The 72,089-nt window shown below is 43.3% G+C and overlaps 1 protein-coding gene across 1 annotated transcript; it reads left to right on the forward strand.

Moving 5' to 3' along the window:
* The first annotated feature begins 7,813 nt into the window (after positions 1–7,813).
* Positions 7,814–51,033, forward strand: LOC145341246 (NACHT, LRR and PYD domains-containing protein 12-like). Its single transcript, XM_080186172.1, has 12 exons — positions 7,814–7,853; positions 9,979–10,119; positions 13,613–13,786; positions 16,567–18,355; positions 24,346–24,432; positions 25,157–25,327; positions 29,037–29,207; positions 33,472–33,588; positions 36,880–37,050; positions 38,609–38,779; positions 45,848–46,015; positions 50,937–51,033. The coding sequence occupies exons 1-12, from the start codon at positions 7,814–7,816 to the stop codon at positions 51,031–51,033; spliced, it is 3,297 nt and encodes a 1,098-aa protein (XP_080042298.1).
* Positions 51,034–72,089: the final 21,056 nt, after the last annotated feature.

The following is a 72,089-nucleotide window of genomic DNA, read 5'->3' on the forward strand; positions in this document are numbered from 1 at the left end:
AGTTGCATCACTGTCATTCCCACTGCCACCCCCACTGCACCATTGTCACTTGTACGTCACTGTTTCTCATTAGGATTATGGTTCATCACTTTCTATGATCTACAGAAGAGTAGCCATGAGGTGGAGATGCTGGTGTTGGACTGGGGTGGGCACAGTAAGAAGGTTAAAGTCCAACAGGTTTATTTGGAATCATGAGCTTTCGGAGCCCTGCTCCTTCACTCACTTGTACTGTACAGAAGAGTAAACTTCAGATGATCAGTGATAAGGCCATTCCACCCATTTCAGTTTTGGAAACTGAAACGCAATAGTTGAGAGAATCAAAATCAATTTGACAAAGTTTGACATTATGACTCATGTTTGTTCCGGAGACGCTCCACAATGTAATTTGTACTTGGTGTTGCTATGGCAAAGAGCTTAATCAATAAAACTGTAATGACTGATGTGCTTTGGGAAAAGCTTGTATTTCCTTTTCATACAATGTCCACTTTAATTACAAAATGAAACTGAGGAGTATTCTGATAAAGGTTTATAACATTATTAGCTTCCAAGAAATACCCACGTGACTTGAAGTTGCTATGAGGACTGTTGGTGTTGGGTTTGCACGCTCTTCCTGTGTCTGCTTTGGTTTCCTCCCACGGTTTAAAGATGTCCAGGCAGGTTGGTCCAAGCAGATTGGCTCTGAAATTCTTTGGGAGTTCTTCTGGTTTCCTGCTGTAGATCTGAGCAGGGACTAGTGGAGTGCCCAGGTATATGGTACACAATTCTGCACTTTTTCTGGTTTACAGGATTGTGACCTCATAATTTTCAGAGTTGTTGTTTATGAAACAATTACCGGTTATCAGAAATTATGGAGCATAAGTGGTTTGATAGACCCATATTGAACAGAGCATCATTATGTTTGGCTGCTAGGGTTTTAGTCTCAGGTGACTAGTAGGTAATAAAGATAGTGGGCAGAATTCTCCAGCCTTGTCAGACAGCCTGTGAGCATCCAGATGCCCCACTGAATGGAGCATTAGCCAATATCAGGATTGCTGATGGGTGTCAAGGCAATCGGGATTTACCTGGCTCATCCTACTAGCCCTGATTAGGTTCCAATAGTGAGTGGCAGCCCGATTATTATAGAATGGGGTTCTTATGATTGGTTTGCCCCTTCTAGCCCCAGTGTGGAGATGCTGGCATTGAACCGGGGTAAACACAGTAAGAAGTCTCACAACATCAGGTTAAACTCCAACTTTTGGGAAAGCTAGCGGCATTTGCTACAAATAAAGCTATTGGACTTTAATCTGGTGTTGTGAGACCTCTTCTGGTCTCAGCAGACCTGAAAATCATCCCTGGCATGGAGATTTCAGAGTACTTTCTGCTCAACATCTTCATTCCTGTCTATCATCAGTGAAAACTTTGAAGTGGCCTGGTCACTTTAATCCCTTTGCCCCATGGTCACTTGGCAGTATTTCAAACCACTGCAGCACTTCATTCTGCAGCAGGGAATGTCCTCTCTCTTTGTCAAAAGCTGCAGATGTGAGCAGGCCTCTTTAAAGTCTGCTGGTAGAGAGGAGATGTCAATATCATGGGGTGGGGGTGGAGGGGGTGTGGGAGTGGCTGGGGGATGTATTCAGCCCCAATGTTTTAACACAGCTTTTATTTGAATTCTGTCAGCCTTCCTAGCAAGCTGAAGCTTTTGAAATCCTTCCTATTCCATTAAAAACTTTTGATCTCTGTTAATTTCATGGTGCAGTGCTTTTAAATAGGCTTCCATTGACAGCTTAATGGATTTGTACTCAGACTCTAATCAGCTGTGTTTATTTACCTTTCCCTTCATGCTTGAATGCATCACAAGTACCTCCATTATTCCTAATTGCAATGTTTACATAGATTGATTGATAGCAGTTATTTCTGCAAAGGCAAGTAGTTTCATTTCCTCTTTTGCAGGACACTTAAAGTGTGTGTGTGGGGGGGATGGGGTTGGTCACCATTTTATCTTTTGGGGGGAAGGGGGGCTTGACTTCCAGATCTTTCCAGCACTAGTTGGGAATACTACTGGGTGTGGGCACTTGGCCTGAAAATGGGGAGAATTTCACCAAATATGAAATGAATAAAACAGTTTCAGTTTTTTTAAAACTTTAAATGTAGAATGGCAAATAAAGTGAGTAACTACAGAGGTCCTAATGCAAGATTAGATCACATTTAATCACAACAATTTTTTGCAAATTGTAATCACTTAAACTGTTGAAGATTGTTGTTCAAGTTAAATTATAAATTGCTGGAAACATTCAGCATTGGTGAAAAGAGAAGCAGACAGAATTTTCCCATGCTGCCCACTGCTGGAATCATAAGGGGTGGGACAGAAAATTTGGTGGACCATTGAAAGGTCCGTTGACCTCTGGTGGAATTTCCAGTCTTGGGATGCATGTGGCCGGAATATCCTGGGAAGTGCTTCAGATCAGTGACCTATAATCCGAACTGGCAAAATGAGAAAGGTCATCAAGCTGAAATACTGACTATGTTTTTCACTCTCCGCAGCATCTGACAGACCTGTTGAGCATTTCCAGCATTTTCTGTTTTTATTTCAAATCTCCAGCATCTGCAGCATCTTGTGAAGATAGTTACTCAAAGAGCAGACAGTGAGGGGCAGTGATCTATAGGGATCAATGCTGTGACCATTGTTTATCATTGACATGAATGATTTGGACTCGAGAATCATAGGTACAATGTAAAAATTTGTGGTGACTCCAAATTGGATTGCAGTTAATAATGAGGGGGAACTGCAACAAAATACAAGAAAGTGTTGGCAAACATGTAGAATGGATTTGTAAATTATAAGTGAATGTTGACCTAAATGACCATGAGACAGTGAATTTGGTAAGAGCAAGAAGGGGGCCATTTACTCCTTGGCAGTTAAAAGTCTAAACACAACAGAGGCACAGAGGGGATCTAGGGGTACAAATACAAAAAACATTAAATATAGCAATAGAGATTAACAAACCCATATAAAGTAAAACAGATTAATTTCTGGAGGAAAACTATTTAAAACAGTGAAATTGTGCTAACCTGTATGGAAGCTTGGCTGGATCACACTTAGAGTACTCTGCACTATTGTGTCCATATTACATAAAGGATCAAGAATCCCAGGAAAAAACAAAAGAGATTTACAAGGGTGACACCAGACCTGACAAAAATGAGTGAACTGCTGGGGATCTTTTCTTTAGAAATGTGTTCAGAAAACCCCCGCCCTCTTCTTCCTATCTGTGACATCTTCCCCATTTAAAAAGATACATCTTCATAGTCTCGTTGACTGCAACAATTCTTGCTGACTCGTTTGAAAAGGGGCTGGCAGATCTTGTGCTGAGCAGTGGGGAGGATATGGCTGTCGCTGGAAATACAAGCACTTCAGTCCCAGGATCATTCTACGACGCAGGTCACAAGAAAGTAATGTGGAGGTGAGGTGGGGGGTTTCACAGGGCAGCATACTGTGGGGAGAGGGGTGTAGGGGTATTACCAGCAAGGGGGGGGAAGTGGCTCTTAGCAGGCTCTCCCTTTCTGATATCCAGTCCCTTGACAAGGCAGTGAGTGCCTTTGATCGAGGGAATCCCCCTAGAGGTGACAAGTTGCCTGAGGGTTACAGCTATTGTGCACATCTCATGACTACAGGCCTAATTGCAGCTGAGTTAATACCAGTGGCAGTGGGCTGAGGACCTTGCTTGGCCACCTGAAGGCCTGAATTGGCAGCACTTAATTTGGGCAGAGGTGGGAAGGTGGTAAAGTTTGGGTACCGTGATGATGTTAGTGAAGTCCATGATGTGGACCTGTTAGAATATGAGCTCCCTGACTGAACCAGTTAATGCTGTCCAATCCAGGAGCCCTGCTGAAGTTATATAATGTGGAGTTTCTGGGCTACCGGCACTCAGGGTGTACACTCTGTCCTGGGAAGTACCTGCCTGAGCATCACCAGCACTTGTAAATAAATCAGGATTTGGTGAAGGGCCGCTAGCTTGTGGGAGTTATTTTGGGTACATCACCGTTCCATCCAAGAATACGTCCAATGCCAGCGAGGATAATAGTTGATAGGCCCTTTAAGGGGGCGTGCATCAAAGGGTCATGTGACCCAATTTCCCAATGGGCAATGGGTATGGGAATCTCAGGACACAGCTTGGGCTTCTGCAGCCAGATTGATCTGAGAGCCGAGGATGAACACATTGATTTTAGTATGCAGTATAGAGTTGTAAATGCTAATAAAACTCATTGTAGTTGTTAACTAACTGGCAATTACTACAAGAAGGCTCTGCACTATGTGCGTAAATAAAATGGAGAATCATTATTGAGCAATATTGTGTTTATACAGAAATTATTTTATGGAAGATTTCACTAGATTTTGTATCAATGTTGCAACAATTCCAGAATCATAATGTGTTGACCTGCATTTAACTGTAATTGCATTGAGAAGCTAAATAAGTTTCCAAAGAATAAAACTACACCAGAAAGAGCTCTAGTTGAAATAATTGATGAAGTTTTATTGTTCAAAAGGAAATGCAATTTGCTCATGTCACAAATACTCTGATCCCACGCATGCTATTTTGTAGTTAATATCTAACCTTTATAGCATGAACAATTATAAAACACTGTACATCAAACCATTGTTGATTCTTGCATTTACCAAAGTATCAAAAGCACGGGGAAATACTTTTGAATTTTCTTTGAAGAAACCTTACCTGAAGATATTTGTCCTGCTACATAGGTTAAGGTAAACCTTTTATTTTATTATGTCGTGTGCCGAGCTTGCTTCATTTTGAAAGACAAATTAAGATAGTGCATTAGCCATACTTCTTCATGTGTATGCAACTCATAGAATTGTATGAAATACAGATTGGTGACCATGAAAAAACTTTTTAATTCATTCATTAGATGTGAGTGTCACAGGCCAGGCCAGCATTTACTGCCAATTCTTAATTGCTCCTGAGAAAGCGGTAGTGAGCCACCTTCTTGAAACACTGCAGTCCATGAGGTTTAGAGTCATAGAGTCGTAGACATTTACAGCATGGAAACAGGCCCTTCGGCCCAACTTGTCCATGCCGCCCTTTTTTTCTAAATCCTCTAAACTATTGAGTTTGGAAAAGCCTTTCTGTGAGTTTGAAGAGTAAAGACGCCATAAGCAGTGTTGGGCAACAGAGGTGTACATGCATTGAGAGGTTTAACCTAACTGTATCTAGTTTCATTTTTAAAAATGCAGTAAAACCCATTTAATCAAGTCAATTCCAGTTCATTATCCCTTTAAGATGTGTGTGATGGGTCCTAATGTAACCTTTGAAAGGCAGAACCAAGCAAATGCAAATCAAGGGTATTTAGTTTCTCGCAACCAAAAATTTGCTACTTGCCCAGCAGAATGCTGTTTTTTAAATAAAGTCAGAAAACGTTGAAAGCCTTTGTATTGTCTTCAAATGCTCTACAGGGTGGCACAGTGGTTAGCACTGCTGCTTCACAGCACCAGGTACCCAGGTTCATTTCCTGGCTTGGGTGTCTGTCTGTGTGGAGTTTACACATTCTCCCCATGTTTGGGTTTCCTCCAGATGCTCCGGTTTCCTACCACAGTCTAAAGATGTGCGCGCTAGGTGGATTGGCCATGTGAAATTGCCCCTTAGTATCAGGGGGACTAGCTAGGGTAAATGTGTAGAGTTGTGAGGACAGGGCCTGTGTGGGAATGTGGTCAGTGCAGACTCGATGGGCCAAATGGCTTCCTTCTGCACTGTAGGATTCTATGAAATTCTATGAAATAATCCCAATTGCCTGCATTTGGCCCATATCCCTCTATACCCGCCGTACCCATGTAACTATCTAAATGCTTTTTAAAGGATAAAATTGTACCCACCTCTAGTAGTACCTCTGGCAGCTTATTCCAGACACTCATCACCCTCTGTGTGAAAAAATTGCCCCTCTGGACACTTTTGTATCTCTCCCCTCTCACAGGTAACCAATCTTTTTATGCCTCTGGCACAGTTGAAAAATATCTAGAAAATCTTGGAATATTTGACCTGTGATGATAATTTTGAAATAAGTTGTTGAGTGTGTGCTGCTGCTTCAACTACTTCAACTACTAGCAACATTTCTGAATATTGCAGGTCCATTGAAAAAGTGCTGTCAGTGGTCCAGCTACATCACCAGCATCATTCTCGGTAAATGAGCCCATGCATTTTTTATCTTCTGGACAACAAGGACATTCTCAGTGAAAAGGATTTTTGAAGCCAATTGTCAGCCCTGGCCTCTAAATCCAATTTTAAAACAGCATGGAGAAAGGTAAATGTCAAAGTTACATTGTTTTAGTGGTAACTCAGCAGTAAGTAAAAATGTGAAACTATGCAGCAAGTTGGACTTGTACAATAATTGTTATCTTTAGTGTTGCACTGAGATGGAGTTTCAGTAAGATAGATTCAAATTACCTCCTGAAGGATTCATGTGGGAATTTCAGGAAAGATGTTGTGCAGCCCTGGAAACTCATGCAAAACAAATGCCGTACCTGAATGACCACCTGAAGGTGCCAGCCTAAGGCTTGCTGTAACTTGGGCATTGAAGTTCATTTGTACAAATGGGTGAGCTAATCCGTCACTGATCCTGACTTTGAGAAACAGAGAGTTGACTTACATGTAAGTTCTGGAAGGACCGCCATTGAACATGGGGATGACATGAAGTCATGATTGGGTGGTGTGTAAGGCAAGGTCATGATCAGAGGATTGGGGGGGTATGGGGCAGCAGTGGCTGACAGCAGCAGTTGATTGTCCTATATTCCAATGTGAAGATTCCATATTCATGTAAATATTTGACCTTCTAAGACGTCCATTGCTTGCTGCAGACACAATTGCACATAATAGAGTGCCATGATGTGATTTGGGATTTGGTCCTCTTGAAATTGTTCCGTCACCATCACGGAAGTGTTACAGGAAGTAGGAAGCCCTCCACCAACACGTCAGAAGACAATGCGTGGGAGCATATTAACAACATAGTTAATTTTGCACTCATTAACCAGAAAATGTGGCAAGAATTCAGGAATATGAGAACACATGGGAAAACAGAGTGGAAAACTATGTATCCAACATTAGGAACTCAACATCATGGGCCAGGTGCACAGGCCTTCATAAAAGGATTATGGAGTAATTTGTTAACACAGGTTCAGAGAAGGTCAACAGATTGTTGATGTTGTAATAAGCTATATTTTTGTGATCTTGTTTATCAGTGGTTCAATGTTAATTTGCACAAGATAAAGAGGTGTGGAATGCTTATGATGCCTGTTACTGATACTTTAAAGGTCTGGTTGACTAACATTTCTATAGAGTTGTAGCAACAGCAGTTTTTTAAAAAATAAATTGTGAATGGGATTTTTAAGCATTTTCACTCATTCCATTGTTCCTACAGGATTCCTTGGTACAGAATGTATACAGGTGAATGGGCATGGAAGTGATATGAATTATTATAGATGGTATGAGGGGCTATTGTGTTGCGGGTATGAGTTGGAATAATGGCACCAAGAACAATTGGAGGTGGATTGCATCATGATTTGGCATGAATGTAGCATGGGGAGTGGATGGGGGCTGAGGGGTGAGGAGCTTGGGTTAGAGGGTCTAAAATACAAGTAAATAACTGACAAGAAGGCCAAAATAAGCAAGGGACATTTTATCAGAAGTCTGCTTCTGCCACTGTGGCAGCGTCCAATTTGCTTTTGGGGATGGAGAGCCCAACTTCATCCTGTGCCCACTCCCACAGAGCAAAGATTAGGTTTGATGGGACACTTCCCACTGAAGCAGGGAGGAAATGGCCAAGTGAGGGAACCATGGTTCACCAAAGAGGTCAAGAGGAAAAAGGAAGCATAGGTAAGGACGAGAAAACAAGGTTCAGTTGGGTTGCTTGAGGGTTACAAGGTAGCAAGGAATGAGCTAAAAAAGGGTTTAGGAGAGCTAGGAGAGGGAAAGTCTTTGGCAGGTCGGATCAAGGAAAACGCTAAGGCTTTTTACTCTTATGTGAGAAATAAAGGAATAACAAGGGTGAGGTTAGGGCTGGTCAAAGATAGTAGTGGGAAATTGTGCATGGATCAGAAGAGATAGGAGAGGCAATGAATGAATACTTTTCTTCAGTGCTCACCAAGGAGAGGAGCCATGTTTTTGAGGATGAGAGTGTAATACAGTCTGATAGACTGGAGGAGGTAGCTGGTCTGAGGGAAGATGTATTAGCAATTTTGAAAAACCTGAGGGCCGTTAAGTCCCCTGGGCCAGTTGGGATATATCCTAGGATTCTTTGGGAGGCAAGGGATGAGATTGCAGAGCGTTTGGCTTTGATCTTTGTGTCCTCACTATCCATGGGGATAGTGCCAGAGGATTAGAAAGTGGCGAATGTTGTTCCTCTGTTCAAGAAAAGAAATAGGAATGACCCTGGTAATTATAGGCCAGTTAGTCTTACTTCAGAGGTTGGTAAGTTAATGGAGAAGGTCCTGAGAGGTAGGATTTATGACCATTTGGAAAGATGCAGCTTAATCTGGGATAGTCAGCACAGATTCGTGAAGGGTAAGCCTTGCCTCACAAATTCGATTGAATTCTTTGAGGAGGTAACTAAGTGTGTAGATGAAGGTAGGGCAGTTGATGTCATATACATAGATTTTAATAAGGTGTTTGACAAGGTTCTCCATGGTGTGCTCATGAAGAAAGTAAAGAAGTTTGGGATAGAGGGAAACTTGGCTGATTGGATAAGTAATTGGCTATCTCATAGAAGATAGAGAGGATGGCAGTGGATGGAAAATTTTCAGACTGGAGACCAGTTAACAGCAGTGTACCACAGGAATCAGCGCTGGGTTCTCTGCTATTTGTGATTTTTATCAATGACTTGGAGGAGGGGGCTGAAGGGTGGGTCAGTAAATTTGCTGATGACACCAAGATTGGTGGAGTAGTGGATGAGTGGAAGGCTGTTGTAGGCTGCAAAGAAATATTGATAGGATGCAGAGCTGGGCCAAAAAATGGCAGATGGAGTTTAACCCTGATAAGTGCGAGGTGATTCATTTTGGTAGGACAAATTTGTATGCAGATTACAGGGTTAATGGCAGGGTTTTGAGGAACGTGGAGAAACAGAGAAGTGTTGAGGTTCATATCCACAGATCTCTGAAGGTTGCTACTCAAGTGGATAGAGCCGTGAAGAAGGCCTATGGTGTGTTAGCGTTTATTAACAGGGAGGTTGAGTTTAAGAGCCATGGTGCTATGCTGCAACTGTACAGGACCTTGGTGAGGCCACATTTGGAATATTGTGTGCAGTTCTGGTCACCTCACTATAAGAAGGATGTGGAAGCATTGGACAGAGGGCAGAGGAGATTTACCAGGATGCTGCCTGGTTTGGAGGGTAGGTCTTATGAGGGAAGGTTGAGGGAGCTAGGGCTTTTCTCTTTAGAGTGGAGGAGGATGAGAGGCGACTTAATAGAGATTTGTAAGATGATGAGGGGGATAGATAGAGTGGACGTTCAGAGACTATTTTCTCGGGTGGATGTAGCTGTTACTGGGCGGCATAACTATAAGGTTCAGGGTGGGACATATAGAAGGGATGTCCGAGGTAAGTTCTTTACTAGAGAGCAGTTATTGGATAGGCACTTGGAGCACACCAGAATGATAGGGAGTCGGATAGCTTAATCTTGGTTTTGGACAAAGCTCGGCACAACATCGAGGGCCGAAGGACCTGTACTGTACTGTACTGTTCTATGTTCTATGAGGTGATTGGCCAACTAGGGAAGTTTCACAACTCAAATTAACTGTCTCAGCTGTGAAAATCTGGTCTGTTAATTCTTTTTCTTTCTTCAGAGATGCTGCCTGACCAGCTGAGCATTTCCAGCATTTTCTGTTTTAATTTCAGATTTCCGGCAACTGCAGTGTTTTACTTCTGCATTAATTGGTTGAAATGTTTTACTTTTGGCCTCTTTTACACAATACAACATTTTAAATCTTTCACTTTGTTTTACTTATTAAAACAATGATGTTGAACACATTGTGACACCGACTGAAGAGAATGAAAGCATTATAGTGACATCGCCTGGAGAGTCTATAAACAGCTTTGCAGATGATAACCTAGGTTTAAACAGCAATGTGACCAATGTAATAAATGGGGGTAAGATTATTATGTAATAACTGTATATTGTGCTATCATTATGTCTAGAAAATGAGTATAATGATGAGAGAATGATATATATATTTGGAAATATGTAAGTACATTTGGCATCATATATATTCATCATGAAATATGTGTGTCTTTCTTGTATGCCCACCCGTCAAAGTCATCTGAGTGCTCTGCAGCAGTACTTGTTTGTGACATAGGAACATAGTAATTAGGAGCAGACAAATTCTGCCCTTCAAACCCACCCTGCCATTCAGTCAGATTATCGCTGATCTCTCCCTGGTCTCAAATCCACCTCCGCACTGTCCCCATATCCTTCTATCCCTTTTTAAAATTAGAAATATGCCTACCTCCATCTTGAAACTGTACAATTATTCAGACTCAACCGTGTTGTGGAGTAGTGAGTTCCACAAATTCACCACCCTCTACGAGAAGTAGTTCCTCCTCATCTCAGTTTTAAATTTACCTCCTCTCAATCTATACCTGTGACCTTTTGTTCTAGATTGTCCCATAAGAGGAAACATCTAGTCTACATTTACTTTATCAGTCCCTTTTCAAATTTTATATACCTCAATCAGATCCCCTCTCATCCTTCTAAATTCCAACAAGTATAAGCCCAAAATGTTTAATCCCTCCTCCTATGTCAACACCTTCATCCCCAGAATCAATCTAGTGAACTCCAGATGCGGTCTCACCAACACCCTTTACAATTGCAACAACACTTTTCTACTTTTATACTTCAGTCCTTTTGCAATAAATGTCAATATCCCATTTGCCTTTTTTATTATGTGCTGCAACTGCATACCGACTTTCTGTGATTCATGAACGTAGACACCCAGATCCCTCTGCCTGGATGCATTTTGAATCTGCTTTACATTTAGGAAATAATTTGCCTTTCTACTTTTTCTGCCAAAATGGGTAATCTCACATTTATCCCCGTTAAGCTCCATCTGCCAAATTTTGGCCCATTCTCCTAGTCCGTCTATATCTGTCTATAAAATCTTTATATCCCCTTCACTGCCTGCTTTTCACCTGTTTTAGTATCAACTGCAAATTGTGCCATTTTACACTCTATGCCTGCTTGCAGGTTATTTATATAGATTGTAAATAGTTGAGGTCCAAGGACTGACCCACATGGCATCCCACTGGTTACATTTCACCATCCAGAGAAGGACCCATTTTACACCGATCCTCTGTTTTCTGTCAGTCAGCCACCCTCAATCCAATCTAGTACTTTACCCCCAATCCCCTGAGATCTCATCTTCTGGATCAGTCTTTTATGCTGCACCTTGTCAAATGCCTTCTGGAAGTCTAGATATACTACATCCATTGGCTCCCCACTATTCACCTTGTGGGTTATGCCCTCAAAGGACTCAAGTAAATTCGTCAAGCATGACTTTCCTTTCATGAAATCATGCTGTCAATGGTGGATTGAGCTTTGTCTTTACAAATGCTCAGTTATCTCCTCCTTGCTTTCTAGTGAGCTGGCAAACAAACCATTCTTTCCTCCTGTCCTGGCTGTAGGAAGCTCGTATCCTGATGACTTTCTATGTGTTTATTCAAATTCTGTGCAAGAACCCAAGGTGTATCTAGTGCCAGTGCCTAAGATAGTGGCTGTGAGTGGCACATCAAGTGATGGGACCTCTATGTAGGGACTGTGCTGTTGGTTTCCTTCCTCCTCCCTGGGTGCCCATGTGTGGGGAGTTGAGAGTGTGAACAAGGATATTCACTTAGTGTTTAACACACTGTAATATTTCTGTTTTATGCTTATGCTCTGTAAGAATTATTTTATTACTCCATGCCCTGTCCTGCTCATTTCACCTGGAGCTGGTCAAGTCATCATCAGTCTTGTGAAGAATGATGTGGAGATGCTGGCTTTGGACTGGGGTGGGCGCAATAAGAAGTCTCACAACACCAGGTTAAAGTTCAACAGGTTTATTTGGAATCACTAGCTTTCGGGGTGTTGATCCTTCATCAGGGGAGTGGACTCAACCTGGTGTTGTGAAGAATGGTATAACAAGAGTTAATAACAAGTAATAGGTTTCTCTAAAAGAGATAGATTGTTGTTTGTGAGATGCTTTGAGCTGGGGGCTTGGGAGTGGGGTCCCAGTTTGTTTGCAGCTTGTGTGCCAGATTGTTGCGCTGCCTTAGTTTAGGTGAATTGTGTCGGAACCAGGCCTTCCTGGGTATGCCTGGCAGCTAGGTTTTCAGCTACTGGTGTCTTCACATCATGTTCCTTCTCCTCTTGCCCCTTCCCTTTGTCTTCCCCCTCCAAAGAGGCAGAACAATCATCACCTTCCTCCACCTGCTGATCCAACCCTCGCTGCATGGAAGAGTACCATCATTCTGGATACCCTGCTGATGCATTCTGAAGGGCAACTCCAGGTCTGTTCAGGTACCTGCATCTTAGCATCCCCATTGTTTTCTCAATTACAACCCTAGTGCTCAGAGGGTTTCTGTTGGGCTTTGCCTTTGACCTACTGTCATTCATGCCTTTGTAGGATAGACCTTGTCTCTAAGGAGACATGTGCTAACTGTGATATGAGTGTAAATATTTAAATAGCAGAACCATCTCACTCAAGGGTTCCCACACATTGCAGATCATGGTCAAGTTAATGTGGGTTCCTAACACTTTGACAATTCCAGTTGCTTTGACATGCAGTATACTCACAAGTCAGATTAAAAGATCTTCTGACAAAGCTCTGATGAAACGTTGGCCCTATTCTGTCCTCACAGATGATGTCAGATCTGCTGAGATTTTCCCGGATTTTCTGTTTTTGTTTCAGATTCCAGCATCCGTAATATTTTGCCTTTGTCTTAAATGTGGTAAGAGGTTGTCTGAAAGGGTGGGCAGGTGAGATATCCAAAAAAAACAATTTTTAATTTTCAGATTAAGAACTTCCACTGTCAAAAGAATTTCAGCTAACGATCATAGAATCCTTATGGTGTAGAAGAAGCCATTTAGCCCATCTGGTCTGTACTGACTCTCTGAATAGCTGGAGATATGCGGATGTGTCTGTGTGTGTGAGTCTGGAAACATAACAAGGTGTGTATGGGTGAGGGTATCTGGATTTAACTGTGAGTCCTTAGTGCCAGGGACTGGTACTAGGTAATCTATGGGATTGATGTTGTGCATTGAGTAGCGTGAGAGGTCAGTGCTGTGGTGGATTTACAATACGCAATATAAAAATGGAAGCTTTAATCATTTACAGATACCTTCAGGGTCAGGGATGCTATGAAGTTGCATTTGCTGACCTTGAGCAGCTGTACGAGGTTACCAGACTTCTGTGAGTGTTGGTGGATTTTTGTTACCTAAAGGAATTCAGCAGTATGTGGCAAACGCAGATAAACGAAATCAATTCCAGATCAGTCATCATCTTTTGAATGATGGAACAGGTTTGAGGGGCTAAATGGCTGACTCCAATTCCTACTTTCCTACGTTCTCCTCCCACATCCCAACCTTCCCTTTCTGCTTTTGCACTTTCAGACTCCCAAGAACTACAGTCTGACCAGGCACAGCACACCTGGAAAGAAGAGAGAGAGCAACTCCACACCAGTGATGAGGAAACCCTATTGATAGATCTGGCTCTTGCAGCCTCCAGCTTGGATACAGATATTGCAAGTACCCAAGATAATCATACAGAATTGGGATCTGCAAGAGGTGAGTCACTGGCCATGAATAGGCTACAGACAAACCAGGAGGAAAGGGCAGTTCTTGTGCTAATTTGCTGGAGAGTGAGGTTGCAAAGATGTCCTTCCAAAAGAGACTCAGATGTGGACTGCCATATGGCAGCACATGGGAGGACATTAATGACAATACACACCAAAATGTTTGGTGCATTAGCAGGCCTGCCAGCTTGTTACTGTCAAGCAGTATGGCACAGGACATCACATAAAGCTTGGCGCCCATCCTTTCCACTATGTGAGTGGTGGCAAACTGCATGGCAGCACTAGCAGACCCAAGTGTGCTGCAACATCTGGTGGCCACTGAGTCTGTTCCCAATGCAGGTCAGACAGAAGCCAGCTGGTGTCTCAGTGTTGCAGTGGAAGCTCAGTTAGTAGCTATGAGGTCTATGCTTGCTGCCATATAAGCTCAGACTTTTGCCATTACAGCTGTGAATCTCAGTGCTCCAGCAGACTAACAAAGCACTCCAACAACTGTTATCCAGCAGCTTACTAGGATTGCAGGAGTGTTGCCCTATGGGAGTGGCAGCAGCTCCATGGAGCACTAAGCTGCTGTCCTGTCTCAGAATAACAGTATCTTTATTCTCACCAATGTTACTCCACCAGTATTCTTTGCTGTGCCTGTCAGTCAGTCACAGCTGATACTGCTGCCACTTATGCTATGGTTGCGCAGTCAAAGCCAGGCCTTCAAGGTGCTCAAGATCTCTGCAGACATTAATGAGTAGATTTTTGGCAGGCCTTTATTGTTGGAAGTTGCCAACGAGACTCAATGATGAGGTATCTGGGATAGACTGAGTTGTGAACTCACAGTCATCAGGGGAAGCCGTTTTATTGAATATAGTTCAAGAATGCCCTCCCAGACATCACTTCAGGATCGTAGGAGCAGAGGCTGTATTCTCCTTGTCTCCTCCTCTTCCTCCTCCCCTTCCTGGGGTGGTCTCCAGAGTCCTGGCGTATTGGCTGCACCCTCCTGCACAATTGCCCACCATAAACTTCAAAACCTGTGCTGATGTTTACTGTAGGGCTCCCCCCACCCCAATCACCACTCACCCCCCCCACCCCCCTACTGACCTCTTGCTCCCTCCCAACCACACCAGCCCGAGCTGCCAAGATAGCAGAACCAAATTGAGCAGGCTGATTGTCCTCTCCTTAATGATTCTTGTGGTTCCATGGAGCTCATTATATGGCTGCTGGCTTCACATGGTTGGGTGGTGAAGGGGATTCATCAACCATGGGTATAGTGTGTAGTCTTTGTCACCAGGCAGCCAGAACCAGTTTGGTTGCTGCCCCAAGCTGCAGTGGAAGTCCAAAGATGTTGGGCACTGTTGACTGCTGCAAGATGAATGCATCATGGCTGCTACCTAGATAGCAGGTATTCTTCGATATGAAGTTGTTGCCATAGCTGAACAGCAACTGCATATTTACAGAATGGTAGCCTGTGCAGTACCTGCACCTTTCCCTGTTGTCCACCAGATGAATCCACTCACCATCCATTCACCTGATGAAGGAGCAGCACTCTGAATGTTCATGATTCCAAATTACCCTGTTGGACTCTAATCTGGTTTATGAAACTTCTTATTCTTCTTCTAAAGTGGCCTTGGGATTTTCCTGATGCTCCAATGGATGACATGCTGGGGTATTTGGAGAGATCACCCTCTCTTCCCTGGAAGGGCTTGAACACATAAAAGTTCAATGCTCCTGCAGTTTTCACAGTTGCTGACAAGGTCGTCCTCACCCTGATGTGAGGTTGCTACAGCTACTGCTGCTGGGTGAGAAAGAGATAGAAGTGCTTCCAAAAAACCTTTCATTGGAAGGACCTTCTGTGGAGAATCTTCCTCCCTCCTCAGCAGAGAACTTCCTTCTCTGCAGCCTCTCTGTCATCTGATTGTCATGAGGCACTGTAACCACGGCACTGATACCCATCTCCAAGCCCTGTGTACTCCCTGATTTTAAGCACCAGCTCTCCAAAGGGTCTCCAAAATACAGTACAGTTCTTTCACAAACTCAGCCTAAACCTTCAAAAACAACCGACCCATAAGTTGGTGTCTGGTCTGTTACATAGTGCTACTCGAAGTCGTCATTCTGCTAAACACTTGACTATCTGGGACTGATCAGCACAGGAGGTGTTTTGAATTACACAGACCATGTTCCTAAAGCTAAATGTCAAATTTTCCAGATGACTGTTTGGTGTTGCAATACCACTAGTCCCATTGCTTGCAGTGTATGTTTGACCAGGTTAGTGCCCTTCTCAGTCTGGGGCAACAGATGGACCATATTATAAGCATCTTGAAGCGTAGGTGGTGCCATTTCTTTTCCTGAGGAATTCCGTAATGCCATCCACAGCAAACTCTATCTATGGAGTCCAAATTCTGTGCCCCAAGTGTCATTTCAAATGGTGGATTAGTTGGGTGAGTTGATTTAATTTGATTTGATTTATTATTGTCACATGTATTGGTATGAGTGAAAAGTATTGTTTCTTGCACACTATACAGGCAAAACATATTGTATGTAGAAAAGGGAAGGAAAGAGTGCAAAATGTAGTGCTATAGTGATAGCTAAGGTGTAGAGAAAGATCAACTTAAATGAGGTAGGTCCATTCAAAAATCTGATGGCAACAGGGAAGAAGCTGATAAGGTGCTGGGTGATATAATCAAAGTAGATGAACATCTGGTTATTGCAGTTTCATGTTCAAGAAGCCATTTTGAGGCATGATTATTTACCTGAGATGATACCTTTTGCTTCCTATTTCCACTACAGGGAATGCTTTTTACGATCTCCAAAAAACCCATATCAAGGTTTTGAAAGAAAATTGTGTGTACATAACAGAAGATGCAGACTCCACATCCAGTAAGTTTGCAGATCTATGGATTGTTGAAAGCAATGCCTACCCTTTGAAGCATGAAAGCTCACAACATGGAGCCACACGTCAGAATGTTACTTCGTCAGTCCATTCCCTCAGCATCGCAGGGATCTTAACATCTCCAACTCGAGAGGGAAAACCTTATAGGACCATCATGACAAAAGGAATAGCTGGGATTGGAAAAACAGTTTGTGTAGAAAAATTAATCCATGATTGGGCTGCTGGTTCTGTACTGTCAGAATTTGATTTCATATTCATGTTCTCCTTCTGTAAACTCAACAAAATGCCAGGGAAGTCAATAAGCCTGGTGCAACTTCTCCACCATTACTACCCACATATGCAGCATTGTGAAGAGATTTTAATAAACACATCAATTAGATCCTTGTATATATTTGATGGACTGGATGAAAGCATTCAGGGTCTAGACTTTGAAAACCAATTAGCTTGCTATGATGAGAATGAATTCATATCACTTGGATCATTGCTCACAAATCTCATCAGAGGCAACATTCATCCTTCGGCTTCAGTTTGGATAACTACCCGTCCAGCTGCCCTGGGGCAAATACCTCCCCATTACATTGACAGGCTGACTGAAATCCAAGGATTCTGTGAGCAGCAAAAGAAAGAATACCTTCACAAGAAATATGAAAATAGGCACCTGGCGGAACAAATGATGACAGTTATGAACAAAGAAAAGAGCTTGTCCCCTCTCTGCTTCATGCCCATTTTCTACTGCGTCTTATCAACCATTTTGGAGGGTGCACTCAAATCATTTCATCGCTATGGGCACAGTGATTACATACCAGTAGCAATCACATCTGTTTACACCAAGTTCTTAGTGCAAATTCTTTCCCACCAGCAGCAAAAACTGGAGGGTTCCAGAGTCATGAAACAGACTATTGTTGCATTGTTGCAGTCAAAGCAAAAGGCTATCATCGGTTTGGGGAAGCTGGCTTTTGATCTGCTGAGAGAACAGACACTGATATTTTCAGAGAAAGCTTTACAAGCTTACAATGTTGATGCTTCCCTGGCTGAGAGTGGACTTTGCAAAGAGCTTATTGTGGAAAATGCATATAGTTCAAAGAGATTCTTCTGCTTTGTTGATGAGACACTGCAGGAATACTTTGCTGCTCTGTATGTGTTTCTCTCCTTTAACAACAGTAAGTATAATCCTTTAAAGACTGCGTCTCATTCAAAGACATTGCGGAGATCTGAAAAACCCAGCTATTCCCAAATCTGTAAGGAGGCCTGCAGAGAAACAATCAAGAGCTCTCGTGGTCACTTGGACTTATTTCTCAGATTTCTTTGTGGTTTGGGGACCAGGAAACATCAACAAATCTTGAAAGGACTGATGACAAGCTGTGAAATAAATTGCGATGATATACCCAAGATTATCCAAACTTTGAAAAAGAGATTGCAGGAAGATATTCCTCCAGAAAAATGCATTACTCTCCTGCAATGTTTGAATGAATTAGATGATAATTCACTTGTGGAGGAGATCAGAAAGACCATGGTGGCTGGTGCTATCACTTCTCGGACACTAACACCAGCGGAATACTCAGCGTTGTCATTTGCTTTGCAAATGTCAGATGGAGATATGAAATCATTAGATTTATCACAACACAAAACATCTTCAGTTGGGCTCCAAAGATTGGTACCAGTTCTTCATCGTTTTACAAGTTTAAAGTAAGGACTTTGTCCTTCCCTCAATTTAACAAGTCATTTATGAAGCAGTAATTTATAATTAAAAGAGTGAATTTATTCATGTACTTGAAAAATTGAACAGGTGCCAAAAACTGTTGTAGGCCTTGTGATACATGATTATTCTGTGCTCACTCAGTATGAAGCATTGCTAACTTAGTGCTGCCTCCTCAATTCCATGAGTATTGTGTGCAGCCAGTGCTAACCACTGGGTGGCATGGTGGCACAATGTTCCGCATTGCTGCCTCACAGTGCCAGAGACCTGGGTTCAATTCCAACCTCGGGTTACTGTCTCTATGGAGTTTGCATGTTCTCCCTGTGTCTGTGTGGGTTTCTTCCAGGTGCTCTGGTTTCCTCCCATAGTCCAAAGATGTATGAGTCAGGCTGAGTGGTCATGATAAATTTCCCCTTAGTGTCAGGGGGCTTTGCAGGGTTACAGGATAGGGTCTGGGTGGGATCATTGTTGGTGCAGGGTTGATGGGACCAATGGCCTCCTTCTTCTGGACTGTAAGAATTCTCTGATTCTATACTGTTGAGTGACTGCATGCCTCAGTGGAGGGCTAGTACTTGGAGAGATGCAGCATGTAGTGAAGTTTCTTGTACAAGTTACACAGACATTGAAAAAGACTCACTAATGGCACCGAAAGGGACAGAGAGTGGTCTCCAAGGTTCTCAGGCTTTGCACTGGAGGCCTTGATGGAGGAAAGGAGGAGTGCGCAAGGATGCCCACCAGACAAATGCTTTGAAAACAATGGGGCTGCATGGAAGTGACCATCAACACCAGGAGTCAAGCTGCAAAGTCCTGGATGTAGTGCCACAAAAATTTGAATGAACTCACAGGAGCGATGTGCCAGGAATGTCCATTGGCACAGGCAAGATGGGCAGAGTGGTTTCCTTCTCTGCCATAATTTTCTCTTCAGGTTCCAAATGTTCCAAATATCTGAAAAGTGGGAATGTGCAGGAATGTGGGGAGAGAGCAGTGGAGTGGTAGAACATGAATGGCTGTTTTGGAGAACTAGTACAGAGACAACGGACTGAATGACTTTCAGTGCTGTTATGATTCTCTCGTCAAGGTCTTTGAACAGGTTGCGTGCTGTGATTAAATGTATTTCTGGATGTTTCACCACATGACTTGTCCCCAATTCCAGCCATTACTTGGCCAATACATCCATCCTTGTGACACGCTTCTTTCTTAATGCCAATTGGAAAGCAAAAAGGCACTTTACTCACACGGATGATGCTTGAGTGTCAGCCAAGCAGCTTTTCAATAGTTGTCTATCTGCTAAAGAGAAATGTCCAAAGAAAATGCTTAAAAAAAAGTAATTTTTTAAATGTCCTAATGATTTTACTCCAGGGTTGCACACAACAGTGTCCTGGAGGTTGATCTTTAGCTTCTGGAGACTCCAGGCCAGTCCTAGAGGGTTGGCAACCTTATCTGTGAATTCATCCTCAAATGGCATGTCTGATCATCTGCACCACCATTCTCAGATATTGCTTATTACTGCACCCATCACTCACCTACAAACAAATTGCATCAATCAGGGCTCAGGGCTGCATCTCATCCTCACAAACTTAGCATCTGCTGCAAGCCTCATAACACATCTCATAGTTGGCACACACTGCCAAGCAGATTGCCCCATACTCATTTCTGTCACTCCTGCAGGACAAGAGGCAGCAGGAGCTAACAGACACAGCTGCATATCCTTACCCTCATTGCAGAGACAGTTCTTGTTAGCATTGGAATGGCCATTGAGGAGGTCGTACTAGAAGTGGTGCTGAAACAATATTAGATGTTGGCATCTTCGCACCTAATCCTTCTTGTGACATCAAACTCCCCCATCAGCCCAGACTTGCATTTTTTAAAATACTTTCACGGGATGTTGTTATCGCTGGCTGACTAGCATTTTTATTGCCCAACTTTAATTGCCCTTGAGAAGGTGATGGTGAGCTGCCTTCTTGAACTGCTGCAGAGCACAAGGTATAGGTACACCCACAATGCTATCAAGGAGGGAGTTCCAGGATTTTGATCCTCTTCTGATTCACATGTTAATGGTGTAAGAACGCACATGTTGCTTTGCCCTGCTCCCTTCGCTACAACCTTACCCTTGTGCTTTTCTCCTTTCAGACATGTAAGTATTGCCACTTGGTCAGGCATTGGTGGAAGAACCACATGACACTTATGATGAAATGCCAGCACTCAATTTCACACTCACAGCCACCAGTTCACCCAGTGACAATTTTGAGGGAAGTTTGTTTGGTGGAATCTGCACAGATTGAGACATGGGGGATGAGTGGCTTGCAGCCAGAGCAGGGGGCTAAGTTTCAGCTGTACAGAGATTGAGGTTAACTCGAGAGTTCTGTTGCACAGGACTCAAACAATCAGTTCAATTGGGTGTTCTACAGAAAAGGGCTGGTGAGTGTGAACAATGAAACGCATCGGCAAGCCTACCAGAAAACCTGTGTGCAATCACCAAGGAACACAGAGGAGTCCTGTGCCAATAGGCTGGAAGAGATATTCAATTCCATTTGTACCAGTGGACCCAACAATGATACAACGTCTGATGGTTTATATCTCCGCTTCCATTGGAGCACAAGCAGAAACCACTGAACATGCAGGTGTTGCAGTGGAAAAGCTGACTTCCGTCATCCAAGTTTAGAAAGTTGCTGTCATGGCTGCAAAAACCAGAGATGAAAGAAGGTTTGAGGGTCACAGCTGTCCAGCACTCTGTCCTCCAGCAGATTACTAGGATTGCTGGGATGCTGCGCCAGGGGACTGACAGTGGATCCATGGTGCACAAACCTGCTACTCTCCCTTATGGTGACAGCATCTTTCCTCGCACCACTGCTGCTACACCAGTGTCAATGTTGTCCACTGTCAGCTGGCCAGCCCAGATTGCGGCCACCCAGTGCTAGGATGATTCTGTCTGTACCTGAACCCAGAGCTGCTTGCATTGCCCTCTAAGGCCATTTACAATCTCCTGCACTGAAAGCCTGCAGCTTTTCACCAGCCTTGCTGCAGCCTTGAGGATAGCACTGTGTAGGAACATTTGGATAGACAAGGCACACAGAAGACAAGAATTAAGAGAATGCCCAAGTGTGAATAATTGATGTTTGTAAGAAAAATGGCAAGATTTGAGTCATGAATTTGGATTGAAATGTTCGTTTTCATAATATTTGCATTGTAACCAATCGGATACTTTGATGGTCATTGTTAGATGGAAGACAGACTGTGGGACTGTTAGTGAATGGGGAATTGGGGATCGACACTTACTGATATTATAATGACAGAGCTGTTCATGTTCAACCTGGCCGGAAAAGGATTGCCTACGGTGCCTCCTCCCTTCATTGGCTCCCTGCTACTCAGCCATTCGGTGTATAACTGGTGGCAATGGCTATCACCTAAAGATAGTGAGCTTTGTGGAGCATGACAAACATTGACACCCGCTCTGTTGAGTACTCCAGGGCTCCTTCAGTGATCCAGGCAGAGGAGAGTTGTTTAAGCTCACCAGTGGTCTTTCCTTTCACACTTTGTGTGACAGCCCTGGCTTTCCTTCCATGATACTACTTGTGTTTGATCAGTGGACAACCTTTGTCACCCAGCATCCACCCTTTGATTTGTTGGGATGGCTCAAACACAGATGGTCTAGCAGACTGTCGCAGAATGAAGACATCATAACTTCTGCCAGGCTACTGCGACTTACATGGTTATGTTTGCAAACCAGCAGGACTTGAGGGAATGTGATCCTTTTTGGTTGAAGCACAGCTCATATTTGGTATGTAATGTCTAAAAAGCACTGTTAATCCCACCCTGCAAAATGGGGAAGTCTGAAAGGCTGGTGGAGAAGTGTGTTTGCTCTCAGACTCTGAGAGAAACTAGCTTTTTTTTGAATTGAGAGCTGCAGTGACCTCCTTTATGCAAAGTAGGCAGCAAACTGAGATGCTGCTATATCTCCATCTCCAGCTTGGAAGGGGTGCGATGCCTGGAGATTCATCACCACATTCACTTCAATAGCCACTGGCAATGGTGTTGTGGTTGTAGATATAACTGCATTGGCTGGCAGATTTCAGTGAGGATAGTCTTCAAGGAATATAAATCTCTTACACATTGTTCTTCACTGGGAAAGAAGGAGAATTACTCCATGAACAGGTATGGCCTTCCATTGAGAGCTCCTCTCCCCTTCCCAGTTTGCCTTGCTCAGCGTTTCCCAGCTCTGCTAATTTTCTCAATCATGCCATATTCCTAATGGAATATCTATGACTGCACCCATATCTGGGAGCAACTGGTTTTTGCTGAAGTTAGGTCAAAGTCCTATGTGTGTGCCACATCCCTCCCTGTGGACTTTATCAATGTGGAAGAGCTTTAGCAAGAATCAATTCATATGAGTAACATCGAGTAGAAGTCAATCATCAACTAATCCAAAAATAACTGATGATTTCCTATCAATAGGGATGGGGAATCCATTCTGCTGCTAAACACATGCCAGCTCTGCCAACTTAAGAGATAGCATTGGCACTCATCCCCAATGTGGCAGTGGGTCTGATCTGGGATCATGCTCTGCCTGTGTTGCATCCTCCCAATGGAACCTCCCTGCATGTGCACTAATGTCCTCATTAATTTGGGCCAAACTTTTATGTGGTTTGTGGTGCCCACCTGGCCCAACAGCACATGAAATCTCACGTGAAGAACTCAGTCATATCTCCAGACATATTTGCACACTTGCATGATATTTTGCTCAGTGGGTGTGCTCAGCAGTTTGAAGTCTAACTTCCAAGAATTAAGCAGGCAATTAAACCCATTAAGGAGTTAAACAAAATGGATTCTTATGGTGTGTCCACTTTTATGGTTGACAGATGGGTTAAATCGGCCATGCAGCCATTACACGATAACTTCAACCTCAATTCAGAGAGGGATGAAAGGTCTGTGATGAAATTGAATAAATAAAGATGTCTGGGGACTGAATACAGGTGTCAGGTATCAGACTGTGCTCCACAGACACAGTTAGCTGCATTTTGTTCATCATTTTTAATATGTAAAAGCCTGCAAAACGCCTGAGACAGCTCTGCAGCAGCTTTCCTCCATGGGGGAGCCCAACAGAAGTGTGAAGCCACACCATCTGAGTCACACCAGTTTACCTCCTCCAGTTCTCTGACATTGAATTACTGGGTGGGATTTTGCAGCCTCGCTCGTCCTGAAATCGTAAAATCCAGCTTGAGGTCAACGGACCTTCCATGCTCTGCCTGTGACCCCCATACTCAATACTCACCTCTGGAAACTTGAACACTATATGCTATTGTGTGACTCAAAAAATATTGTGAGCGTATTGGACAACACTGTATTTGAGACATATGTAATAGCATCAATAAATGTTTCATTTTAGTTCCAAAGAACAAAGAAAATTACAGTACAAGAGCTGGTCCTTTGGCCCTCCAAGCCTGCACCCACCATGCTGCCCAACTGAGCTAAAACCCCCTACCCTTCCAGAGACCATATCCTTCTATCCCTATCCTATTAATGCATTTGTCAAGACACCCCTTAGATGTCATTATCGTACCTGCTTCCACTATCTCCTCTGGCAGCAAGTTCCAGGCACCCACAACTCTCTGTGTTAAAAAAACTTGCCTCATACATCTCCTTTAAACTTTTCTCCATGCACCTTAAATCTATGCCCCTAGTAATTGACTCTTCCGCTCTGGGATTAAGCTTCTGACTATCCACTCTGTCCATGCCCCTCATACTCTTACAATCTTCTATCAGGTCGCCCTCAACCTTCGTCTTTGCAATGAGAACAAACCAAGTTTCTCCAATCTCTCCTCATAACTAATGCCTTCCATACCAGGCAACATCTTGGTCAATCTTTTCTGTACCCTCTCCAAAGCCTCCACATCCTTCTGACAGTGTGACGACCAGAACTGAAGATTATATTCCAAGTGCGGCCTAACTAAGGTAAATGTGTTTGTAATCTATTTCCATTTAGGATGATTGGATCAAATCTGGGAGATTCTGGAGTCAATATACTGTCTCAAATGATGAAAAGTCCAGACTGTAAATTGCAGAATCTGGAGTAAGTAGTAAAATACCTTAATACTTCATTCAACTTGTCATTTATCCAAATCTAAGTGGTGTATTAAATAAGCCATTTACTAGAGTCAAAATATGCCTGTAGTGTTACCTGGACAGGAAACTCAGAAAGTGGAAAGTGAATTATGAAATAGAAAAGAAATTTGTTTGGAAATGTTCAATTTTCAGGCTTATAGCCTCAGGACATTAAATGGTGAGATTTGTTCTGTTGAAGTTACTGCTATGTCCAAATTTCTGTTAGGTCGAAACTACAATGGATAAATAATAAAGATAAATATTAATCTGCTGTTTTCTTGTGTTCAGTAACAAATTTAATGAGGGTCAGAATTCTCTGGCCATTCAAGTTCTACTGCCATTGCCGGTAAGAACGGAGAATTTGGCGCTTAACCAAATCTCCATTCACTGCAGCGGGAGTGGAGAATCCTAGCTGCGGGTGAGACTGGAGAATTCGGCCCAAATTCTAACCAGTATCTCCCCCATTTTAAGTGCAAACAAAATAACAATGTTCCATTGCTCGATCCATTGTATAGACTTTGCAACCGTCATTTACACTTACAGCAAATAACAATTTTGGGGGTTAATGAACAGAAAATTAATTTCCCGCTACCTTCAGTAGCCGAGTGAACTGCCAGATGCCAGAAAGCAATTTCTAGACTATATATAGTATATATAACTTAAGGAATGTTTATCCTTTCTGAACTGAATAGGTTGGAAAGAAATGATCTGACACATAGGTGTTGTGAGGCACTCACCTTCATTCTGACCAATAGTACAATGCTATCAAGTCTGAACCTGAGTAATAACAATCTCGGAGATAGAGGCATGTGCTTATTGTCTGCTGCTCTGAAGGATCCTCGCTGCAGAATACAGAAACTAAAGTAAGTCAAACATTTTTGCATGTGCATTTTAATATACTTTCAAGTATATTTACAAATATAATTGTTAATGGCATTATTGATGCTCTGTACTGTAATGTCCTTTTATCCAGTCCTTTTGTTCAAACCTGACAGTTCAAGTTCTTCATTTCTGTCCCATGAGCTAAGCCAACCTATCCCTGACTCTGACTCCATTCGTATGACATTTAATACTAGTATCATTGCCCTCTCCTTAAAAAATCTGGACTATGTCCATTTAGCCACCCCAAGGAGCACACTATCCCTAACCACGCCTTTCCTCCTGTACCTTTGAACCATAGTGCCTTGCAATTTTTATTCCACATCTTTTATCATATTTGAAATTAGACTCCCTGATGCCCACCATACTGAGCCTGTGCTTGTTAAAATCACCAGCAGCATCTTTGTGTGAGTGGCTCACTGTCCATCTTCAATCTTTAACAAGTTTGATCATTCCACTCTCCCCGAATGTCTCTTCAATAAAGACAGCCTATATGGTTTTGTGTTCTTTTGCTTCTACTTTAACTCATCAAAGCCCAGTCCAGCCTCTCATTCTCCTCCGTTGACCACATAGCTTTTGGCATTTTCTCTAATTGCCTGGCTGACATGAATCAAAACTCCCTAATGATTAACTGCACAATATAGATTACAGTATGTCCAGGTTTGACCTGTCAATCCACTTATTTTTAAGTGGTTTGCCCTAATTGCATGGCAGTTACTTCATAGCTATGTAAACTTTACCAAATAGAATTAAGCTGGATTTCATATTTTGTGGTGGAGAAATGTCGCTTGCTGCTGACCTCAAAGAAAGCTGCCAACAAAAGGTGGGTTATGTCTATGGCGTGGAATTCCTCTTTCCAGACAGCTATATGAATCTGATGCAAAGTCAGGGGATCTTCATGGGTCCAATTTTACCATTGTCTTGTGCCCATTTTCGGGTGTAAAAACTTGGTAAAGTTGGGTGTGAGGCCATAAATGTGATCTGCGCCTGTACAGATGCCCACTTTACCAAGGCCCAAAAATGGCTACGATGCGATTTGTGGCTGAAACAGGTGCAACGGTGATTTAAATACATTTGCATGCGTTTAGATTGAATTAATGGGCTGCCTGCCCAATCTTACCAGCATTTCCCCATTCACCATTGTGTTTGCGCGTCCAGATTTGGCATGAAACAGGCATGCTCGACAAAGGTCTGTTTCGGGCACTCCAGCTTCTGAAGACGTAAGTTCAGAATTTCCAGCGGCTCTGTAACTCAGGTTGGTGGTGGTGGTGGTGGTGGTGTTGGTGGTGGTGGTGGGGGCGGGGTGGGGTGGGGGGTGCAGGAGTCCAGATCATTCTCTGGTGGGGGTGGGGGGGAGGCCCGATCATTGTTGGTGGAGGGGGAAGGCGGGGAGGGTAGAGGGAGGAGAGATTGTTGTCTAGTGGGGAGGTGTGGGGGGAGGGGGGAGGAAGGGGGGCCAGATTATTGCCAGATTATTAGTAGGGGGGGATGGGTGCAGAGGGAGGCCAGACTGGGTCTCTGGTAGGGGGTGAAGGCAGGGGGGCCCACTGCCACTCTGTTGGCGATTGGTTGGGGGGGGGAAGGGGGCAGGGGGCCGTGATCGGTCTGGGTAGGGGAGGAGGTGGATGGATAAGGAGGACAGTTACGTTGTGGGGGTGAGGTGATATCTGTGGGGGCCATCGCTCCAGCTTTTCGCTCCCGGGCCGCTTTATCTGCTTTTTGTGGCCTGGGAGCAATGTGACAGGGGAGTGTTTTTTCAAATTTTTCTCTCACTGCGCATGCGCAGTTCAAAGTTCCGATTGGAGCAGCAGTGTTTCGGGTACCCGATAAGCCCCAACCACAGCATGATTTAGACCCGCGATTTTTTTCAGGCTAAGTGCTTACAGGGGAGCTTACAGATTTCCAAGTCGGATCTGAATTGCGCCCAGGTTCAGCACTTAGAATCAAAATGATAAAATCGGGCCCCAAGTGTCTCTACCCCAGTTACATGCAATACAGCCCTCGCCTTCATTCCCTTAAGTCCAAGGGATGTAGGGCGTGTTTCCCATGGCCTGCTGTGCTGCTTGAGTAATGCAGCGGGGTGGGAAATGTAAACAGGAGGACTGAAAAGGGATTGGCGACTGGCGTCCAGTCGATGGTGACTTTCATGGGCATTTTGATAGTGTAATCAGCCTCACACCAGAAAATAACGCTAGGCTGATTACAATATTTAAATCATTATTTCCACCTCATTAGCTAACCCAGGGCAGTATTGTCCGGACTTGCTAATGTTTCCCACCCCAGCAGGGGAAGTTCCCACCAGTGGGGATTAAAGCTAGTGTCCATCAACGGGGACCAGGTGTGATCACCTGCTGATGGGGGCGGGGGCCATTGAGGTCCACCCTGGAGGTCAGGGGCAGGGGGCTGCCCCTTGGGCAATGCCAGCTCGGCACTACCAACCTGGCACTGCCTACACAGCACCCTGGCAGTGCCAGACTGGCACACTGGGACTGCTCACTGGGCACCCTGGCACTACTCACCGGGCACCAGGAAGTGCCAAAGAGGAAGGGCCTGAGGAGCTTTTTTGGGGGCAGGGCCAGACGTACTGGGAGATTGGTGCATGCATGGTGCCCGCTCAGCACTCTGTTGCTGGTCTGTCAGATGGGATTAGGCCTGCTGCCACTTATTGACTGGATCCTAGACTTCTTAACCCACAGACTGCAATCAGTAAAGATAGGCAACAAGATCTCCTCCATGATCAATTTCGATGCCAAATTCCCCTCTAATTTGACTTCCAAGTTTGCTGGTGACACCACCGTAGTAGGTTGGATCTCAAACAATGATGAGACAGAAAACATGAAAGAGATAGAGAATCTGATGAACTAGTATAATGACAATAATTTCTCCCTCAATGTTAACAAAATGAAGGAGTTAGTCATCAGCTTTAGGAAGCGTAGTGTAGGACATGCCCCTGTCTACATCAACAGGGACAAAGTGGAAATAGTCGAGAGCTTCAAGTCTCTAAGTACCCAGATACCAACAACCTGTCCCTCCACGCTGATGCTATAGTTAAGAAAGCGCACCAATACTTCTACTTTCTCAGAAGACTAAGAAAATTTGGCATGTCTGCTACGATTCTCACCAATCTTTATAGATGCACCATAGAAAGCATTCTTTCTGGTTTTATCACAGCTTGGAATGGCTCATGCACTGCCCAAGGCTGCACAAAACTACAAAGGGTCGTGAATGAAACCCAGTCCATCACTCAAACCAGCCTCCCATCTATTGATTCTGTCTACAATTCCAGCTACCTAGAAAAAGCAACCAGCATAATCAAGGACCACATGTACCTTGGACATACTCCCTTCCACCTTCTTCCATTGGGAAAAAGATACAATGGTCTGAGGACACCTACCAATTTACTCAAGAACAGCTTCTTCCAGCTACCATCATCATTTTGAATGGACCTACCTCATCTTAAATTGATCCTTCTCTGTACACACTAGCTATGACCGTAACACTATATTCCGCACTCTCTCCTTTCCTTTCCTATGTACGGTATGCTGTGCCTGTGTAATGTGCAAGAAACAATACTTTTCACCGTATATAATACATGTGACAATAATAAATCAAAGCAAAAATATGAACAATTATATGTGAATTTATTTGCATAAGATCATCTTCAAACATATTAACTATTTTTGATTTCCTTAGCTTGAGCAACAATAATCTCTCCATTGGAAGTTGGGAGGAAATTGCCTCTGTGCTCATCATAAACCAAACACTCACAGAGCTTGATGTGAGTGATAATAGAATGGGTGAACCAGGTCTGAGAACATTGTCTATTGCACTGAATGATCCACGCTGCAAATTACAGAAATTACGGTATGTCACTATTGTGAACGATCATATATTCAATTATTATTCTGTTGTACCTTGGTGTTGATGTCTCTGTCATACAATTATGTTTGCATAGCAATAACCTCGTTCATCTCTCATATCATGGCACATGGGCCTGGCCAAAAATTTACAGTTGCTATAAGAGCAGACTAGGAAGCTGAGGGTGGAACAGTGAGGGTGCACTCACATTAAGATCATTAAGATATAAGAGCAGAATTAGGCCATTCGACCCACTGAGTCTGTTCTACCATTCCATCATGGCTGATATGATTCTCATCCCCATTTTCTTGCCTTCTCCCTGTAACCTTTGATTTCCTTATTGATCAAGAACCTATCTATCTCTGTCTTAAAGACATTCAGTGACCTGGCCTCCACAGCCCTCTATGGCAATGAGTTCCACAGATTCAGCACGCTCTGGCTGAAGAAATTCCTCCTCATCTCAGTTTTAAAGGAGCGTTCCTTCATTCTAAAGTTGTGCCTCGAGGTCTAGTCTCTCCCACTGGTGGAAATAGCCTCTCCTTGTCCACTCTTTCTAGGCCTCTCAGTATTCTGTAAGTTCCAAATAAATCCCCCATCATCCTTCTAAATTCCGTCGAGTATAGACCCAGACTCCTCAACCGCTCCTCATTTGACAAACCCTTCATTCTTGGGATCATTCTTATGAACATCCTCTGGGTCCCCTCCAAGGCCAGCACATCCTTCCTTAGGTAGAACATAGAACATAGAACATAGAACACTACAGCACAAACAGGCCCTTCGGCCCACAAGTTGCGCCGATCACATCATCACCTACCAACCTACAAACCTATCTATAACCCTCAATCTCATTAAACCCCATATACTCATCCAGAAGTCTTTTAAAAGACCCCAGCGAGTTCGCCTCCACCACCACTGACGGCAGCCGATTCCATTCACTCACCACCCTCTGAGTGAAAAACTTACCCCTAACGTCACTTCTGAACCTCCCTCCCCGCACCTTAAATCTGTGTCCTCTCGTAGCGACCATTTCAAACCGGGGAAATAGCCTCTGAGAGTCCACCCTATCTATTCCTCTCAACATTTTGTAAACTTCTATCAGGTCGCCTCTCAACCTTCGTCTCTCCAGGGAAAAGAGTCCCAGCTCCCTCAACCTAACTTCATAAGGCATGCCTCCCAGTCCAGGCAACATCCTTGTAAATCTCCTCTGCACCCTTTCAATAGCTTCTACATCTTTCCTATAGTGAGGCGACCAGAACTGTGCACAATACTCCAAATGAGGCCTGACAAGGGTCTTATAAAGTTCCAGCATTACCTCCCGACTCCTAAACTCAATCCCTCGATTAATGAAGGCCAGTACACCATACGCCTTCTTGACCACCTCCTCCACCTGCGAGGCCGATTTAAGAGTCCTGTGGACCCGGACCCCAAGATCCTTCTGCTCCTCAACACTACTCAGACTTCTGCCCTTGATAGTGTACTCGTTCATCCCGTTGGTTCTGCCAAAATGGACGACTACACATTTATCCGCGTTGAAGTCCATCTGCCACTTCTCCGCCCAGTCCTGCATCCTATCTATGTCTTGCTGCAACTTTTGCCAACCTTCCAGATCATCCACAACACCACCGACCTTCGTGTCATCAGCGAACTTACTTACCCATCCCTCCACTTCCTCATCCAGGTCATTTATGAAAATGACAAACAACAAGGGTCCCAGAACAGATCCTTGAGGCACTCTGCTGGTGACTGACCTCCATTCAGAAAAAGCCCCATCCACAACCACTCTCTGCCTTCTGCAGGCAAGCCAGTTCTGGATCCACAAGGCCAAAGGCCCTTGGATCCCATGCCCTCTCACCTTCTCAAGAAGTCTTGCATGGGGGACCTTATCAAATGCCTTGCTGAAGTCCATGTACACTACGTCCACGGCACTTCCTTCGTCAATGTGTTCAGTCACATTATCGAAGAACTCAACTAGGCTTGTAAGGCACGACCTGCCCTTGACAAATCCATGCTGACTATTCCTGATCATGTCAAACCTCTCCAAATGTTCGTAAATCTTGTCCCTCAGAAGCCTCTCCATGGGGCTCAAAACTGCTCACAATATTCCACAAGGGATCTGACCAGAGCCGTATGCAGCCTCAGCAGTATAACCCTGATCTTGTATTCAAGCCCTCTAGAAATGAATGTTAACATTGAATTTGCCTTCTTAACTGCCAACTGAACATGCACATTAACCTTAAGAGAATTCTGAACTAGGACTCCCAAGTTTCTTTGTGCTTCAGATTTCCGAAGCCTTTCCCCATTTAGAAAATAGTGCCTCTATTCTTTCTACCAAAGTGCATAACCTCACACTTTCCCACATTTTATTCCAATGTGTGGTCAGAATGATGGAGGGTGTACTTCTCGCTGCAAGGCTACAGGATGTTAATTACTTGAGATTGTTTATAAGGTAATTAATCTGAATTTAAAGTCAATTGACTGGAATTTTCTGTCGCAGTTTGTATTTAATGAACGATGCATGGGAAACACAGGCCTTTAGAGTCCTGACTGGTTACAGGTTGTGGCAGTGAGCGTAGTGTTGGCTCTGCCAAGCATTCTGAACAGTAAGGAGTCTCACAACCCCAGGTTAAAGTCCAACAAGTTTATTTGGTAGACTCACCTGATGAAGGGGCAGCACTCCGAAAGCTCGTGCTACCAAATAAACCCATTGGACGTTAACCCTGTGTTGTGAAGCTTCTTACTGTGCCTACCCCAGTCCAATGCCAGCATCTCCACATCATGAATTCTGAAAGACTTAAAAAAGAAAGTGCTCAAAACTCTCAACAGGTCTGGCAGCACCTTAGGAGAGAGATACAGAGCTAACATTTCAAATGAAATATGTCTCTTGCTCAGAACTGAAGGGAAGCAGAAAGTGATGAGTATCATGCCATTGAGAAAAGAGTGGGGGTGCAAGGATTGGGATAGGAACATGGCAATAGAGGTTAAATAACAAAGCTGTCATTTGTTTTTATTTCAGACTTCCAGCTAGTTCAGTATTTTGCTTTTATTCCGAAAGACTTTTGTGTGCAAAGGAAGAAAGTGGGGAATGGAGATGGTTATCAAACTCTGGCTGAGGCCTCTAAGGGTGTATCATCAGTGGGTGTGGCCTCTAAGGGTGTATCACCAATGGTTGGGGATCTGTAAGGATGCCAGCAACAGCGAGTGGGGCGTCATTCTAAAAATGACCCCCTCCCCCTCATTGACAGTTGTTTTCCTTGTACTCATGACATAGTTAACATGCTCTAATGTACCAAAGTGGAAATACAGCGATGCTGAACAAAATTTGGTATGTCCATCTTTGGGAACACAGGAGGCACAGGAAACAATCATTATATTTGAATGGTGAGATACGAGGTGGGTCTCAGGCCTCATTACAAGGGGAGCAGTAGCTCCAAGGGTACTGTTCTGGGGATGTTTGGTTGCATTGATGGCAAAAAGAGAAAGATAGAAACCAATTGGCATGGAGTAGATTCCCACAGTCTTCAATGGTGCCTCCGAGGAGGAGCAATGCTGAGGGAGGGTGGACTGGGTACTAGCAGCTCCCCAGCAGCACGAGGATCAGGGAGAGAGGTATTCCAGAGCTTGGGGTTTCACAGGAACATAAGACAAAATTTGATATCAAACCACATGAGGAAATATTGGCCAAAATTTTCCAGTTTTCATGCTGGTGGGATCTTATCGTCCCACCAATGGTACACCATCACTGCGGGTTTCCTGGTGGTGGGGATGCATTTAATGAGAAACCCCATTGACAATGATGGGACTGGGAGATCTTGCCTCTGGTCAATATAAAACACGAAGCTGGTTGCTCAGAAAATTCTGCTGTCCTGTCAGATGATCATAAACTTGGCCAAAGTGGTGGGTTTTAAGGAGTGTCTTGAAGGAGAAAAGTGATGTAGAGAGGCAGAAATTCACTCACTTTATCACTTACTAAGGCTTCACATCAGCTTGATCTTCAATCCCTCTTTACCTGTTATTGTCCATAACGCAACAACATGATTGTAATGAGGCCTGAGACCCACCTCGTATCTCACCATTCAGATATAATGATTGTTTCCCGTGCCCCCCATGTTCCCAAAGATGGACACACCAGAATTAAATTTTGCTCAGCATCGCTGTATTTCCACTTTGGTATGTTGGAGCAACTTAACTATGTCGTGAGTACAAGGAAAACAACTGTCAATCATTAATATTTTATATGAATTACAATTAATATATTTTCTCGTATGTTTAGGCTAAATAACACTTCTACGCTTGATTTTGGGATGATGGGCTCATATCTAGAAGAAACTGGAATTGAAATACTCAGTGATGTGTTAAAAGACCCTCAGTGCACATTAAAAGCTCTAGGGTAAGTTGGAAATATATATTATTTATCCACTTTACACAAGCCCACCCTTTCCCATCGAGCTGCTTAAATAGGAGGTTTGTTGCTTAGAAAGCACTGAAACCCCATTAAGCCTGTGCCAGACTTCTCTTCACATATGTCTTTGTTTCATATTTATTTTCAAATAAGGAAGAATTACGGGCATTGTGCATTCTTATAACCCACTCAGTGTTATCATTTCTAGATATTACAGAGTGTGAGATGAGCTTTATTTTGACTGTGCACCTATGAAACCTGTATTAATTTGGTGAATTTTGAATTCCTCTCAAGCAGGCAAATTATCAGAAGTGTGCACCCAACAATATGTTGCAGTGGAAATTAGTATTTGTTCCACACATTATTCATGTTTCAAATTTGATATAAAATTTTGTCACATAACATTACATACTCAAACAACATGGAAGTGCACCTGATGCCATTTTGGCTTGGGTCCTTCATGGGTGATCCTGTTGACCATCTGGGATAAATGTAGGCATTGTTTAAATCTACTAGTAACAGTTTTATGTCTGCATTAGGATCTGTTTATAAAATAAGTGCTTGTGTGCATCTGGAATATTACTGCCTGAAGCTGCCCTGGAAAACATAGTGGAAATAGGTATCAAAGAACCTTCACAAATTAGACTTTTTAGACTTCTACAGTCCTTTAGGCCACATATGACTGTGTGGCCAAATTCCCCACCAACTCGATTTTCAAGTTTGCTGATGGCACCACTGTAGTGGGTCAGATCTCAAATAATGACAAGACAGAGTACAGGAATGAGATAGAGAATTTGGTGGACTGGTGTGATGACAATAATCTCTCCCTCAATGTCAACCAAATGAAGGAGATCGTCAGCAACTTCAGGAAGCGTAGTGGAGGACATGCTCCTGCCTACATCAACGGGACAGCCATAGAACAGCCATGGGGACCAAATTTGCACCTCAATATGCCAACATCTTCAAGCACAGGTTCGAACAAGACTTCTTCACTGCACAGAATCTTCAACCGATGCTGTACACTAGATACATCGATGACATTTTCTTCCTTTGGCCTCATGGTGAACAATCACTGAAACAACTATATGATGATATCAACAAATTCCACCCCACCATCAGACTCACCATGGACTATTCCCCAGAATCAGTTGCATTCTTGGACACACGCATCTCCATTAAGGACGGTCACCTCAGCACCTCACTGTACCGCAAGCCCACAGACAATCTCACAATGCTCCACTTCTCCAGTTTCCACCCTAAACATGTTAAAGAAGCTATTCCCTATGGATAAACCCTCCGGATACACAGGATTTGCTCGGATGAGGAGGATCGTGACAGACACCTCCAGACCCTGAAAGATGCCCTCATAAGAACAGGATATGGTGCTCGACTCATAGATCGGCAGTTCCGATGCGCCACAGCGAAAAACCGCACCGATCTCCTCAGAAGGCAAACACAGGACACAGTGGACAGAGTACCCTTCGTCGTCCAGTACTTCCCCGGAGTGGAGAAGCTACGACATCTTCTCCGGAGTCTTCAACATATCATTGATGAAGACGAACATCTCGCCAGGGCTATCCCCACACCCCCACTTCTTGCTTTCAGACAACCACACAACCTCAAACAGACCATTGTTCGCAGCAAACTACCCAGCCTTCAGGAGAACAGTGACCACAATACCACACAACCCTGCCACAGCAACCTCTGCAAGACATGCCGGATCATCGACATGGATACCATCATCACACGTGAGAATACCATCCACCAGGTACATGGTAAATACTCTTGCAACTCGGCCAACATTGTCTACCTGATACGTTGCAAGAAAGGATGTCCCGAAGCATGGTACATTGGGGAGACCATGCAGACGCTACGACAACGGATGAATGAACATCGCTCGACAGTCACCAGGCAAGACTGTTCCCTTCCTGTTGGCGAACACTTCAGTGGTCACGGGCATTCAGCCTCTGACCTTCGGGTAAGCATTCTCCAAGGCGGCCTTCATGACACACGACAGCGCAGAGTCGCTGAGCAGAGACTGATAGCCAAGTTCCGCACACATGAGGACGGTCTCAACAGGGATCTTGGGTTCATGTCGCACTATCTGAAACCCCCGTGACTTGCCTGGGTTTGCAAAACCTCACTTACTGTACTGTCTGGAGACAATACACATCTCTTTAAACTGTGATCAGTGCTCCTTCCACTCACATTATCAGCCACTTCAGGTCTTGAACAGCAGGTTAGGTGTAAAGATTCGCATTCTAATCAGTAATCTCTAAACTGTCTGTGCTTTATATGCTCTGTCTGAGGCCAGAACTCTCCATTCACCTGACGAAGAGGGTGTCCCTCGAAAGCTTGTGAGTATATTATCAAATAAATAGGTTGGACTAAAACCTGGTGTTGTCAGACTTTTTACTGTGATTACATCAACGGGAGCAAAGTAGAAATGGTCGAAAGCTTCAAGATTTTTGGTGTCCAGATCATCAACAACATGTCCTAGTTCCCTCATGCCGACACTATAGTTCAGAAAGCTCACCAATGCTTCTACTTTCTTAGAAGACTAAGAAAATTTGGCATGTCAGCTACAACGCTTAATAACTTTTACAGATGCATTCTTTCTGATTGTATCACAGCTTGGTATGGCTCCAGCTCTGCTCAAGACCACAAGAAACCACAAAAGGTCATGAATATAGCTCAATCCATCACGCAAACCAGCCTCCCATCCATTAACTCTGTCTACACTTCCCATTGCCTCAGCAAAGCAGCCAACATAATTAAGGACCCCACACACCCCGGATACACTCTCTTCCACCTTCTTCCTTTGGGAAAAAGAAACAAAAGTCTGAGGTCGCGTACCAACCATCTTACAATCAGCTTCTTCCAAGGTTGCCATCAGACTTTTGAATGGGCCTGCATTACATTAAGTTGATTTGTCTCTACATCTTAGCTATGACTGTAACACTATATTCTGCACCCTCTCCTTTCCTTCTCTATGAATGGAATGCGCACAAGAAACAATACTTTTCACTGTACACTAATACATGTGACAATATTAAATCAAATCAAAAATCAAATAACATGCTGTCAGAAAATAACATTATCAGATCAGTGCCACTTGATCAGCTTCACAAACACAAGCAAACATTTTGGATCAAATAGTTTCTAACACATTTCTACCAAAACAAAAACCACCAAAGTTCTGAAGTCTTCCATCTTAGTGTGGACAGTTCTTGTCTTAGCTTTTGTGCAAGTGCGTTTATACTTTTTTTTACTTTAAAGGTTGGCCAAGAATAGTCTGACACAGAAAAACTATGAAGAAATTGCCTCTGCCATCAGCATCAATCACACTCTGACCTATCTGGATCTAAGTTCCAATGTTATTCAAGACTCTGGAATGAACGTATTATCAACGGCATTGAAGGACACAAGTTGCTCAATACAATCATTGTTGTAAGCAAAGATTTATAAAGCAAATTTGTATATATTAATGTGCTATATGTTTTACTTTACAGAATTTGAAGGAGCATTGATGCAGTGAGCTTTTTAATATAGTTGTATTAGTGTTGGAATGGAATTTTTGTCTGTGTGTCAAAACATTAAAGTAAAACGGCAATCAGAAGATGCATTTAGAAAGCATCCATAATGTCCAAATATGTCTCACAAGGCAGAAAGATGGGAAACAAACATTGATTCACAGCAATGTTTGATCATAATGATGGATGCTGAAAAGAAGTACAAAGGGGGTTGAAGAAGAAAGGTATTTGAGGGAATGTATTTGAGGTGGCTGAAGAACACATCACTGATGTTGTGTCAGAGGAAGGGGTTCACATTCAAGAAGTGATAGTCAAAGCTGAGGTGCAAGAGGAAATACAAAGCTGAAGGAAGTATCTGGCGTAATGTGGGACAAGACTATAAGAATTTGAAATGAAGGTAACAAGTTTAAATTTAGTAAATTGTAGGACAGATCAATGGGGATTATGGTGAGGATTAACTGGGACACAGTGGGAATAGGATATGGGCTGGTATACTTTGGACATGGAATTGGAGGATGGGAGATCAGAAGGAAAAGCATTGGTTGATTAAGTGTAGAAGTGACAAAAACATAGATGTGTCTTCAGCAGCAAGATGACTTAGGTGGTAGAAACAAATGAGCAAGTAAATAGGCGGACATAACAGTGATTGTGATGGACAGGACCTTCAGTTTGTAACATATCTCTGAGTGCAATTAATACCAAAGTTTTGTATAAAACAGTAATAGAAAACTCATTTGGTTCACTGAGCAAAAATCAATTTAGCTAGTTTCACTGCCCTGCCCTTGTGGTTGCTGCAAATTTTTGTTTCTTTTCGGGTGATTATCCAACTCTTTTTTGAAAACCACAATTGAATATGCGTCCACCAATCCCTTATGCAGTGCATTCAAGGTCCTAGCCACTGGCTACATATCAAAGCTTTTCTTCTGTTGTCACTGTTTCTTTTGCTGATCACCTTGAGTGGTATTCTCAGGTTCATGACCCTTGGGAACAGTCCCAGTATCTATCCAGACCACTCGATTTTGAACATTTCATTAATTCTCCTTTCAACTTTTTCAACAACAGTGCCTTCTCCAAACTATTCATGTAACTGAAGTCCATTGTCCCTGGAACCATTCTTGTTCATCATTTCTGCACCATCTCTGAAAACTTGACGTCCTTCCTAAATTGCAATACCCAGAACTGGAAATGATATGCCAGTTGAGGCTGAACCAATGTTTTACAAAACTTCATCAAACTTCCCAGTCTTTGTACCTTAAGCTTTGATTTATAAAGTACTGGACCCTGTACATCTTGTGATAATTTCATGGTTGAATTCTGCTTGAATGAGTGCCCAGAAAGGGGATTAAAAACCATGATTTATGGCAAAGGGCAAAAAATGGCTTATCCAGCAGAATCAATATTAATGAATCAATCAGTGAAATTAAAAGTGTGACAATTTCCAATGCCTGTCTCAACGTTAACATTTATTTTTGTAGGCTGACCAATACAAAGCTAACGTCTACTTGTTGTGAGAAACTTGTCTCTGTACTAGTCACAAACCAGACACTGAGAGAGCTAGACCTGAGCATGAATAAACTTGGTGATTCAGGAGTACGTACACTGTCTGCTGCATTGAAGGAGCCATCCTGCAAACTGGAAATTCTAGGGTACGTGCATATCTTGGTGGTTTGACAGTCAAACATCATCTGTAAGATATTTTATTCTTATTAAGCCAATAAGTTTAAATTTGGAACTGTCATGAATAGTACACATTTGTTTAATTTGTTCTATTTTACTGAATTCTTTGTTTTACAAAAATATTGGATTTTATGCATTCAGTAATAACTCATAAAATATTTTCAGATACACTGGAAGGGGGTGGAGATTTTCCACTGCAGGTACAAATTCTGTTATGGCTGGACATTCTCATGAGAGATCAATTTGCATTTGCACTGGACAGATCTCAAAATGAGATCTTTCTGGCCCTGCCCCCACAAGCCCAAAAAAGCAAGAATCCGATTTAAATGAATTTAAATTAATTAACGTCTAATTAAATGGCATAATGCAGACCGGAATTCTCCTGCTGTTCACTTGTGGTGCATTCTCTGATCCCATGCAAGGCCATCCCTGCCATGGATTTCTCAGCAGTATTGGGTGGCTACACTGGGAAATTCCATTGACAGCAGCGGAACCAGAAGATCCCACTGCTAGCAAACAGCACGCCACCTCTCACGGCTGAAGAACTCACTGAGGGGAGGCCGGAAAATTCTGGCCACCATACCTTCCGGGAACGTGAGTTTTTCCCACCCGCTGGCATGACATAATGCCAGCGGGAATCACTACTGATCTGCAGCAGTCGAGATGACCATGCCAGGGACGGGGTGATGATGTGGGACGGGGTGGCCAGTTTAGAGCAGTGTCATGGACATGGCTGGATAGTGCACTGACACTGCTCCCTGGCAGTCTGGCACTGTCAGGGTTGGGGCCAGGTGTGGCAGCATCAGGTAGACCCATAGCAGGATTTCCTATTTTGCGTGTGAAGGGCGGGGGGGGGGGGGGGGGGGGGGGGAGGGGAATGGGGGGAACGATGCTCTGATGCTGGTGCTTAAGGGGAGGGAGGCTGTTGCTTGTGGTTTGTTGCTGGTGCTTAAGGAGAGTGTTTTGTGAGGTAGGAGTTGGGGTGTAGCCCTATGCCGGAAGTTCCAATGTCGGCATGGTTGGAGGTGAGGGGGGAGGGAGTGCAGCAGCTCATCTTGATGCCTGCATGGTTTGGGGGGTGGTGGGGCCCAAACCTTTTGTGAAGGTTGGCTCTCTGTGGTAGAGGGTTTGCAGTCTTTATCTTCTTTGTGGGAAGCCCTGGAGATCAGAGATCAGAGAGAGTGCCCTGATCTCTGGAGCTGGCCTTGCCAGAGTGTTCGGGCTCTGCCCCTCCAGTTTGATGGTGCAAAACATGCTCCCCACTTTTTTTTAATCAAAAACCTGACATTTTGCCATTTTTGGGAAAATTCTTCACACTTTCTACTGTTTAGCAATAGAAAATCGTTTTGACAACATTTAAAGTTCTTTCTCAGAGTGATTTTGGAGAGATTCTGAGTGATATTTCTTCAATCTCATTCTTGAGCATTCTTTTGAAATGATTCAGTTATTCACTTGTGACCTGATTTTAACTCCAGGATAGTCACTGTCAGGTGAGTAACGGTATGAGTTGGACACTCACCTGCTGCTCCAGAAATGACCCCAGCGTATTTCAAATCCTGAGCCTCAGTTCCATCTTGCCGTTTCCAAAGTTTATTTATTATTTATTCGTCACAAGTAAGGCTTACATTAATACTGCAATGAAATTACTGTGAAATCCCCCTAGTCGCCACAGTCCGGCATCTTTTTGGGTCAATGCACCTAACCAGCACATCCTTCAGAATGTGGGTGGAAACTGGAGCAGCTGGAGGAAACCCACACAGGCACGGGGAGAACGTGCGGACAGTGACTCAAGCCGGGAATTGAACCCAGGTCTCTGGCGCTGTGAAGCAGCAATGCTAACTACAGTGCTATCGTTCCACCCTGATAATGCTTCTGTGAAGCAAATCAGGGTGTTTAATTGTAGTAAAGGTGCTAAATAAACACCTATTACTGTCATATCGAAGGCTTTGCCAGGAAAAAGAATTCACATTGAGATTCCTCCAGAATCACATCATGCACCCTTTAAATATGCCACACTGAGGCGCCAGAGCTAAATGTCACAATCCAGTTGTATAAGAAGGATTTTGAAATGAAACTGCTGGATAATAACTCCTATACACAGAATGCACTTTCATGGTATTACCATCACATCATTTTAGTAGAGGCATTATCCAATTTAAAATAAATGTATTTATTAAAATCATAGTGGAATTTAGTTGACATTGTTACAAATTTTAAACCTGCCTCAGGAATCCTTCCTGGAAGTGTCCTGAATACCTTACTTTTGGGATTGTGCCACATTTTATCTAATCCTGTGTAACCCAGGGATATCAACAGAAACAATTTGTGATCTGCATTGGCTTTGTACAACCTACTTTCGTCTCTTTTCAATAAAATTTTTCTGTTGGAATTGGACAGAAATCAAATGAAATTTTGTTGTCACAAATCTGTCAGTTTACCACTGGAGATCCGCAACTATCAAGAGTACCTGGATTCTGCATTCCTGACAGAAAGAGGCAGGAGACAAATAAATACATTTAAGTTATTGTCCAGTGACATGATTAAGGTTCAGGCACCATTGTCAGACTCACTGCAGCTTTCCAGCTTCACCCACAAATCATCAGCCTCTATGTGGGATCCACAGATGAGAAAATAACCAGTTTCAACAAGATTTAAAGGGACACTCACAAGCTGTTATTCAAATCACAAATCAAATCGAGTCAAAAACTGTTTGGCAGACATTTTGTTGGTATTTAAAGCAAAATACTGCGGATGCTGAAATCTGAAACAAAAAACAGAAAATGCTGGAAAATCTCAGCAGGTCTGACAGCATCTGTGGGGAAAAAACAGAGCCAACGTTAGAGCTTCATCAGCCGGACTCGAAACATTGGCTATATTCTCTCCCCACAGATGCTGTCAGATCTGCTGATATTTTCCATCATTTTCTGTCATTATTGGTATTTCATTGTCATTTTTAGATGATGTGGAGATACCAGTGTTGGCCTTTTTAGATGAAGAATTTCAATCCTGTGGTTTTTAAGTTTTATTTATTTGTATCGCAGTTAGGCTTACATTGACACTGCAATGAAATTACTGTGAAAATCCCCTAGTTGCCACACTCCGGCACCTGTTCAGTTAAACTGAGGAAGAATTTGGCATGGCCAATGCACCTAACCAGCATGTCTTTTGAATTGTGAGAGGAAATAAAACCCACACAGACATGGGGAGAACATGCAGACTCCACACAGACAGTGACCCAAACCAGGAATTGAACCCAGGTACTTGGCACTGTTAGGCAGCAGTGCCAACCTTTGTGCCACCATGTCACTTCACTGTCTCACTATTAAGACTTTGGACTCAAAGCATGATGCAGCTTGTCAGGCAAGATATTGCCATTTTGAATAAGCTCTTCATTTGTTCTCAATGTCACTGTTGTTGAGGGGAGCCTTCAAGTGTTTTTGAAGGAATTTCTTTATTATCCTTGGAATGCTGACCATTTAAAAATTGAGAACAGAAGACCTGATTGGCCATCCAAACACAGTACTCAGTCCAGCGTAGTCAATTTTACAGGAGTTTTGCCTGAATGTTTGTGGAGCTGACTTTAAAAAGGACACTGGCATTCGTTCAATTATTCTTTCTTTGAATTCGGAAAAAAATGTTGGAGGCATTGCTGCTGGAATTTCTTTAGAGCTCTTTAGTGTCACTGATAAACAGTCCAGGTCTTACTGCCAGACAGACATACAGTGATGACAACTGCTGTGTACACTAGGACTTCTGTTGACTTGTGAAGATCTTTGTTGTCAAAGACCTGCTGTTGTAGTTTATAGAAGACTGAGCTGGTACAACTGACCAGCTGAAACTGAAGGTTTTATACCTTCATCAATGATAGTCTTTTGAGGGAGATAGTTATTAAGGCTTGGGAAATGCTCAGCCTCTTCCAGAATCTCTCTTTCAGAATATATGGAGGTGGAATATTTTGCTGACCAAGTGTGGGTTGTTATGAGTTTTGTTTTGGCAACTTTTAAGCTAAGGACAAGTCTCTTGTAAGTAAAATTGAAGAGATCAAGATCGGCTTGCAAATCTGGTGTAGAGTGGACACCAATATTGCAAACTGATCCTTATGTGCATCTATGGTGGATAGTTCAATTTTGGCACCAAGGTGATTGAGGTTAAAAAATATTCCACCTAGGTGGTGTTTAATACTCGCACAGAATCTTTAAAGAGCTAAATAACTACTATCAAGTAGATGGTAACTAGTATGGAGGCAATCAAACAGCCTTGCATAACACTGATCTAGACTTTGAAAGGGGCTGTTTAAGATCTCCCACTCAGGATTTGTACTTAGATCATCATAAAGTAGTTGCATGATTGTGAGGAAGCTTCTTGAACATCTAACCTCCCAAGTCTCATGATTTACTGAGTCAATGCTTTGCTCAGGTTGAAGAATGTAAAGAACACTTCCTGGTGCTCTTGACATTTTTCTTGAATTTCTCTGCCAAAAAGACCATTTTGGAACTTCTTCTTCCTCCCAAATCCAAAGGATTAATGTATGAAGACTTGATGTGAGTAAAGGCCTACCAGTTTGAGTAGCTCAGCTGGAGTACCATCTGGTCCACAGGCTTTGATATTTATTATCCGTTTGATTGCTTGTTGCTGCTCCCCATTGATGGTGGTTCACCCATAAATTCTGGGGGAGGGCCTGGAGGGTATCAGTTCCCACCGTGGTTGCAAGTTTGAGGAGCTGTTGGAAATGTTATAATGTTGTCATTCTTAAGAAGAGAAATACCATCTGTGAATGAAGGGGATTTTATCCATTTAACTTGCTGTATCGATATCCCAAGTGACTTTGAAAAATCTTCATGTCATGATCGTCAGCATATTGTTGGATTTTTCAGGCTTCCACCACTTTCTTACCGGCTTGGTGGTCAGAACGCAGTGACATGTTGAGCCACAATGCCCAAGACCACCTTGCTGCTGTAACATTCTTCTGCCTTCACAGCCAGTGAGATGTGTAGTCCTCCTTCACCTCTTCTGCCATAGAGGACTTTTTGGACTCTACTTCTTCTGACTCCTCTCTGATGTTTCCACATGGGTGGCTCAATCAGAAGCAAGGAACGCCTGATGGCATTGCTCAAGGGACTGTCAGAGTGCACAAGCCTCTCCACCACATCACCATGTCGATCGACAAAGTGTACCAAAGATTAGGGTCTTTGCTTATGTGGAGTGACCAGGAAAGCTGGGGTAATTTTCTAAGAAATAGAGAAGATTGTAGGAGATCTAATAAAAGTATTCAAAATTATGAAGGATTTTAATATGGTAAATTATGAGAAACTGTTTTGACTGACAAGATGGTCAATAACTTTAGGACATTGATTTAGAGGAGAGATTAGATCTTTTTAAGCAACCAGTTGTTATGATCCAGAAAACACTGCCTGAAAGGATGATGGGAACTTTGATAGTAACTTTCAAAAGAGAATTGGACGTATTACAGAAGTGGGAAAAAAGATCAAGTTTGTGGAAAAAAAGCAGGGGAGAGGGCCTAATTGGATAACTTTTATGAAGAGCTAGCATAGATCCATGGGCTGAAAGGCCTATGTAATCTTTGCTGTCTGGTTCTATGATTCTAGAAAGCTTCTTTGGTTGAAACTTTCACCATTTGGGCTGTTTGTTAATTAACATTGCAATTCCCTTCCCTTCCATTTGGCAGGTGTTCTAGTTGTGCTGATTTGGATGCCAAACAATTTATACAAGTTCAAACTCTAGGGATTCTGACAGGGAGAGGAATGCCAGTGACTGATTCTGGAATAATGCCACTGAAGTGGCAATGGAGTGCTGTCAGAGTTTTCTGTGGCTATAACCCTGCATGCTTTTAGACTGTGGGCTGTACATTATGTGTATTATGTATCTCTGCCAACTGTGCTTTGCAGGGGGAGGAGGGGAGGAGGGGTCACCAAAATAGAACAGACAACCATCTCACCATATTTCTACCCATCCCTGAGCCCACCCCAAAAAAAGCAGCCTTCCCAACACACGACAATGCAGAATCACTGAGCAGAGACTGATAGCCAAGTTCTGCGCACATGAGGACAGCTTCAACTGGGATCTTGGGTTCATGTCACACTATCTGTAATCCCCACGACTTGCCTGGGCTTGCAAAATCTCACGAACTGTCCTGTCTGGAGACAATACACATGTCTTTAACCTGTGCTTAATGCTCTCTCCATTCACGTTATCTGTACCTTTAAGACTTGATTACATGTAAAGCTTCACGTTCCAATCATTGTTCTGTAAATTGAGCTTGTGTCTTTATATGCCTTGTTTGTGAACAGAACCCCACCCACCTGACAAAGGAACAGCCAGTTCCGAAAGCTAGTGGCGTTTGCTGCCAAATAAATCTGTTGGACTTTAACCTGGTGTTGTGAGACTTCTTACTGAGCCCACTCCAATAGTACAGGGATGGATGTGCCAAAATTTATACCCACCCCCTTATTCAAATAAATTACCAAGGGTCAAATAGACTTGTTATCAAACCAAAAATATGTTGCCCATGTCATAAAATATTTGGTGTGGGCAGTTAGATGGGAGTGGGCAGCTTATATTTTTGATGAAGGTCTTCAAAGGGTGGGGAGGAAGTAGGGGTTCACTCTTCAACGGTTGGCTTTTGCCATGTATGTGACAGCCCCCTTAAGATTGGAAACCCACTTGCCAGTGAGGGGTCAGAAGTCCCATTTGACTCTCCTTGGCCGCCCCACAGTGCTTTATGGCTACAGGACTGGTGAGCATGGAGCCTGTTAACACCCCTCACATCCACATAGATTTCAGCCACATTTTGCAATCCTGAATGAAACTACTGTATTTCCTGAATCTATCAGAAATTAGAGCCTAAATTACACATGCCATCTACTTGTACTGATTCTGTTAAGTGGCTATGAAGTGTAGTTAATAAGAGATTAAGCAAACATGAGAAAAATCCTCAGACACCATCATAATCACTCTACAAAATCTCTTTTTACAATCAGATCTTTATCTCATCCTTTTTTGTTTTTGTTTCTTATTAGATTAAAGCAAACATCTCTCACTGATGCATGCTGTGTGAAACTTTTAAGTGCACTCAGCACAACACAGAACATAACACACCTTGATTTAAGTGAGAACTCATTTACAAACAGCTCCTTACAGAACTTCTGCAATTTCATTCTGACCTGTAACAAGCTGGAAGTTATAAGGTGAGTTTATCATCCATTTATTTAATTTGCCTGCGTTTGCACCAATTCTGTCACATGGTTTGAGAAGGAAATCTATTCAACAAATTCCACAAGTTTTACAGGGGGAAAAGAAAAATGCGCTGGGGGCAGTATCTGGGCACTGCTGGGAATGGATGGGGGTGCCCTCTGTGGGGAGATCTCTGGCGTGGAGGCCATCTCCCTGGGCAGGATGGTGGGAAGGCTCCCATTTCCTTGGGGGGAGGATTTCCCCAAGGCGTGGGGAGGGCAGTTTCCATGACTTGGTGGGAGGGTTTTTTTAAATTTTAACTTTTTTTTGATTGTGGCACCCTTCATCTCTCTGGAGCTGAGGTTGCTCGTGGGTTGGGTTCATTCGGAGCTCATCTCATCAGAAAGGCATTATGGGACCTGCCCCTTTGCCTTTTTTCTTAAGTGTTTGAAAATATGTCAGGAAAATCCAGCAAGGAAACTGACGGCTGCCTCTGCTTTTCCCAACCAAGACAACACAAAAAATTTGAAAACTTCCATCCAGTGTGTTATTGCAACTGGTTAGCATCTGTGTTAACATGGTGCACAAATGAATTTCACACAGATTTATTCAGTATTCAGCCTTTATTTTTGGAGAATGACACTTCTCTCTAAAAAGTTCAAAGGATGAACTTCAATGAATATGTGAAGAAAGATTTCCCAACACCGCAGGGCAAGATTCCCTCCTGAGGTGGGAAACAGAGGCTGGGAAAGTTTCCAAATTTGCCCTGGGGGGTGGGGTGAGAAACAATAACTCACCTGTGACTTTCTCTGGGACCACAATTTAATGGACAGAGGACAGGTTCTCCATCCAATTAGAGACGGCAGGAGGGTTCTCCAAACTGGAGTGCCAATCATTGACCTTCTACCAGAGCAACAGCTTCGATGGAAGATAAGTAAGTCATCAACATGGACATGCCTGTTCTCAAATTTTAAAAAGATCATCAATTAAAAATCAGATATGCCAGACAGGCAATGCCACTACTGTTGTGTAGGGAACGGGGTTGCCCTCTAAAGAGTGTTGTGGCCCTTCTTGCACTGTGTATGTTTATTTATTTATTAGTCACAAGTAGGCTTACATTAACACTACTGCAAAGTTACTGTGAAAATCCCCTAGTCACGATACTCAGGCACACTGAGGAAGAATTTAGCATGGCCAATGCATCTAACCAACACATCTTTTGGACTGTGGAAGGAAACCAGAGCACCCAGAGGAAACTTGCAGACGTGGAGAGAATGTGCAAACTCCACACAGACAGTAACCCAAGCTGGGAATCGAACCCAGGTCCCTAGCACTGTGAGGCAACAGTGTTAACCACTGTGCCATGGTTTTGTCCTAGACTTGTAACCCTGGGCTTACAGGCCTGCTTGGAGTCGAGTCCCTTGACCACAGAGATTCTGATTCCAGGCACCTAAACTGTCCCCTGTCACCTGTGGGAACCTGGAAGCTGACTGGAACTTGAATTGGCTTCTATTACGTACTTAATGAGCCTGAACGGCTACCTCATGCTTATCTTCTCCAAAATAACCCAGAAAAGAGATGGAATCCAGTTCAATGTGAGGAATCATGCTTCTCAGCAGTGCCTGTTGCAGAAGAGAGTGATTAACCTGTTTGGTTTTCTCTGTTCGTTATAACTTTTTAGTTCTGGTATCAGACTTGTAAAACAATTTTCCACCTTTCCCGATATTTCTGTCACAGTATGCTTTTAATAACATGGAAACCAGAACAATGAGTGGAATCTAACTCAGGTTCTGTGCTAGTCTAACATGACAGCTGGAACATGTTGGCTCTTCGTGCCGGCAGGATCTTCCTGTCTAACTGACGGTTACACCCCCACCACAGGTTTCAGGATGATGAGGGGTGCATTCAATGGGAAATCCCATTGACAATGGCTGGAATGGAAAATCCTGCCTTTGGCCAATGGTGGGCCACCTCCTGCTGTCATGAAACATGCAGCGGATTGCGCAGTAAATTCCACCCAAGTTCCCTGCTTTTCAATCTTATCCCTCTAGAAATAAATCCTCATGTGCAATTTGCATTTTTTATGGCCTTATTAACCAGAGTTGGCTACTTTCAGTGATTTGTGTTTCTGTAACCTAAATTCCATTTCACCTCTCTCCGAATTAGATATATTATCCAAGCAGTGTCTGGCTCCCTTATTCTTCCAAATTGCATTACCTCATACTTATTGATGCTGAAATTCATTTGCCAATTAAATACCCATCTTACAAGTTTATTAATACTTTCCTCTATTTTGTTATAAGCTTCCTTTGTATTCACAATACTCCCCAATTTGGTGTTGCTTGTATGTTTAGAAATTGCACTTCTGATTCCTGAATCCAAATTGCTTACTTAAATTATGAGCAATGGCCCTTCTGGAGCATCACTTCTCAAGATAAAGGGGGGGCATTTTAGAACGGAGTTGAGGAGGAACTTCTTCACTCAAAGGGTGGTGAATCTCTGGAATTCTCTACCCGTTGAAGTGGTGGAGGCTGCCTCGCTAAATATTTTCAAGAAGCGGGTTGATGGGTTTTTGATAAGAGAGGGGATTAAGGGTTATGGGGAGAGGGCCGGAAAGTGGAACTGAGCCACGACAGATCAGCCATGATCTTATTGAATGGCGGGGCAGGCTCGAAGGGCCAGATGGCCTACTCCTGCTCCTATTTCTTATGTTCTTATGTTCTTTTGCTGACCTTAACTCGAATTCTGTGTTCTGATTTGTAGCCTGCTTGCTATCCATTCTGCTATTTTTTCTGTAACTCCACTTTCCGTAATTGTGAGACTACAAATGATTGTGCATGAGTTTGTGCAGGAAGGGTCATGTCCCACCAACTTGATTGAGTTTTTTGAAGAGGTGACAAAGATAATTGATGAGGGAAGAGAGCTGTGGATGTAGTTTAGTAACTTTGGACTTCAGTGAGGTTTTTGACAATGTCCCACAAAGCAGACTGGTACAAAAATTAAAATCACATGGGATTTGGGTTGGGCTGGCCAGATGGATACGGAACTGGCTTAATTATAGAATAAGGAATCTCACAACACCAGGTTAAAGTCCAACAGGTTTATTTGGTGGCAAAAGCCCAAGCTTTTGGAGCGCTGCTCCTTCATCAGACAACTTACCTGATGAAGGAGCAGCACTCCAAAAGCTAATGGCTTTTGCTACCAAATAAATGTGTTGGACTTTAATCTGGTGTTGTGAGACTTCTTACTGTGTTTATCCCAGTCCAATACAGTCATCTCCACACCTTAATTATAGAGGACAGAAAGTAGTGGTGGAAGGATGTTTTCTGAACGGCGATCTGTAGTTAGTGGTGTTCCACAGGGATAAATGCTAGACCTCAGTTGTTTGTAGTGTATATAAATGATCTGGAGGAAAATGTGTGTTGTCTAATTACGAAGTTTGTAGGTGACACAAAGATAGTGCTGGGGATTGTCAGAGGATAAAACAGGATATAGATAGATTGGAGACTAGGGCACAGAAATGGCAAATGGAGTTTAATCCAGACAAATGTCAGGTGATGCATTTTGGAGGATCAAATTTATATATGTATTATATTGTAAATGACAGAACCCTTAGGAACACTAATATACAGAGGGATCTGGACGTACAGGTTCATAGTTCCCTAAAAGTGGCAACATAGGCGGCCAAGATGATTAAGAAGGCATATGGCATGCTTACCTTCATCAGCTGGGACATTAGGTACAAGAGTTGGGAAATCATTAGGTATAAGAGTTGGAAAAGATATATAAAACCTTGGTTCAGCCGCATTTGGAGCACTGCATGCCGTTCTGGTCACCAACCCACCCCCCCCCCCCCCGCACACACAGAAGGGTGTGGAAGTTTTGGAGAGAATGCAAAGAAGCTTCACCAGGATATTGCCTGGTCTTGAGGGTGTTGACTATGAGCAGAGTTTGAATAAATTAGAATTGCTTTCACTTGAAAGATGGAGACTGAGGGGAGACCTGATAGAGGTCTACAAAACTATGAGAGGCGTAGGCAGGGTAGGTAGTCAGAGGATTTTTCCTAATTGTAATTTTCCTAATTGTAATTCCTAATTTTCCTAATTGTAATTGTAATAAATGTAATTTTCAATTACAAAGGGGCGTAGATTCAAGGTGAGAGGGGGAAAATTTAAGGGAGATGTACAGGGGAAGTTTATCATGTGGCAAGTGGTGGGTGCCTGGGACTCACTGCCAGAGGAGCTGGTGGAAGCAGGCACATTAGCAACGTTTGAGAGGCATCTGGATGGGTACATAAATAGGGAGGGAATAGAGGGATATGGGCTGAGTAAGGGTAGAATTTTTTTTTGTTTAGTTAGGGCATCATAATCAGCACAGGCTTGGAGGGCCAAAGAGCCTGTTCGTATGCTGTACTTCTTTGCTCTACATTAATTTTTTTATTCTTCCTTTTACTCCTTCACCAAATTCAATTACGTTGTCAAGCACGACCTTTTGTTTTGGAATTCATGCCAATGATTTTTTGGTTTCTATTAGAAATTTGAGTAACGGTTCTATTGGATCTGTCGACCGGTGATGTTGTACGAACTGGCTGCAGCTGCCTTGGACTTATTCGATCTCTCTTTATAAATATATGAATAACATTGGCTGTCTTCCCCTCTTTTTTTTACACTATTCACTTTTTTAACCAACTGTTTGGCAGGGGTATTAATTGTTAAAGAGCAAATCTGGTTAATTGGAGTAATGGTATAGTTCAGCCTATGAATTGAAGGCTTGAGGACTTGAATGGCCTATTTAACACTCAGGCAGGTTAATGGTATCTCAGGTGGAAAGACAGGGAGATGTAGAATGTGGCAATAAAGAGTAGAAGTAGTGTGACTTTTCTATTTCAAATATGCACAGCTCATCAATTTTTCTTAATATTTCTTTCTGGTATAGATTAGAGCAGAACCAGTTCACAACAAACGGACAGATGGCATTAAAGGAGCTGAGCCTGAAGAAATCAGGAGTTCAGATTGTCGTTGAAAGAAGATAAATTATTGCCTAATGTTTTTAAAATGATAACCTTTGGGTGTCCATTTTAATTGATTTGATAATTGCAATACTGTATATTGCAATTCACACTAATAACTTGATAAAAGTTGATATCATCTGCTTTCTCGCTAGATGGCATATCAGTGTATTGTTAGTTTATAATTAATGATTCTTACTGCTTGTAAAATTTTCTATATTTAACTCTTGGAATGAAATTACATTGAAATATTTAGCATATAAATGTATTAAGATTGATGTGCCATAAAATAGGCTTTTGTGTCAAAGCTAGTTGTTACAGATTGCCTCTGGCACATGTCGAGATGCTGCAGTCTGAAGTCACACTCCCATGGGTTGGAGTTGCTCAAGGTCACGCATCTCAACCACTGACCTGTCTTCAATGGAAGCTCACACCTTTTCAACTCCCAAGTTGTAGCTATTGTATGAAACAAGCACAGAAGGCAGGTGCTAGGAATGTGCACAAGGATGATCTTAATTCTGCAAATGTTGTGTGACAAAATATGAAGCAGGTTAGACTGTAAGATCATAAGTAATAGCAACAGGAATAAGCTGCTCAGACCTTTGAGCCTATTCTGACATTTAATTCTCTTTGAGAATAGAAATTAGACCATAAGATCATAAGACATAGGAACAGAATTAAGCCACTCGGCCCATCGAGTCTGCTCCACCATTCAATCATGGTTGATATTTTTCTTTTTCCCATTCTCCTGCCTTTTCCCCATAATCCCTGATCCCTTTATTAATCAAGAACCTAACTATCTCTGTCCTAAAGACACTCACTCATCTGGTCTCCACAGCCTTCTGTGGCAGTGTTCCACAGATTCAACACACTCTAGTTGAAGAAATTCCTCCTCACCTCTGTTTTAAAGGATCATCTCTTTAGCCTAAGGTTTTGCCCTCTGGTTCTAGTTTTTCATACCAGTAGAAACATCCTCTTCACATCCTCTCTATCCAGGCCTTGCAGTATTCTGTAAGTTTCAATAAGATATCCCTTCATCCTTCTAAACTCCAACCAGTATAGACGCAGAGTCCCCAACCATTCCTCCTATGACAAGCTCTTCATTCCAGGGATCATTCTTGTGAACTCCTCTGGATCCTTTCCAAGGCCAGCATGCCCTTCCTTAGATACAGAGCCCAAAACTGCTTGCAATACTCCAAATGGGGTCTGACCAGCGCCTTAATCAGCCTTAGAAGTACATACCTTGTAGTTGTATGCTAGCTCTTTTGACATGAATGGTAACATTCCATTTGCCTTCCTAACTGTCGACTTAACCTGCACGTTAACCTTAAGAGAGTGTTGAACAAGGATTCCCAAGTCCCTTTGTGCTTCTGATTTCCTAAGCATTTCCCTATTAAGAAAATAGTCTATGCCTCCATTCCTACTTCCAAAGTGCATAACCTCACACTTTTCCACATTGTATTCCATCTGTCACTTCTTTGCCCACTTTTCTAACTTGTCCAAGTCATCCTGCAGCCCCCCTGCTTCCTCAATACTACCCGTCCCTCTACATATCTTTATCATTCTTCCTAAAGTCTGTCTTGAATGAGCACCCCTTATTCTGCAACTATTCCCTCTGGTCCTACACTCTCCATGAGTGGAAATACCCTCTCACTATGTACTCTGCCTAATCCCCTAAGAATCTCATATGTTTTAATCATATCACCTCTCATTCTTCTCAACTCCAAGGAGTACAGATGCAACTTGTTTAACCTTTCATCATCAATGTTGCCCAGCAGCCTAACTGAGTAAACCAGCCCTTTAAGTAATGCTCCTTTGGAGTCCTTTTAAACTGTTTGCACCATGATATGTGCAGCAGTTTATCATGTATTGTGTTAGGCACTAGGGTAGCCCAATTTCATAAAAAGCATAAAACCCCTATTTAAGTACTAAAATGATGTTTCTTGGTAGTATGGAACTTTAAAATTACTGAAGAAGGAGATATGCTGTCAGAACCTTTCATCCTGCACGCGTCAGGACAAATGCACAAATGCCAAATTTCAAAGAGTCACTATAGTTTCCCATTATTTTCTCCATGGCAAAGCCTCAACCAGTCAGAGTTGACTTGCCAAACAACCAGCACTCTATCCTCCTGTATTATACATTGGTGTGATTGTTTGAAATTTGCCAATCTTGCATTTGTCTTGATGAGTGCAAGATGAAAAGCCTTAGCAACATGCTTCTCTTTTCACCAGTAGTGAAGTATTTACATGCCTCCAGTGCAAACCCTAAGTGTCTAATGGATGCCATTTCAATGTGTGCATTTCAGGCGCTGGAATAATATCAGTGTGCCATCCACTATATTGGCCCATTTTGCATCTGAGAAACAAATGTAATGCAATCTAATGCCCAGGCCATTATCCCTAATCCATAAAGTTAAATGATCTTTGGTTTGTTAATAATTATTCATAGAGTCATAGATGTTTAAAGCATGGAAACAGGCCCAACTTGTTCATGCCACCCAATTTTACCACTAAGCAAGTCCCAGTTTCCCACATTTGGCCCATTTCCCTCCATATCCATCTTATCCATGAAACTGTCTAAATGCTTTTTAAAAGACAAAATTTTACCCACCTCTACTCCTGCCTCTGGCAGCTCATTCCAGACACTCACCACCCTCTGAGTGAAACAACTACTCCTCTGGACCCTTTTGAATCTCTCCCCTCTCACTTCAAACCTATGGCCTCTAATTTTAGACTCCCTACCTTTGGGAAAAGATGTTGACTATCTAACTGACCTATGCCCCTCATTATTTATAGATCTCTATAAGATCATCCCTCAGTCTCCTACACCCCAGGAAAAAAGTCCGAGTCTATCCAGCCCCTCCTTATAACTCCAACATCAAGTCCCGGCAACATCCTAGTAAATCCTTTTTGCACTCTTTCTAGTTAGTTGCCATACTCTGGCGCCTGTTCGGGTCAATGCACCTAACCAGTGTGTCTTTCAGACTGTGGGGGAAAGCCAGGACATTCGGAGGAGACACGGGGAGAACATGCAAACTTCACACAGTGACCCAAGCCAAGAATTGAACCAGATCCCTGGCGTTGTAATGATGGCAAATACTGACTGCTCATCATCGTATCAACCACAAAATCCAAGCCCTTAATTTATAGAAAGGATACATATTTGTAATATGCTTTTGATTCCTGAAACACTGTTTAAAAATGACCAGTGCAAGTTATTTAGTAAATTTAAATGATGATTTTATGTATACTACAGACTACATAGTTAGGAAATTTATAATGCTGTTTATAATAAGTTTTCAGTCATTTCAGCACATTTCTACTTTATTATGATATACCATGCTGACAATAAAAAACCCCTGTGACTTTTGTAAGTTGGACAGTGATCTTTTGTTTATGAATGGATGTATTTTACTGTGAGCTCAATTCAAATGTTATTAAATTCATATATTCCATTTGTTTAGTTGTCAATTCTTTGCAAAGTAGCACAACTGTTCTCAACATTTTTGCTACCAAAGCCCCTTCCTATGTCATAAAAAGTCCATGGATCTCATGTAATGGAAACATTTTTGTATAAAATCTATGGGCTGAGTTTTCCTTTGAGTGTTGGGAATGTGACATTAGAACAATTTCAGGTTTCACAACCCACTTGCCTGTCATGTTCCAGCTGGTCTAATTTTACAGGAGACAGGCCCATTCCGCATTTATCATCCAGTTAGGAATGTTAGGGGGAATCCTGAAGGTGGGAGGTCAGGAGACTATGGCCCATTGCAAGACAGGTAGGCAGCCCTCATTGTGACCAGTAGATGCACTGTTGAGGTTCAAACAGCAGGTGTGGCAGGGGTGCTGCAAACAGCATCAGGAGAGTGGCTGAGGCACCAGGAGGCTTGTGGTATCTGGTTCCACAAACTCCATGCACAATGGCATGTCCATGAGATGAGTAGACAGCAGCCTTGCCATTTACTGATGGTATCATTTCAAGATCCTTCACGCACTATACAGCTTCCATCTCCCAGTGTGCAGCCACCTCCTTTCACTTGCTGGGGTGTAGTAGCAGCATGGAGCCCAAGAGTAAATGGGACTCAATAAATCCAGCATTTTGGGATTGTCCAGACCACAATACAGAGGAAGAGTTACAGAAAGAATAAGGATGAAAGTACTGTTAGCAGATCTGGATACCACTGCAGAGGACAGACTTGGAGCAGCAAGAGTAGGTGAATGGATCAAAAAAAAATGACTGGCGACAAGCTAGCAGGTGCTTCAGGTGTCACTTAAGGTGTCATTCTGCAAAGAACAGCCAAAAACAAAACATTAAGTTTCTTGATGCATTGCTTGAAACACAGGAGTGCGATCTGACCGGCTCACTGTGCCTGTCGATTGGCATGGTGAGCTGGTAAGATTGCGTGAAAAAATAATTTGGTTCGTGCCCAGATTTTCACCTCAACCAATCTTTTTGGCTCTGTTTTGCTGGTGAAATCTGGGCGTGAAACCAATTTAAATATTAATGACATGATTAACATGTTATTAGTGAGACCCAGACACTATCGTCCAGGCACACTTACTCTTACTCCCTCACCTATCGAGCTTCACATCGGCAAGAATCACAACTGGTCTCCATCAGCGAAGACCAGGTGTGATGGTCTTGCCTGGGGAATCAGAGGCCATTGAAGCTGCTTGGTTGGTCAGAGGCATGGCTGGACAGTGCACAAGTGGCGGTGCCAGCCTGTCAGTGCCCACTGGGAACCATAAATGTGCCTGGCAATGCCAAGGGGGTGGGCTTGAGTGGGGATGGAGGCTGACTGAGACTGATGTAATGCCAGGAGGGAGGCAAGAGGGGAAATCCACAATGGTGGGGGGAAGGAGCTCTTCAAGGTGGGGAGGCAAGGGAGGAGCTCTGCATGAGTGCTCAATGGGAGGAGATCTGCTGACGAGGGGTGATCAGTATGGATGGAGCACTGCAGATAGGGATTATCAATTGGGGAGGACCTCTGCAAATGGGGTAGGGAGTGGGGAGGGACCAATCAGGGAACTATCGGGAGTGCAATATCTGTGGGGGGAAGTCGGGGCTATAGCCCCTCATGAGCCTTTTCCAACTCCACATGATGGATGGGCATGTACCTCAGAGACCCTTATTGATTGTCAGGGTACACAATAGTCAGAACAGGAAAGCAGCTGCAACGATACACGTTAGATCAGGGCTGCCTGCTGAGCTTTTAACCTTTGCCACCTGGGTTGGTTGCCTCTCTCAGTAAATGCTGCACGCAAGCCATGGTCTTAAATGCACCGGGGGCACATTGTCCAAAGGGTTAGTTCGTAAGTGCCAGTCAGTGGCAGATTCATCCATCACACAGCTAGCTTCAAGGGCATAACTGACTCAGTAAGAAGTCTCACAACACCAGGTTTTAAAGTCCAACAGGTTTGTTTGGTAGCACAAGCTTTCAGACTTTTTACTGTGCTTACCCCAGTCCAACACTAGCATCTCCACATCAAAACTGACTTATCCAGGAAGGGTCAAGGATGTTATTAGGCAAGTGCCTTCCCCCTGTGTAATCCACTCAGATTAATGCTCTGAGGTCGCAGGCTTGAATTCCACCTTGGTAGATGATAAATCATCCTGTGTCAGGATGGTTCCTCCTGTGGCCCAGAGTATAGGTCACTGATCTGTGTGCGCGTGTGTGTTTGTAAGTGTAATGGGATGAGGTGGCGAGGCGCTGATTGCAGTGTGTGTGTGTGTGTGTGTGTGTGTGTGTGTGTGTGTGTGTGTGTGTGTGTGTGTGTGTGTGTGTGTGTGTGTGTGTGTCTAAGTGTGAGCGTGAGGTGGACTGAGTGTCCTGTTACCATAGACTTGCAGGTTAGTTGGCTTGTTGATGGCAAATTGCCTTTAATGCCCCAAGATGTGTGGGTTAGATGAATTAGCCATGGTAAATGTGTGGGGTTATGAGGATAGGATGGGGAAGAGGGCCTGGGTAAGCTATTCTGTCGGAGAGTCGGTGTAGACTCAATGGAGATGATCTTACAGGCGCGCCCTCCGATCGGCAGGTGCAGCATTATGGTAAGATCATCTCCATCCCATGAGCACTGAGAAATCAGATTCATGTCCAATTTCTCGCTTCTCGCAATCTTACCAGCATTGGATATCCGACGCGATCAGCCTCATGCCCATTTCTGGTGTGAGGCAGAATAAATTATTTAAATCAAACTTAAATCTAATTTTAATGACATTAGTGAGCCCGGGACACAATTGTCCGGCTCACTTGTCTCTGTGGCTTCGCTGGGAGAGGTTTTCAGCAACACAGACCAGATGTGATGGCCTTGCTGGTAAAACCAAGGCCATTGAGGCCCCCAGGAGGTCGGAGTCAAAGAAGATTGCTCCTTGAGCAGTGCCAGCCTGGCACCCTGACACTGCTCACCAGGCACTGGGGCAGTGTCAAGGGGATGGACACAGGGAGGGGGCAGGATGTCAGGAGTTATGTTAATTTACAATTGTTAAAATGGGGTCATGTTTATTTAATGGATGCAATTACAAAACCAAGCAGTTTTTCTGGTCCTGCTGTATTGAGTGCAGATAGGCCTCAAATGAATCTGTGGGTTGGATACTCTTCTACAACATGGTACATAGTTTGCTCTCTCCCACAGGCACATAAGAGGCTCTCACTAATGCTCTATTTGTGGCAGTTGCCGAAAAGGGGCTGTTCCTTAACCTGTTGAGGATGGGCTACTCTCTCCTTGGGAAGTTGAAGCCAGGCACGAAATTAGTTTAATCAGAGACCCAGTATCTGTTTGTCGTGATTCCCGTTCATTTGTCCAGGTGGAACTTGCGTTGAATCCCTGTGTGGGAGGGTTTTTCTAGATCACCCTTCTTGATGGGAGTCGTACCTTGCGTGGGCTGAATAGATCAGCAAGAAGTGGCAGGTGGGGGGCATTGTGAATTTTTTTTATCATTTTGTGAGTTGTTGCATTTTGGCAGGTTACTGGAAGAGTGACATTTGCAAGGACAGGAAGCCAAAGGAGTGGCGTTGAGCAAGGTGTTCCAGTAATGAAACACAAGGTAGCATTCAGCTGTGTGTGTGTGTGTGTGTGTGTGTGTGTGATGATGATCTTGATCAAACTTGGGTGCAGTTTTCAACATTGAGCATGAGAGTGCGAGTGCTGAGGTTCGGAAGTTAGTGATAGCAGCATCCCATGTTGAACTGGCTAGTTTGACAACAAATTGTTTCTAGACTCGACCTTGACTATTTTTGGGTGTTCCGGCAAAGTCAGTTGTCCCATCTAGAGCTCTCCAGGGTATGTTGGAGTTGGATGATGCTTTAATTTCTGGCCATTCATTTGGGTGTTGAGCTCATTATTGGCTTTTCCATTGTGAAGATAGAATAAGCTGGATACTGTTTTTGCAGAGTTTGGCTTGAGTCACCATGTGATACAGTATTCACAGAAGCACAGAATCATACAATGCAGAAGAGGCTCCTTGGCTCATTGAGTCTGCATCAACACTTGGGAACCACCTAACCTACATACCTAATCCCATTTACCAGCATTTGGCCCATATCCTTGAATACTATGATGTGCCAAATGCTCATCTAGGTACTTTTTAAAGGATGTGAGGCAACCTGCCTCCACCACCCTCCCTGGTAGCACATTCCTGGCTGTCATCACTCTCTGGATAAAAAGGCTTTTCCTCACATTCCCCCTAAACTTCTGCTCTTTACCTTGAACTTGTGTCCCCTTGTGACTGACCTTTTGACTAAGGGAAACAGTTGTTCCCTATCCGCTCTGTACTGTGCCCCTCATAGTCTTGTACACCTTGCTCCAATGAAAACAACCCAATCTATTCAACCTCTCTTCATAACTTAAGTATTCTATCCCAGGCGGCATCCTGGTGAGTGTCCTCTGCACCCCCTCCAGCCATCCTTCCTATAATGTGGTGACCAGAACTGCACACAGTACTCTAGCTGTGGCCTCATCAAAGTTCTATACAACTTCAACATGAGCTCCCTGCTTTTGTAAACTATGCCTCAATTGATGAAGGCAAATGTCCCTTATGCCTTCTTTGCTACCCAATCAACATGCCTTTGCGCCTTCAGAGACCATGGACAAACATACCAATATCTCTTTGTTGCTCAGAGTTTTCTAGTGTCATACCATTCATTAATACTTCCTTATCAAATTACTCCTTCCAAGTGTATCACCTCACTTTTCAGTTTTGAATTCCATTTGCCACTTATCTTCCCATTTGACCACCCCATCTATAGCTCCTTGTAGCTCAAACCACTCAACAAGTCCTCATTTAAGGTCCAGTCCAAGGTGTAGAAAGCAGAGCTTTCTACAAAGCAGAGCTTTCTGTTTTGTAGAAAGCAGAGCTTGTAAGACAGATGTTGTCGGCATATATGAATTTTCAGGAGGTAGATTTTGGAAGATGATTTGTGTATAAGTTAAGTAAGGCTGGACCCAGCACTGAGCCTTAGGGAAATCCATTGGTTTGCCTTTTCCATGTACTTTTTGCTTTGGTGTAGGATATATCAACAGAAGGAAATAAATAGTTTTTAAAATTAACAATACAGAAGGATGAGTGCATGCTGCAAGGCACAAGCATGTCTTTGTTTTGGCTTTTAAAATTTACATACACACTCGTTTCTGTTTAAAGGATTTGAATTCAATATTTAAATATTTTTCAATATAATAATTAATGAGTAACATGCTATTATCAGCGTATTTAAATTTATCCTAGGCAGAATGTTAACTGTTAGTCCTTTATGGCAAATGTAAAACTTCCTTGGCTTCTGTTAATTGAACAAGTTCCCTGGCTAATCTTAAACATAGTAAGAAGTCTTACAACACCAGGTTAAAGTCCTACAGGTTTATTTGGTAGCAAAACGTCTTGAAACAACTTGATTTTTGGAAGACTCCTAACTGCATTTACCCCAGTCCAACGCCGGCATCTCCACATCATTAATCCTAAACATAGCATCTGCAGTTTACTATTGGACAGCTCTGTGACACTTCCTCTAACCAATACCTCTGGAGCAGACAAGTGGAGTGAGAAATCTCTTCTCAGGGTGACCATATTGACAAGGACATTCAGAGTGGAATTTTTCCTCAATTACGCTAAGTGCAGTGGCTTGAAATTCAGCCTTTTCTCCTCAGGTCATAATGATGGGTTTCTGCACCTATCTCCTATCTGCTTCCTATTTCATGCATTATGATGGCGTGGGAAGTATAGCACCTTGTTGATCGATGGCCTCTGATTTGCCCATACACTTTCCCACTCTGAGGCCAAATTTAAATATCAGTCTCACGCACAGTTCTCGATGCTTCTGGTCTCGGATTGCTCCAGTGAAGGCATGGCTTCAAAAGTCAAGAAGGATGCAATTCCTGGAATGGATTTTGGACACTGTGGAGGTTCAGTGTGATGTGTTCTACTCCCAAATTAGCTGTGGGATGGGGAGAGCGGGGTGGGGGGTAGTGGGGGCGAAAACATCCCCAATCTGGCTTGGGAGGAGGGTGGCAGTGGTGGTCAGTGCCAATGCTACACCAAAACAACAGTCACCAAGTGCAAAAAGAGTTTGAATGATCTCTTCTGCACCACCAAGGTAAGTGAACCATCTCGTTACCCTAAACTCACACACTCACAAGTCCAGCACATATTCACCAGCATCTCATTCACTGCCAGCTCAAGGAGCATCACCACTCACACTCTCACTCACACGCCTTCACACCTTCACATATCCATCTGGTTTCATTTCCTCTGGAGATTGCCTCCTCTTCTCATCCATGCCTCCACTCAGCACACACAAATGCACATCAGGCATCCTACTCATTTGACCTCTCATGCACCTTGCCTTACTCTCTTTATCTGTCTTTGTGTTCAGCAAGATCGCATGTAGTAAAAGGGAAAAGTCCCAGGAATAGTGGAGTTCTGGACATCAAGGCCCTCAATCTCTTTGAAGACTTGGAGTGGGATTTTATGGCCTCACTCTAGCGAAACTGGAAATTCCCACCCTAGGTCAACAGAGATTTCTGTTGTCGGACCCTTGCCCCCTCCTATTCTGTGGTGGGAAAGGTGGTAAAGTTCTGGCCTTGATCTTGATTCCTGGTTTGCCTGATCCCAGTCAAAATGCACAAAATGATGTTCCTTCCCAAAGATGGCATCTCTGACCTTCTGGATGCACTTATGTGTGGATGTTTCTGAGATCCCACAGAGGTCTCAAGTGGAGCCCTGGAAGAAATCACCAGTGAGCATTGTGGACACTGGCAGTGGATGTCTTCCAAGTCCCCATTGTACCAAATCCTGTTGCAGGTGGCATATGTGACCAAGCAGTTCCCTGAACATGTAATGTCTTCACTGTCACTGATTCTCAGTCATCTGCAGGAAAGACCAGCACTATGTGTAGATCCTGGTTCCATGATGGCTTGCTGTAGCTCTTCAGCAGTGTGCACAGAAACTGTGACTGCCCCTTATGTTTAAGAGTGCTTCTCTTCCCTCTGTCTTGCCAAGTGGTTCTGTAACTCTGTTCTCCTTCATCCTTATTCCCTGTAAGCCATGCTAGGTGGTCCTGATGTACTTTTACTGCATTCCAACTATTATCTTGAATATTGAGTTTCTGTCTTTATATGCCCTATTTGTGAACACAACTCCCACTCACCTGATGAAGGAGCAGCGCTCCAAAAGCTTGTGGCTTGTGCTACCAAATAAACCTGTTGGACTTTAACCTGGTGTTGTGAGACTTCTTACTGTACTCCTGGCTAGGCCTGAATGTATTGCCCATTCCTAATTGCCCTTGAGAATATGATGGGAGCTGCTTTCGTGAACTGTTGCAGTCTCTGAAGTGCGGATACACCCATGGTGCTGTTGGGGAGATTTTAGCTGTGTTTTTAGTCCAGATTTTGAAGCACTCTGAAAAACAAATGAGTGGGCAGGTTTCATGCCATCAATCTGGCAGGATGGGCCTAGTAGAGATGGCAAGGTCATCTCCACAGAGAATGGGGGGCCATATTTATAGGGTGCCTGGATCAGCACAGAAAGCAAGTGCCCCTCAGCATCCCTATCACAGTCATAGTGGGCCCCCCTCACAAACATCAGGGGCTCTCCTACCACCACCACAACACAAACGGCAGGCTCTCCTCCCTCAATACCAACATCAGGGCACCCACCACCCAATGTCAACATCGGAAACCCCCCCCATCCCACTACAAAAATGCCATCAACCCTCTTCCATCGCAGGCATTGGGACTTTTCCCTCCCCTTCCCCCCACTTCACTGCAGGGATCAAAGCAACCTCCCACCACCACAGCCTCTTTCCCTCTCTCAATCTCCCCCCTCTACTCCCCACATCCGCCACTGCAGTTTCAGGGACATTCAGACCCTCACAGGCCTCAGCTCTCTCCACTATTCATAGGGGTGAAACCTTTCTATGTGGCTGCCCAGAGAGCCCACCTCTGGAACCGTTTGGCATTGCCATGTTGGCACAGGCTGGCATTGTCAGCCTGGCAGTGCTGACCTGGCAGTGCCAAACTGTGCCAGGGAACAGTGCCAGGGCATGTTCCTCTCCCATCAGGGCCTACCTTGGCGCAACTTGCAGGAATCCCTTGATCATTTCGCATCTTCACAAACCTGTTGTGAATCTCATCAATAACAAACCACACCAGCGAGGATTCAACATCCTGTGGGAGGGGCTAATGTAAAGGGGGGGGATACTTTAAATATATGCTATTGCATTCAAATATATTTAAATATGAACCTCATTATGTCACTGGCAAGGGTGGGGGGCGGGGAAAATTGGGAAATACTATCTTGCTGGCAAGAATTGTGTTTCCTGATTTTGCAAGATTTAGTGCCATTCTTGCTGCTGGTAAACAGAGGCACAAAGTCACGTCTTTTTCCTCTGCAAGAGCTGTGCAGTGGTCATTCCTACCACCACTGTCATGACAAATACATCTGCAACAGGCATGTTTATGAGGATGAGGTTAAGTACATATTTCCCTCTTGTTGGTTCCCTCATCTTCTGCTGCAGTCCCCAGTCTACTAGCTATGTCAGCTACATCAGTACATTCTGCTTTCTTGCCACCCTCAGTATATCCTCCTACACAGAAGAGTATTGATTCATCAGCTGAGGGGAAGAACGATAAACAGCAGCAAGGTTCCTTGTCCTTGTTTGACCTGGTACTATGAGACTTCATGAGGTCCAGAGTCAATGTTGAAGATGCCCAGGGCAACCCTCTCCTGACTGTACATCACTGTGCCTTTACCTTTGTCTTACTAGTGTGATAGACATATCCAGGGATGGTGATGGTGGTGTCCGGGACATTATCTATAAGGTATGATTCTGTGTCTATGACTATGTCGGACTGTTGCTTGACTCATCTGAGAAATGGCTCTCCCAGCTTTGGCACAGACTCCCAGATGTTAGTAAGGAGGACTTTGAAGGGTCAGCAGGGATGGGTTTGCTGTTATCGTATCAGGTGTTTTTGCCGATGCCGAGTGGTCCGTTCAATTTTATTCCTTTTTATGGGCTTTGTAGTAGTTTGATATAACTGAGTGGCTTGCTAGGCCATTTCAGATTAAACCATATTGCTGTAAGTCTGGAATTGCATGTAGACCAGACCAGATGAGGATGACAGATTTTCTTCCCTAAAGGACATTGGTGAATGAGATGAGTTGACAACTATTTTGATTTGATTTGATTTATCACTGTCACATGTATTAGTGTACAGTGAAAAGTATTGCTTCTTATGCGCTATACAGACAAAGCATACTGTCTTCATAGCGACGAAAAGGTCAGAGTGCAGAATGTAGTATTACGGTCATAGCTAGGGTGTAAAGAAAGATCAACTTAATGTGCTTAACATACTTGTATGGCCAGTGTGTTGGGTGCTTCATGGCTGCCCAAATCCCCGCCCATCTCCATCCCACTCCAGTTGGCCACTGGCGGCAGCTTTGCCCATTGGACTATATGCTGTGCCTCAGCTAAGGTGCATATATTCTCCTAATCTGCACTACAAGAATAGACTCCTTGCTTGAACCTTGGGGGAGACTGGTCCAAACCTGAATAAAGGCATTGCAAGGGATTGAGGGCCGTACACATGCCCAGTTGTCCAGTTGTTCTGCTGCCCCCCCAAAACACTCATTAATTTGCAATCTAAGCCCAAGGGGTGAAAAAAGACCAGGATCACATGTTGGCACTTTCACGCCTCTGTATTACTTGAGCAGGTAGTAAAACCAGAAGCCCAAGTCCAAGCATTTGAAAATAGCTCCACCTGAACTATCTCAGCTGTGGAGAAGTGATCACTTTATACAAGCTACCCCTAATGAGTGGCTGCAGCCCCTACACCCAACCACATGTTCTTGTGTACTACCATCAGACCATGCTACTTTATCCCCCACCTCACCCCACCACTGCAGCCCTTACCCTGGCACCACACTATCAGCCAGCAGAGAAAAAGCAACTTGTCTGCGCCCTGCCTGAATGCATGGTGCCTCTTCCTTGAAGTCCAATGAGTGACCCTCTCCAGTGCTGCGCAAGGTTGTGTGTACTCACTTCAGAATTCCCCTCGACGTTCAGCTTGCCAGGTGCCCACCTTTGAGTGCCAGTTGTGAATCACACAATGTGAGGTCGTGCTGACATGGGAGGTAAATTCAGTGTTGGGGGATGATTCTGGCAGACAGGTAAGAAGATGAGATGCAAGTGCACTAAAATTACATTTCACTGTTGGACTGCAGGAAAGTCAGCCAGCCTTTGATGGGCCAACTGGGTTCACAATGGCATGAAACTAATTTTTGGCTTTCCCACCATATTGTCCACTTCAGCCTCCAATTATATCTTCCATCAACAGGGGCAGAAAATGCAAGAAACTAGTAAAAGGAAAGTGCACAAAAACACTCTTCTTTCAATGTGAGGCTTATTTGCATGTTTTATTTAGAGGTAGCTAATAGTGTATTGCATTAACCATCAGTATGAATTACCCAAACACCAAATTACTTTTTTACCCTCAGTCATTAATGGTCTACAACTGAATAATATTGTTAACCATATTATAATAGGAGGGGATATCTTAGAAGTTTTTTTTTAAAAGCTTCATAGCTTGATAGTTTGATTTGTAACACCTGAATTCGTTGGTAGTAGACTACATAACAAATGACTCAGAAAGTGATGCCGGAAATTTCTCTTGAATGCCCTGCATAGTGATGCAGTGAGTCAGATAATGTTCTGGGTGAATCTTACAAGCCTTAAAGCATTATTTTGTTGATCTTCCTAGGTTGGGGACCAGTTTCTTGATCTTGCTTGCATACCCACATGTATCCTTGATAGTGAAGATGGAAGATTTGTGTGCCACTGTGTTGTGAGGGTTCCAGCCATAACTTTGGCCTGGATCTCCATGTGGATTGCACTTTCACCCCATGTCAGAGAACTGTACATGTTACATCGGCAGGATTTTACGGCCACGCTTAGGCAAGACTGGAGGACAATGGGCATTTCCATTGTCCACCCCTCACCAGCTCTGACTCCGTGGTAGAATTCTGCAAACTCAGTGAAACCAAGCATAGCTCCACCAAATCTAATCCGGGAAGATCCTTGATAAATAACCACAGGGGTCCACTGTAGCAGCTGCTGATTTACAGCCTCTTTATCTTTTGGATCTGCCAGAGATTTATTCTGTGTCATGAAGAAAAATGGTAATTATGTTGTTTTCTTAGTAACCACTGATAATGCGTAGTGTGTAAGCACCAATAAAATGCAAAATCATTTCATCTCCTTTGCCAATGTTATTCCAGTTTCTTCAGTTCACATCCACTTACGGGAACAGAAGCGCTTATTGTAAAACCAGATTGACAAGGGTTATCTAATACAAAAGCACAACACTGTGGATGCTGGAATTCTGAAATAAAACACAAAAAGGAAATACTCAGCAGAACTGCCAGAGTATGCAGAGGGCGATTGGGTCGAAACTTCTGCTCTGAAGTCGAAGTCTGGTTGTGGGTGGGGAAGTTGGAGTGATGCCCACTGGGTAGTGGGACAGCTGAACATGTGTGATCTTCTACTGTTCAGCTTATTAATTATGCATCTGTGAGGAGCGGGGTGAATCTCATGGCAGGTAGGTTGCCCTCTCTCCCATCGTTACCTCATGGGGTCAGAGTCCTGGTGCCACATTTAATTGGCACCCTGATAGACATTCACTCATTGTAGCCCAAGAGCTCTGGACTTGACTGACCAAAGATGTCAAAGTGAAGAAAGCAACCTCCACAATCACAGTTCAGTGAGACCATCCTGAAAGCGCTCCTCCACAACATCCACAAAAGGTGAGAGGGGCTATTTCTGAGGGATGGGAACAGAAGTCCCTTCTATCTGACCACAACAATCTACAAGGGGTTTGTCAAGATAGTTAACACCAGTGGTACTTAAAAAAGGAGCGGACTGCAGTGCAGGTAAAGGATGAATGATGTGCTGAACTCCACCACGGTAAGTGCACCACCTACTCACTGCAAACTCACACTCTCATAAGGGCATCGGGCAGTTTAAGTGTTAAATGTACAGGAATGTCACACATGATCAGCAGATAAAATCTACCAGAGGGTTCACAAAAGTCACATGTCGAAGGTGCCTGCACTTGTGGGAAATGAGTTTATTGCTGCAAATTCCACAGCTCTGCCACCCTGAGTTTTGGTATCTATGTGCGACTGGACGTAATGGTGAGCTTCAGTGCATGGGGCACCTGTAACCACATTTGTGTGTCGCTAATTGGGAGATGCTGAAAAGGTTCCCTTTAGAGCCCTGGAAGGACCCATTGGCAAAAATGTTCAGTGCAGTGGGCACACTCAATGCCACTGGCATGGCATACCCTCCAAGTCTTAACAGCCTCAGTTCTTCACAGAGAAGCAAATATGAGCTATCACATTGCTGGATAAATGAGGACACATTTTACTTATTTTAGTATAGTAAAAGTGCTGACAATATGCTGTGGTCTGGACATTACATTTGCTGCTCTTAGGAAGCTCCGCATCCCAATGGTTAACACGGCTGCCTCATAGCGCAATGACCCGGGATCAATTCTGGCCTTGGGTGACTGTCTATGTGGAGTTTGCACGTTCTCCCCATGTCTGTGTGGATTTCCTCCAGGTGCTCCAGTTTCCTCCTGCCGTCCAAAGATGGATAAGCCATGCTAAATCGCCCTTAATGTCTCGAGATGTGTAGGCTGGGGGGATTAGCAGGGCAAATATGTGGGGCTATGGGAATAGGGCCTGGGTAAGGTGCTCTGTCAGAGAAGCAGTGCAGACTCAATGAGCCAAATGGCTTCCTTTTGCAGTTTATCAATTCTGTGAATCTCCTGTAGCTCAAGCCTCTGCTCTCCCTGGACTTGTGTCAATTGACAACAACCTGTACTCCTCATTTGTATTAAAGCAATAACCAAAGCAGGGTTGCCTGCAATATGAACATTCATTTTGCCTTTAACATGCCTTGAAAGTCAAGAGTATAAAACTCCGATATTTTTTCCTGCCATCAGGAAAGTGACTGTTTGGTTCACGCCATTACTTTTCTCTTAGATGGAAAATGTGACTATGGAGTAAGTCATTTATGTTTCTGGGCTAGGGAGATCTCGTGTTTCAGTTTCAGAGCCGGAAGCTCTGGGTTCAGGTCCTGCTCCCTGGGGGGGCATTCATGACATGACTCAACAGATTGATATTCAGCTGGGTAATCCCTCCAAGATTTCTTCATTATTCCCCGAAGGGGAAAAAAATAGAAGCTGAATCTAATTACACTGTGGACTTCACATACTTGGAGCCTGCAGTGCTATTTTAATGTGGGATCATCTAGTTGTATCCTCAACTGCATCACCAGGCAGAGTATATATGAGCAATGGCAAGTGCCACTTTCTGAGTCATTTCTTACATTGTCCATTACAGTTGAATTTAAGGTTAAGTAATCAAAACAAGCTTGAAAATCCTTTTAATTATATTCTAAGGTTATCCTATCACAATATAGAAAGCTCTATTAGTCAGTTGTAAAGCATTATCAACTGGAAACAAGGAAGCTGTTCAATATTCGGGACATTCATGCTGATAGCTATGGTATGCACTTCTGGGTAATGATAAATAAGACATGCAAATTAGCTGTCACCTAACACTGAATATATTTTGTGCTCATTCTTTTTAATAGGCTCAGTATAAATGTTCTTGCCTGAAGATACAAGACCAACCAACAATCATACTAGGCCTGGGGTGCCCAGACTTCAGTGACTTGAGATCTACTATTTTGACAGTCATCCTAACATGATCTACCAGTGCAGTCTTCTCACTCTCTCCCATAGAGATATTCAATGTCAGTCTTATGCAGGCAGTATGGATAAAAAGAAGAAAAATGCACCAAGCACATTTGCACACTATTACACAACTTCTTCCCCTAAAGGGCATTAGTAAAGCAGGTGGGTTTTTTACAGTTCTTGGGGTGACCATTTCCAGAATTTTAACCTGTTTTAATTAATTGATTTTAAATTCTCAGAGCATGATGGGATTTAAAGTCTTGTTGTCCAGATCATTAATTCAGGCCTCTGGATTACAAGTTTTGTGACAGAGACTTCTGTACCCTAAGTAACAAAGATTTAATGTTATGTAGTATTCAGTCACCAATCCAGTTATAGGTAAAAATATTTTAAACATGTACTAACATCATTCTGCTTTCAACACATGGGAAGCATATCATGCAGAATCTTTATAGCTGTCTTCACCAAAAACACTCAACGTTAAGTATATTATTTAGTTAATTGTATCATCATATAAAGTTTACTCCTATTTTTTCTAGGATAAAATCACAGGCAGAACACACGCATTGTGCATGCATTGATTCTGTGCATGCACAGTGCCCAGAAAACGTGCACCTACCCCGATTCTAGGTACTAATTGAATTTAAATGCCACCAGTGGCCACGGTGGGATTCGACACATACAGCATTAGCCCGGGCTTTGGAAAATTAATCCAGTAACATTTCCACTGTACCGACATCTCTCTTTCTGCGTTATTAAAAAATGATGAATTCACATAAAACCCAAATACTTCATGTTATTCATTAACATTGATTGAAACCAAGTTTAAAATTATCCAGACTCTGCAATTTGCAAACTGCAGAGCTGGAACAGACAACTTCCATGCAGCGAAACCAGGCAGGCCTTGAAGTGTTTGGCCAGATGCTAATAGCTTCAGAATGAATTGTTGTTTACACCTCCAGTGAACCTGTTTTGTGAGGAATGCTATAAACACAGTAATAAGTCTCACAACACCAAGTTAAAGTCCAACAGGTTATTTGGTAGCAAAAGCCACTAGCTTTCAGAGTGCTGGCAGCCCCTTCATCAGGAGAGGGGGAGTTCTAATCACAAACAAGGCATATAAAGACACAAACTTAATTTACAGAATAATGATTGGAATCAAGTCTTTACAGCTAATCAAGTCTTAAAGATACAGACAACGTGAGTGGAGAGAGTGTTAAGCACAGGTTAAAGATAGTCCATGCAGAAGCTTCAACAACAGATGAATGAACACCGCTTGACAATCACCAGCCAAGACTATTCTCTTCCTGTTGGGGAACACTTCAGCGGTCACAGGCATTCGGCCTCTGATCTTCAGGTAGGCGTTCTCCAAGGCGGCCTTCATGACACACAACAGTGCAGAGTCGCTGAGCAGAGACTGATAGCCAAGTTCCGCACTCATGAGGACGGCCTCAACCAGGATCTTGGGTTCATGTCACACTATCTGTAACCCCTATGACTTGCCTGGACTTGCAAATCTCATGAACTGTTCTGTCTGCAGACAATACACATCTCTTTATCCTGTGCTTAATGTTCTTTCTACTTACATTGTCTGTACTTTTAAGTCTTGATTAGCTGTAAAGACTCGCATTCCAATCATTATACTGTAACTTGAGTTTGTGTGTTTATATGCCCTGTTTGTGATTAGAACTCCCACTCATCTGACGAAGGGGCAGCCAGCACTCCAAAAGCTGGTGGCTTTTGCTACCAAATAAACCTGCTGACTTTAACCTGGTGTTGTGAGACTTCTTATTGTGTTTACCCCAGCCCAATGCCAGCACCTCCACATCAGAGGAATGTTATGCAGACTTGGTGGCACCCAGCTCAGTAGGAGGCCAGAGGCACAATGTGACAATGACAGCATTTGACAGTTGGAGGTACAGAATAATGCTCGGTTACTTCCAAATATGGAAAGTAGTCAACTCATTGAATCTTCCTACCCCCGTCTGTTGCTAGTATTGAACACACGCAACAGAATCTTCGAGAAGGACATGAAGAGGGGGATAAAAGGAGAAACCTGGAATCCCAGTTCTCTGTTCTTGCACCTTTTTCAATGGTGTCTCCAACTGTTAACCGAGCAGCAAAGCATCTCCAGATCCTTGCACTTCGTGGTGAACACCATTAGACTGACCAGACCCAGAAGACCATCCCGATGAGATAACCCAAATCCAATTGATGACTGCAGATCCTGAAATATCAGTCAACCCTCAAAGAATGAGGAACAGCTGTCCCAGATTTATTGAATGGGTCTGATCAGTCTTTTCAGACAAAAGGTTCAAATACAGTGATAGGGACCTGTGGATTGGGTGCAGCAAATCCTCAGAAACACATATCAGAAGTAGGGAATGAGTGGAGATTTGAAACAGTTACTTAGAGATTTAAGACTGTTTACTGAAAAGTCCTGTGAAAATGTTGATAGTGTTTGATAGAGTTTAAACAAAGTACAACAGCAGAGTCTGATAAATATTGCTTTTCTTGATAAAGTGCTCAATAAAGTTGTGTTGGGCCTTCACCTGACTCTTACCCCTTTTGTCTATCTCACTGCGTAACACTTCTGGGTTAAAAAGGGTTATTGCCAACTGGTCAAAGTTAGTCGGGGCACATTTACCTAACTTTCACTTCACAAAAATTGCTTCTGTAAATTTTGGGGAAATTACAAGGCCCAGAAAATTAATTAATGTCTATTGGGGATATTACACCTGTCCTTAATTGCAATGGTAATTTGGTGCAAACTGCTTTTGGGCATTCCAAGGAGGACAGTCAAAAAACACGATAAAGTGTTACACTTAGATTTAAGGGAGAAACTGGCAGATCTTGAAAAGTTTGCTGTCAATTCTATTATTTTTGTAAAAGGAAAGTCATCTTAAAACCTTATACCTCCTCCTGCTTCTCACTGGAGAAGCAGAAGCAACATTTAAAAAGTGGGTTTTTGATTGGACAGGTGCCTATCAAAAGCACCTAATAATGAACTATATTAATACAATCTCTTTCTTTGCTAATAACCAAAAGCACCTTGTAAGTTCAGGGTTACCTCAAAGTATGGGTGAAATCAAAAACTGAGCAGTGTTCTGCAGATGAATCACAAGATGCATCCCACTATTACTTCCTTAAAGCATAAGTTAATATTTAATGTTCACTCTGTCAGTGAATATCAGAACAGGTTCAAGAATGTTTCTGGGCTAAAAATAACACATTCAACACACTCCCTTTCCCCACTTCCTGAGAAAAAATATACATTTAGCAGAAATCCAATAATTCAAATTATTTTGCACTCCATTGTTATAAGTCACGTTCATTCCTTTGAACATCATGGCTGAAGGTAGAAAATTGAATTTACTCAAAGGAGAGTAGGATGTTGGAACCATCATATTCACAGGTTGCCTTCTGAAACTTTGGGCAGAATTTGGACGTGGAAATGGAGGCAGGGCTAGCCAGTCAAGCATACTGGTCATCTCCCTGCCATTTTTCTGCTGTTGACCAATTTTGCTTGATGTAGGAAATGGTCAGATAATTAAGATTTTTAAACAGCCATTTGTCAGGTAGTTTCCTATATTTTTCTGATTTTATCAACAGTATCTGGGATGCCTAGAGATACAAAGTCCTGTCTATTCAAATGAGGTGAGATCCCAGCTGCAACGGAGTTGTGAATAGAACTGACAGCTATACTGTGAAGCTGTCTGCAGTCTGTTAGTTGAAGCAGCAAAGTTATCAATTTTGAAGGTATGCCGAGGGGCAGGGCCAATGTTAATGCTGCTCTTGGACAGGTGTCTCCCAGGTCCACAGCAACCA

This window comes from Carcharhinus amblyrhynchos, chromosome 3 (genome assembly GCF_965287045.1).
Source record: "Carcharhinus amblyrhynchos chromosome 3, sCarAmb.v2.hapA, whole genome shotgun sequence".
In the NCBI taxonomy this organism is placed as follows: Eukaryota; Metazoa; Chordata; class Chondrichthyes; order Carcharhiniformes; family Carcharhinidae; genus Carcharhinus; species Carcharhinus amblyrhynchos.

Excerpts from the sequence above, each read along its gene's own strand:
- LOC145341246 (XM_080186172.1), top strand. The coding sequence starts at position 7,814 with ATGGTTCACCAAAGAGGTCAAGAGGAAAAAGGAAGCATAG. Across the intron at positions 24,433-25,156 it reads TGTAAATTGCAGAATCTGGA|GTTGGAAAGAAATGATCTGA; the intron begins GTAAGTAGTAAA and ends TGAACTGAATAG. Across the intron at positions 37,051-38,608 it reads TGCTCAATACAATCATTGTT|GCTGACCAATACAAAGCTAA; the intron begins GTAAGCAAAGAT and ends TTATTTTTGTAG.